Genomic DNA, 64,371 nt, shown 5'->3' with positions numbered 1-64,371 from the left:
AAGTTTTCTAGGCCTCGCGAAATCTCCTCTTTTAAAATTGCAGTACCTAATGAGTATTTCTCAGCTATGGTTGAGAATAAGCGCTCCCTCTGTTGCCTGTCCACCTTCCTAATTTATCTTCTGCTTCAAAAAACTAATAACGTCTAGTCTTTGCATCCAATATCAAAATGTAAGAAGACTTCTTACCAAGTCTCGAACCTGTTCTGTGATAGCCAAACCTTTTCGGCTGACATATTAGCTTTCTCTGAAACTTGGCTTAACTCCTCTGTTTTGGATAATGAAATTCTTTCTAATAACTTATTTTTATAGGCTTGATCGTGTTGGTCGTCGTGGCGGTGGAGTACTTATCGCTGTCAACTCGAATCTGTGTTCAAGTGTTGTGCCGATTGATCTGCCCTTAGGTGTTGAGTTTATTTGCGTCGAAATTACATGTTCCACTTTAGCTTATATATTTCTTGTTCATATATTCCTCCAGCTTCTGATATAACGACCTATATGCATCATGCTGATGCTTTGCAAACTATTTTTAATCGTCTTAAAGATCGCGATTTCCTTATAGTTTAAGGTGATTTCAACTTGCCCTATATTTCTTGGCTTGTTGATGATAATCTATCTTTCTTAATTCCTTCATCTCAACATGTTTTTCTTGATAGCCTACTTGAATGTCGCTATATCAGTTGAATTCTTTCCTTAACTCTTCTAAAAGAATCGTTGATCTTGTTTTTGTTTCTGATCCCACTGTTAGTGCTGTATCCCGAACACAGCCCTAGTAAAACCTGAAGATCCCTATCACCCTACATTGAACTTACCATTTCTTACAATTCCGTTACTAATTCATTTAATAATATCGCTAATTCTCGTCGTAGATGTTTTCGTAAAACAAATTTCAATCTTCTTAATAGCCTTATTTTCTTTTTGATTGGTCATTTCTATTTGAGTACTGCGATATAGATCGTGCAGTGAAGTTTTTCTACTCTGCTCTTAATTCTCTAATTGATAAATGCGTTCCTTATGTGAATGTCTCTACCGTCTCCAGCGCGCCAGTCTGGTTCACACGTAGGCTCTCTAATCTCCGTAACATTAAATCGAGATATTTTAAAAGATTTAAAAAAACTGGTTCGCGTCTTGACTATGCAAATTACTGTATAGCCAAATCTCAATTTTGTGTTTTAAACACTCAATGCTACAATAATTATATCGTTCGCTGTAAGGTTGAATTTTATAAGAACCCCAAAAGAATTTATAACTTTGTTAATTCCAAAAGACGCTCTAATGTACTACCCTCCACCTTCAGACTTAATGACCAGACTGCTAATAATGATTCAGATATTGCAGATCTGTTTGCTAAATTCTTTCAGTCGACTTATTCTACTACTGTTTCGGAACCCACACCCTATCCCTTTTCAATCCCACATTTAAATTGTATGTTTTTTCCTAGTATTACTGAAGACTGTATTATCTCTAGCTTGTCATCTATGACGTCTTCCTTCGTTCCCGGTCTGATAATATACCTAGTTGCATCCTTAAAATGTGTTCGAATTCCCTATCTAAGCCTTTATCTCGGTTATTTTTTATATCGAGTGAGACTTGTACCTTTCCCGATATTTGGAAAGTCTTTTATTATTCCGCTTTTTAAAAAAGGTAGCAAATCGGATGTTTCTAACTACCGTGGCATTGCCAAACTTTCGGCAATACCAAGCTGTTTGAGAAAATTATTACGTCTTCCCTTCAACACCTATCCAGATCCACTATTCTCCTTGTCAGCATGGATTCATGAAAGGTCGTTCGTCGCTTACTAACCTTTTAGAATTGACTACCCTTGTACACCATGGCTTCCGTAAAAAGTGTCAACTGATGTTATTTATACTGACTTTAGTAAGGCTTTCGATACGGTTGATCATTCTATGCTTCTCGCGAAACTTAACATTATGGGTTTTTCCACAAAACTGTTGGCTTGGTTAAAGTCATATCTTATTGGCAGAACCCAAAGGTGTCTTTTCGTTCCTCGATATCTAAAACTGTTCGAGTTACGTCAGGTGTACCCCAAGGCAGTCATCTGGGCCCCCTTGTTATTTACACTGTATATAAATGATTTGCCTTTGGCCTTGGCTCATTCACGCGTGCTCATGTTTGCGGATGACGTCAAGATTTGTTATTCCTATAATGATCCTTCTTTCCAACAGTACTTGCAATCAGATCTCGATGCGTTCTGTGATTGGTGCTACGTTAATAAATTACACCTTAATGCCTCTAAGTGTTCTTTTATGACTTTCAGTCGTTTGTCTCCGTTCCTAGCTCATTACTCTGTTAAGTCTGTTATGTTAGATTGTGTACCATCGTTCAAAGACTTAGGCGTGATGTTTGACCAAAACTTTCATTTAATGTTCATATTTCTTCTATTGTCAATAGAGCATGCAGCCTTCTAGGCTTCATTAAACGTTGGGCCAAAGAATTTGATGATCCCTATGTAACAAAGGTTTTATACACTTCGTTAGTTCGCCCTACTCTAGAATATTGCTCGCCAGTGTGGAATCCGCAATATGATGTTCACCAGCGTAGTATTGAATCGGTACAGAAGCAATTCCTTAAGTTTGCGTTACGCCGGTCTTAATTGGGACCCGAGTCTTCGCCTACCTTCTTATTCTAGCACACTTCTTATTAATCTTCCTTCACTTTACAACCGTAGGCTCGTTTTTGGCATTCTCTTTCTCCATAAACTAGTCAACGGCGAAGTCATTTCTACTAATTTACTAGATACGCTATATTTTTGTGTTCCCTCACGTCGGACCAGAAACTTTTTTCCTATTCACCTTAGTAGATGCCTGACTAACTACTCTCTTCACGAACCTTTTCGTGTTCTTTGCCAATCTGTTAACAACCTTTCTCACCTAATTTCTCCTCATCTTTCTGTCACTTCTCTTTGCGCTATACTTTTTAATTATCTACAGCGAAACCAATAATAATATTCTGGACTTGGATTGGTTGCAACTCATCCCTGACCACATTGGCTGTGAATCGTGGCATAGCTGGCACCTTATGCAAATAAAACACCTCCACCGGGTCGGGGGATGTTTAGTTGTGTATATAGCTAAGCTATCTTTTTCAATTAATTACTATCTGTCTTTAGCTAAGCTTTTTTCGTCGACTGCTGTGTTAGTTGACGTAAATAAATAAATAAATAAATAAATAAATAAATAAAACATACATACATAAAACATACATACACACTTGCATTAATTCGATTGTAAAAGACACACAAAGATAGACAAAAGGTAGAGAATCCAAAACATTATGAATAAAAAAGACACTTCTGTTTTAACATCTGAATCGAACAGACGTTTGAGTTACTCAGGGAAAAACTAAATACACACACATCTATATATATATATATATTTACCTTACAGTATTTACATATATACATATATGTACATGTTACACACATGAAGATTGGCCTACAGAATCAATTGCTGATAACTAAAGGTCAATCATAAGTGAAATTAAAATTATTTTAGTGAAAGTGTTAAAAAGTGTAGGCTGAAATCATACGTTGATAATCGCCGAAAAAAAAAAAAAAAAATCATAATTTAACTTACACTATTTCCAAAAAAAAAAAAAAAGAGGAATGTGTATATACATGGATGCATATACACATGTGTATATGTAAATCTTACAATTCAATGGAAATGTTTATATGCTGCAAAGCTACAAGATCTCTTTGTTTGTCGCTCATTCTGCTTTCAATTTCATAATTCGGCGGAATTGGCAAAACGCTACAAAACCACAATACTTAGTATTGTATTTCGGGCGAAATCGATCTGATAGCAGAACCACGCTGAACAAACGACGCGTCGTCGCGACGCTAAAAAGCAAGCAATTTTTGGCGAAACTGATCAGCTAGCTGAGCTGCGATGGGCAGACGAAGCGGCAAAGCGGCACATTCTAGTGAAATCGATCTGCTAAGCAGAGCTGCAATTGGCAAACGAAGCATTCATAAGTAGTAACGTTTTATTGTAGGCTCATTTACAAAAGTGAGCTCGAGTTGCAAAGACATTAATAAAATTAGAAGTTCAGTTTAAAGTTGTGACACCAAGTTTAAGAACAATATACTATTAATTACTATTAACAATATACTATTATTACATAATTAAAGTAATAAAGGTTTGTTACAAAATATTTTAAAAAAACATTAAGAACAATACAAACGATGCGATGTTAGTGCCATAACAGTAAAAAAAAAAAAATATACATATATATATATATATTAGACATCTGCATGAATGTCAAAAAGTGACATTCGGATATACTACTCTCAAATTGAGTTGAGTGAATATGAGTGCAAAACGGAATAAGTATGAGTGAGTGGATAGGCTTGCTTTATACTCGGCCGTACAATGTTAAAACAGAGAGTATAAGTGAGTATAAGTAAGTATGTTTCGAATGTATTCGAATGACAGGTGCCGACACAGCATTTTTGTTGTTTTTTTGTTGTGCGCACAGAATCTGTACTTCAAAACCCCTAAAAACGAAAGCAAATACATATATAGATTACATTTTAATATTCATTTCATATACTTATTTACATATATACTACATTTAATTCAAGTTTGAGTTCAAGAACATTATTTTGTTAATATTATCTGCATTTGCAGCAATTAAGCAGCGTTTTTCAGTAATTAAATTTCTTGCGTTTGAAAAGGTTCTTTCAGACGCCGCGCTGCTTGCCGGTATACAAAAAATATTGCAACTTGCTTTGTGCAATAAAGGAAAAAATTTTTGGTGCATGTCCCACCATATATATAGATATATATGTGTGCGTGTAATTTTGTTTAAAACATTGCAGAATTTTAAAACACTCAAAAAAATATATACATATAAATAAAAAAAAAAAAAAATAATAATAAGGATAATAATACAGATGTATATTAGTGTACGTGTTTTTTTTTTTTAATTCATTTATTGGTATATGGGTAAATATAAACAGGAAAAGAAAGTTATATACAAAAAGCAGAAGTATAGACAAGAGAAGTAAAGGGAAGGAAAAGAATTTTACTATAGGGATCCTGCGGGACTGCCTTGCGGTATTGCTTCGCAGGTCTATAGTGGGCTGACGATGCCCCTCAGGTATTGCGCTCTCTCTCCAGCTCTCGTAGCGTCCTTATTGTTGCTGCAGCATATGTGCATACCGCCGACCACGCCGATTGCGATGTGATCATAATGTTTACCAGGTTGAAAGGTGTGGGCTCTTCTCCAAGGACTGCCGTTAGCCTTTGCCTCTCGTTGGTAAACCTCATGCAGTAAAAGATCACATGTTCAGGGCTTTCTTGTATGCCTTGTCTACACAGGGTGCATTCCGCACTGGACTCGTGTCCAAATCGGAATAGGTATGACCTGAAACATCCATGGCCGCTAAGGAGCTGGGTCAGTTCGAAGGTGACTTCGCCATGTCGCCTGTTTACCCATGTATGTAAATCTGCCCTTCTGCGATGCTGCCCAGCGTGATTGCCATTCTGCTAGGCTTGATCGCCTGGCTTCTGCAGTTGCCTCCCTTCTGGCATTTTTGCCTGCTCCACCGTTTTCCTGCTGCTGATAAGAACTGCTTCCGTTTTTTGGTCTGCGAGTTCTAGTCCTGCGTTCGCAAGCCACTGTTTTGCTATGGCAATCGATGTGACCGTCTTTTCTTCTGCTTCTGAGAGCTGCTTTGCCACGACTACGAGAGCCACGTCATCTGCAAAACCGATTATATGGCAGTCGGTCGGGAGGCTTATTCGTAAAATGCCGTCATACATAGCATTCCACAGTATCGGGCCAAGTACCGAGCCCTGTGGAACTCCACCTCGTACTTCGTGAATTCGATCGCCACTCCTTGTGCTATATCGTAGCTTGCGATTTCGGAAGTAATCCTTTATTAAGGCAATAAGCGGGACCGGCACATGGAACATGCTTAGCGCCTCGATGATGCGGCTCCAGTTAGCTGTGTTGAACGCGTTCTTCACATCAAGTGTGGTTACTAAGCAGTATTTTTTATTACCGTTTTTCCATCGCTGTCCCTCAATTGATTTTCTCGCTATTTCAACAACTGTTGCCAATGCGTGTATTGTTGATTTAGCCTTGCGAAAACCGAATTGCATCGGCGAGAGATTACCCGCTACAGCAATCGCCCTCTCAGATTAGTTTTTCTAGCAGTTTGGCTGCAGAGTCTAGCATGCAAAGTGGTCTGTATGCAGACGGGTCATCTTGCGGCTTGTTTGGCTTTGGTATTAGCACTAAATCTTGCTCTTTCCAAATGTCTGGGAAAATGCATTCCTCAAAGCATTTGGAGTACACTTGGGTAAACTTTTCAGGCTGGAGTCGCACTGCTAGTTTGAGCGCTTTGTTGGGATCGCGTCCGGACCGGGCGCTTTTTGGTCATGCATTTGTGCAGCAGCCGCTAGCAGCTCATCTGTGCTGACACTTATGTGATCAGTGTGATCCATTTGCAGCATTTCCCTGGGAGCCATATATGAGGTATCGGGAAAGAGCGTTTGCACTATGTTCACCATGTGGCCCTCGCTTGGTGCAGCGGGTCTGACTGCTTTCAGCTTTTTAACGGTCATTTTATACGCCATGCCCCAAATGTCGCTCGACGCTTCATCGCATAGCTGTAGGAAACAACGTCGTTTGCTTTCTTTTATAGCGCGTTTTAGTTCGCGGCGTCTGCTTGCAAATTCATCCCCGAGATGTGAATAGGTGATGCTGCCACGCGCTCTTTGGTAGGCGCGCCTTGCGCGCAGGCACTTTTTCCGGGCCTCGGCGATATTGTTGGTCCACCAGTATACATGGGGATGGTGTCTGCTATGAGCCCTGCGGATGGGCATGCTGCAATCGCAAGCTGCAACTACAGATTCCATGATCATTTCTGCCTGCTTGTTGGCATCTCCAGTTAGTTCTGGGATCGCTAGTGATGATGCGAATACTTCAGAGTTTAGTGCATCAATTCTGTACATTTTGCGTTTTTCTTGTACCGCTGTTTGTTGGGCTCGACTGCCAATATTACAAATAATGGTCATGTGGTCGCTGGCAGTGTAGTGGCTGCTTAGCTCCCACTGTATGGCGCTTGCAATCTGGCTGCTGGCAAAAGTCACATCAATCACTGACCCGTAGTCCGCTCTGGTAAAAGTGTAGCTTGTACCAGTATTTAGAATCGCCAGATCTAGTATGGCAAAAGCTTCCAGCAGGCTGCGTCCTCGTGCATTTGTTGAGCTGCTTCCCCATTCGTGGGACCATGCATTAAAGTCTCCAGCAATAACGACTTTTCTTTTACCCCTTGCGTGCGCAGCGAGGTTGTCGAGTCTACTTTCAAACTCTTCCAATCGGAGGCTAGGTGGTAGGTAGCAGCTGTATAGCCAAATATCGCCTAGTTTTGCGCACACATAACCGTCAGAGGAGTATACAGCCTCTGCGGCCGGCGCTCTGTTACTGCAGCCCCATATGGCAGCCTTAGACGTTCTATCCGCAGCCCAAAAACATCCAGTTTGAGTCTTGTAAGGCTCGCTTAGTACTGCTACATCTACGTTTAGCTCGCGTATAGTTTGCGCCAGTAGATCTTGCGCCGCCCCGCAGTGATTTAGATTTAGTTGAAGGATCTTCATCATTTCTTGCTGGCGTCTTGCTCACCTGTGGTTGCCAGCGGGCAACGACGACTACCAGTGTAGTGGCTCACATCTGTGCGTTTTGCGTCTACGCAGTTAAAGCAAACTGGCTTATTGTTGCATGTGGCTGCTTTGTGCTCAGTCTGTCCGCATCTAAGGCACCAGTTTGTGCGGTCTTTGGCACTAGTGCAATTTTCTGCTTTGTGCCCGAAGCATAGACACTTGTAGCATCTTTTTTGGGCATGCCTCTCGCGAATCGGACACATGTCCCAGCCAACTTCTATAAAGCCTTCTTTTAGTAGTTTGGCTGCTATAGTACGCGGCATACTTAAAATGGCCATCTGTTTGCCTCTAAAGGACTTGCGCAAGCTCCTTATATTCACTTGCTCGACGTCTTCGCCAATTTTCAGTTTCATTGACTTTTTTATTTCCTCTTCTGTCGCTAAGTTGTCGAGGTTGCGCATTTCAAGCCACGCCTCTGCTCCAGCTGCTCGAACTGACGCTTGTTGGCCCAGGACCTGGCTCAAATCCTCGGTCAATTTTTTGCTGTTGGCCTTTCCACCACCCTTGAGTTCAAGGAGTAAATCGCCTGTAGCCGTTTTTCTAGTCCTCTTGACGCTATTTTTGACGTCGTCGAGCTTGCCGTCTGGCCTTCTGGTGACTAGGCTCAGGATTTCGGCATATGTGCAGCCCTCATTTGCTTTGATTAGGATCACCTCCGGTCTGGCTTTCCTTAGAGATGGCTTGTTCACTCTCTTTCGTGATACAGTTTGCCATTCCGCAGCTCCATGGGCTGCCTGCCGCTCTGGCGTGCTGACTTTCTGCAGAGTACCTGGCTCCGGATCGCGACGTGCGGTGTTCTGCGCCATTGCTCGCTGTCGCTTTGGTGGGGTATTTCGCTGGACAATCGCGTCCTCTCTCTGGCGTTTGGGGGTGTTTCCTGCCAAATCTATCCTTTTCGCATCATTTCTGGGCTGTCTAGCATTCAGAGGGGAAGTTTGGGTGGCGATTTCGCTTCTTGCCGCCTTTACCACCGATTTGCTGCCCATCATTATGTGGCATATCGCTTCGTGTAGCTCCTTCATTCGTACTATTGCGTTCTTGGTGCCGAGATTTATGTGGCGTACTGGTTTTTTGCCATCATCTCCTTTATTGAACATCGTGTCCATTTCCCAGATGAGCGATCCCAGCTCATCTAGCTCTGCCACATTTGATACAACTTCTGGAGAAACGGAAATCTCCGGGCTGCTGGGAGCTATTGCCGGTGTTCCAGCCGTTCCAGATCGATTAGCGTGAATCGCCAACTTCTCAGTCTCCACGTGAATGGCCTTGCCATGCGGTGACCGCATAATTTTTGGCCGCTTAGCAAATGCCGCATCCAAACTTTGCGCGTCTTGCCCCAATGCGTCATCGCAGCGGGCTTGATGGTCCATTGACAGGACATAACGCTCCATCTCTCAAACAACAATTTTGGCGTCAGCGCCTCGTTTGTGTTTGAATTTTTTGAAATTCGCGGGAAAAAAGAGTGGCGCTTTTTCCCGGTTCAAGCGAGGCTGCAGAGTGGCGCCACCTGCCAGGGCTGCTCCGACTGAGCTTTTGGCGCTGATCAACACTGCGATCACAGCTGTTGGAATTTGTTGCTGCAACGCGGTGGAAGGAAAATGGAGAAATTTAGCAATTTTTTCTCACCCACACAAGTAAAAGTTGCGAGAGGCGGGAAAAAAGGGTGACTAGCTACTTCGCTGACTTCGCAGGTCTATAGTGGGCTGACGATGCCCCTCAGGTATTGCGCTCTCTCTCCAGCTCTCGTAGCGTCCTTATTGTTGCTGCAGCATATGTGCATACCGCCGACCACGCCGATTGCGATGTGATCATAATGTTTACCAGGTTGAAAGGTGTGGGCTCTTCTCCAAGGACTGCCGTTAGCCTTTGCCTCTCGTTGGTAAACCTCATGCAGTAAAAGATCACATGTTCAGGGCTTTCTTGTATGCCTTGTCTACACAGGGTGCATTCCGCACTGGACTCGTGTCCAAATCGGAATAGGTATGACCTGAAACATCCATGGCCGCTAAGGAGCTGGGTCAGTTCGAAGGTGACTTCGCCATGTCGCCTGTTTACCCATGTATGTAAATCTGCCCTTCTGCGATGCTGCCCAGCGTGATTGCCATTCTGCTAGGCTTGATCGCCTGGCTTCTGCAGTTGCCTCCCTTCTGGCATTTTTGCCTGCTCCACCGTTTTCCTGCTGCTGATAAGAACTGCTTCCGTTTTTTGATCTGCGAGTTCTAGTCCTGCGTTCGCAAGCCACTGTTTTGCTATGGCAATCGATGTGACCGTCTTTTCTTCTGCTTCTGAGAGCTGCTTTGCCACGACTACGAGAGCCACGTCATCTGCAAAACCGATTATATGGCAGTCGGTCGGGAGGCTTATTCGTAAAATGCCGTCATACATAGCATTCCACAGTATCGGGCCAAGTACCGAGCCCTGTGGAACTCCACCTCGTACTTCGTGAATTCGATCGCCACTCCTTGTGCTATATCGTAGCTTGCGATTTCGGAAGTAATCCTTTATTAAGGCAATAAGCGGGACCGGCACATGGAACATGCTTAGCGCCTCGATGATGCGGCTCCAGTTAGCTGTGTTGAACGCGTTCTTCACATCAAGTGTGGTTACTAAGCAGTATTTTTTATTACCGTTTTTCCATCGCTGTCCCTCAATTGATTTTCTCGCTATTTCAACAACTGTTGCCAATGCGTGTATTGTTGATTTAGCCTTGCGAAAACCGAATTGCATCGGCGAGAGATTACCCGCTACAGCAATCGCCCTCTCAGATTAGTTTTTCTAGCAGTTTGGCTGCAGAGTCTAGCATGCAAAGTGGTCTGTATGCAGACGGGTCATCTTGCGGCTTGTTTGGCTTTGGTATTAGCACTAAATCTTGCTCTTTCCAAATGTCTGGGAAAATGCATTCCTCAAAGCATTTGGAGTACACTTGGGTAAACTTTTCAGGCTGGAGTCGCACTGCTAGTTTGAGCGCTTTGTTGGGAATCGCGTCCGGACCGGGCGCTTTTTGGTCATGCATTTGTGCAGCAGCCGCTAGCAGCTCATCTGTGCTGACACTTATGTGATCAGTGTGATCCATTTGCAGCATTTCCCTGGGAGCCATATATGAGGTATCGGGAAAGAGCGTTTGCACTATGTTCACCATGTGGCCCTCGCTTGGTGCAGCGGGTCTGACTGCTTTCAGCTTTTTAACGGTCATTTTATACGCCATGCCCCAAATGTCGCTCGACGCTTCATCGCATAGCTGTAGGAAACAACGTCGTTTGCTTTCTTTTATAGCGCGTTTTAGTTCGCGGCGTCTGCTTGCAAATTCATCCCCGAGATGTGAATAGGTGATGCTGCCACGCGCTCTTTGGTAGGCGCGCCTTGCGCGCAGGCACTTTTTCCGGGCCTCGGCGATATTGTTGGTCCACCAGTATACATGGGGATGGTGTCTGCTATGAGCCCTGCGGATGGGCATGCTGCAATCGCAAGCTGCAACTACAGATTCCATGATCATTTCTGCCTGCTTGTTGGCATCTCCAGTTAGTTCTGGGATCGCTAGTGATGATGCGAATACTTCAGAGTTTAGTGCATCAATTCTGTACATTTTGCGTTTTTCTTGTACCGCTGTTTGTTGGGCTCGACTGCCAATATTACAAATAATGGTCATGTGGTCGCTGGCAGTGTAGTGGCTGCTTAGCTCCCACTGTATGGCGCTTGCAATCTGGCTGCTGGCAAAAGTCACATCAATCACTGACCCGTAGTCCGCTCTGGTAAAAGTGTAGCTTGTACCAGTATTTAGAATCGCCAGATCTAGTATGGCAAAAGCTTCCAGCAGGCTGCGTCCTCGTGCATTTGTTGAGCTGCTTCCCATTCGTGGACCATGCATTAAAGTCTCCAGCAATAACGACTTTTCTTTTACCCCTTGCGTGCGCAGCGAGGTTGTCGAGTCTACTTTCAAACTCTTCCAATCGGAGGCTAGGTGGTAGGTAGCAGCTGTATAGCCAAATATCGCCTAGTTTTGCGCACACATAACCGTCAGAGGAGTATACAGCCTCTGCGGCCGGCGCTCTGTTACTGCAGCCCCATATGGCAGCCTTAGACGTTCTATCCGCAGCCCAAAAACATCCAGTTTGAGTCTTGTAAGGCTCGCTTAGTACTGCTACATCTACGTTTAGCTCGCGTATAGTTTGCGCCAGTAGATCTTGCGCCGCCCGCAGTGATTTAGATTTAGTTGAAGGATCTTCATCATTTCTTGCTGGCGTCTTGCTCACCTGTGGTTGCCAGCGGGCAACGACGACTACCAGTGTAGTGGCTCACATCTGTGCGTTTTGCGTCTACGCAGTTAAAGCAAACTGGCTTATTGTTGCATGTGGCTGCTTTGTGCTCAGTCTGTCCGCATCTAAGGCACCAGTTTGTGCGGTCTTTGGCACTAGTGCAATTTTCTGCTTTGTGCCCGAAGCATAGACACTTGTAGCATCTTTTTTGGGCATGCCTCTCGCGAATCGGACACATGTCCCAGCCAACTTCTATAAAGCCTTCTTTTAGTAGTTTGGCTGCTATAGTACGCGGCATACTTAAAATGGCCATCTGTTTGCCTCTAAAGGACTTGCGCAAGCCCCTTATATTCACTTGCTCGACGTCTTCGCCAATTTTCAGTTTCATTGACTTTTTTATTTCCTCTTCTGTCGCTAAGTTGTCGAGGTTGCGCATTTCAAGCCACGCCTCTGCTCCAGCTGCTCGAACTGACGCTTGTTGGCCCAGGACCTGGCTCAAATCCTCGGTCAATTTTTTGCTGTTGGCCTTTCCACCACCCTTGAGTTCAAGGAGTAAATCGCCTGTAGCCGTTTTTCTAGTCCTCTTGACGCTATTTTTGACGTCGTCGAGCTTGCCGTCTGGCCTTCTGGTGACTAGGCTCAGGATTTCGGCATATGTGCAGCCCTCATTTGCTTTGATTAGGATCACCTCCGGTCTGGCTTTCCTTAGAGATGGCTTGTTCACTCTCTTTCGTGATACAGTTTGCCATTCCGCAGCTCCATGGGCTGCCTGCCGCTCTGGCGTGCTGACTTTCTGCAGAGTACCTGGCTCCGGATCGCGACGTGCGGTGTTCTGCGCCATTGCTCGCTGTCGCTTTGGTGGGGTATTTCGCTGGACAATCGCGTCCTCTCTCTGGCGTTTGGGGGTGTTTCCTGCCAAATCTATCCTTTTCGCATCATTTCTGGGCTGTCTAGCATTCAGAGGGGAAGTTTGGGTGGCGATTTCGCTTCTTGCCGCCTTTACCACCGATTTGCTGCCCATCATTATGTGGCATATCGCTTCGTGTAGCTCCTTCATTCGTACTATTGCGTTCTTGGTGCCGAGATTTATGTGGCGTACTGGTTTTTTGCCATCATCTCCTTTATTGAACATCGTGTCCATTTCCCAGATGAGCGATCCCAGCTCATCTAGCTCTGCCACATTTGATACAACTTCTGGAGAAACGGAAATCTCCGGGCTGCTGGGAGCTATTGCCGGTGTTCCAGCCGTTCCAGATCGATTAGCGTGAATCGCCAACTTCTCAGTCTCCACGTGAATGGCCTTGCCATGCGGTGACCGCATAATTTTTGGCCGCTTAGCAAATGCCGCATCCAAACTTTGCGCGTCTTGCCCCAATGCGTCATCGCAGCGGGCTTGATGGTCCATTGACAGGACATAACGCTCCATCTCTCAAACAACAATTTTGGCGTCAGCGCCTCGTTTGTGTTTGAATTTTTTGAAATTCGCGGGAAAAAAGAGTGGCGCTTTTTCCCGGTTCAAGCGAGGCTGCAGAGTGGCGCCACCTGCCAGGGCTGCTCCGACTGAGCTTTTGGCGCTGATCAACACTGCGATCACAGCTGTTGGAATTTGTTGCTGCAACGCGGTGGAAGGAAAATGGAGAAATTTAGCAATTTTTTCTCACCCACACAAGTAAAAGTTGCGAGAGGCGGGAAAAAAGGGTGACTAGCTACCCCCTCGCCGCTCCCCCTTATTCCTAGGGCTGGTTCGGACCTTTGGCCCACCCAAAAGGTGGAATTGGGACTTCTAGCTGGAGCACTGGGAATCCGTGTAATGGTAAGCCTCCCCAGTCCAATTGGAACAATGTTTTTATACTTTGTTTTATTTAAGAGCCGCGGAAACAACCGAAAAGGAAAACAATTTTACGGAGGAGTCTCAATGTTCTGACGCACTCTCACTGTCCTTAGTGTACGTGTGTGCATATGTATGTGTGTGTGGGTGTTACATATATGTACATGTATATAAATAAATATAATAATGTTTAAAACATTACAGAATTTAGAAACACTCACGTCGACAAATCACGTCAACATAAATGCCAAAAAAATCTACATTCCAAGCAGCCACAAAAAGAACATCTGCCAGACGAATGGCAAGACTTATTTATGAAGATCCAGTTCATTCACCCAACGACGTAGCAATGGATTCTGGAAACGCCTCAGCGTCACTTCCCACAACTATATCGACTCCAAACGTTACGCCTACAATAAGCAGCATAGCCAACCCAACATCTTTAAATCCAACTGACATCCTTGCCTTTATCAAGGAGCTACCTACTTTTGACGGCATCCCTAATAAACTGACTGCAAGACTTCATTGTCAATGTGGAAGAAGTCATCGCTTTGATCAGAGGAACTGACCAGACACCATACAGCTCCCTTCTGTTAAGAGCCATCAGGAACAAAATCGTAGGTAGAGCTAATGACGCCTTAAAACTATCCAATACTGCACTCACCAGGGATGACATCAAGGCTAATCTCATTCGCTATGCTTATTCGCGATTTACAAACCTTTCCCGATAGCTTGTCATTAGGTCAACTATTTTATAGTATTTTAAAAATAAGATCACAATTGACAGACATTTTACAAAACACAAATCAAAACTCAACTGACAAACCAAAATTATATGACGAGATATGCTTGAATACCTTTTTAATTAATCTACAAGAACCTCTTAAAACTTTAATAAAATCAAAAAACTCACAAAATATCAAGGAAGCCTATGAACATTGCCGTGTCGAAAAGACCTTCTATTCGCAAAAACCAAATACTAGCCAGAATTTTCGAGCACACAATACAACAACGGGCAACAATAGAAGCCAATTATTTAAAATAATTCAACCAGTTCTCAGCCTAACATTAACAACCAGGCTAATAACAACTACCATAATAGAAATTCAACTGTAAATCCTTTCAATTCAACAGGCCCAACTAAGAACCAATTACACAATATCAATGAGCAACAATCATCAACTGAACTTTGTAATATTAATGACGCTGGAAATTTTTTCGAAACTGCCTCCGAGAACCAACAGGGTACTTAACAAAAAAATCACACGGATCGACACTCCCTTTTATATGGATAAATTCCGCTACAACTCAACCCATAAAATTCTTAATAGATACAGGTTCCACAAATTCATTTGTAAGCCCAACCATAGTGAGCAATGTCGATCGCAAAACTCTTGATAATCCTATAACTGTACAGTCAGTCACGTTTCACGATTCAATCACTTAAAGAGTTTAATGAACAAATGAAGGTAGACTTACTTCTTTTTGATTTTCACCCATATTTCAAAGGTTTGCTTGGGATGGATGTCCTTAGAAAGTTCAAAGCCAATATTAATCTGGACAGTTTTTGTTTAGAAACTCCAAAATCATGTTCAAAAATTTGTTTACAAGACAACCCAGTAACCGAAGTACATATTATCCCAGCTTCTTCAAAATCTTTAATAACCCTTCCGGTCCGGATGAAGGAAGGTAATTTCTACTCTCAACAGACAATGTATAATAAGCACTTAGAGATTTCAGAAGGTCTATACGATTCAGTTAACGGATATAGCAAGATGGTAATCGTAAATAATTCACTTGAAGATCAACAATTATATTTAGAACAGCTATTAGAAACCATACCCTATGTTCAAAATCACTATATTGAAATATACAATATAAATTTTGACAATCAAAGTCTCCCACATGTTCACAAATACGTTACCAAATTAAAAACCGATCACCTAAACTCCGAAGAATAAATTACAATAATACAACTCTGTAGCAAGTACACAGACCTTTTTTATGACGACAATCAAAAACTAACATTTACCAGCGATATTAAACATTATACCCCTACGCCTTAAAGAAAGAAGTAAAAGACCAAATAGACTCAATGCTAAAGCAAAACATAAACAAACCTATTTCTTATTCGCCTTGGAGCGCCCCTGTTTGGGTAGTTCCAAAAAAATCGAACTCCCCTGAAACGCAGAAATGGAGATTAGTTTTAGATTATCGAAAACTTAACGAAAAAACAATTTCAGACCGTTATCCAATTCCAAATATAAATGAGATTTTAGACCAACTTGGTAAATCTAATTACTTCTCAACTCTTGATTTAGCTAGTGGATTTCACCAGATTGAAATAAACCAAGCAGATAGGAGCAAAACAGCTTTTACAGTCGAAGGTGGCCACTTTGAATTCATCCGTATGCCGTTCGGGTTGAAGAATGCACCTGCGACGTTCCAAAGAGTAATGGACCATGTCCTTGGAGATCTAGTAGGTTCCATTTGTTTAGTATACCTAGACAACATTATAATTTTTTCACCATCTCTACAAAAACACCTGATAGATATAAGGCAAGTATTTGATAGACTCAGATCCGCTAATCTTAAGCTACAAATCGCAAAATCTGACTTCCTTCGGAGAGAAGTTAATTTTCTAGGTCATATTGTAACTCAAGATGGTGTCAAGCCTAACCCAAATAAGATAAAATCCATTCAGGAGTTCCCTATCCCAAAAACAGGAGACAAATTAAATCATTTCTAGGTCTCCTTGGCTATTATAAAAAATTTATTAAAGACTTTGCCCGCATAACAAAGCCACTAACACAACAATTAAAAGGTACAGAAGCAGTAACAATTGATGAAGAATACTGTAAAACTTTTGAATTCTGTAAGACATTACTTTGTAATAATCCAATATTGACCTACCCAAACTTTAAAGAACCCTTTATATTAACTACTGATGCAAGCAATTATGCCATCGGCGCTGTTTTATCCCAAAAATTATCTGGAAGCGACAAACCTATTTCTTACGCCAGTCGCACATTATCCGATGAAGAAACCTGTTATTCAGCTAATGAAAAAGAAATGCTTGCAGTCCATTGGGCAGTAAAACACTTCAGACCCTACTTATTCGGAAAAAAATTTATTTTAGTTTCAGACCACATACCATTAACATGGAACACAGGACCATTTTCCACCAACGACAAGGTCGCCCCTTGGAAACTACAATTACTAGAATACGAATACGAATTTCAATACAAAAAAAGCCCCCAAAACGTAGTTGCAGATGCACTGAGTCGTATCCGACCCGAAGCAAATATTATCGTTAACAATATAGATGTAGAAAATTTTTCAAATAACAAAGTAACATCATCTCTGTATAATCTTGCATCAAGCATAATAATTGTCGAAAAACCACTTAACGATTTTAATTTGTAGATTGTTTTAGCTGAAGGTTCTCCTGCTTCTTACCAGGTTTCTACTCCCTTTAAAAACAAATTAAGGAGAACCATCACAGAACCCAGACTTAACTCAGATACTGTACTAGACATTCTAAAAAAAATTTTAAAGATTAACAGGACATTAGCAATTTACACATCAGACAGTATTTTTCAAATAGTACTAGATGTATTCTCTAAACATTTTTCTCACAATAAATTATTTAAATTACTTAGGTGTACAACTCTTTTAGACGATATCACTAATACGACCGATCAAGAAAAAATAGTCAATGATTATCACAATAATAACAATCACCGGGGTATTGATGAAACATTAATGCACCTTAAAAGAAAAGTCTACTTTCCACATATGAAAAGCAAAATAGCGCAAATAATAAAGGGTTGTGAAATTTGCCTCACACTTAAATACGATAGACAGCCGCAGAAACCACCTTTTGAAGTACCAGAAACTCCTTGCAAACCAATGGACATAGTCCATATAGACATATACAAGATAAACAAAAACTATAATCTTACACTAATAGATAAGTTCTCAAAATTTGCGTGTGCCTACCCTATACCCAACAGGACCTGCATAAACGTCGGGACGTTTATCGACGCCTCGTTACCGCCATGAAACATTTTTTCAGCCTTTTTGGAATCCCTAAAAAAATAGTTTATGCCCAAGGTGCGGAATTTTCTGGCAGTATATTTAAAGATTTCTGTTATCAATACGACATCCAATGTCATATAACTTCCTTCCAGCAGTCATCTAGCAACTCTCCAGTAGAACGATTACATTCGACACTGACTGAAACCTATAGAATAATCACAGAATTAAAAAAGAAAAATAAGCAGATTAACAAACACTAGGAAACTCTTTCGGAAACACTTCTCACGTACAATAACGCTATACATTCATCTACAAAATACACACCTTTTGAACTTTTTACTGGACGCACACCTATATTTGAACAAACAATTAAATGCGACACTAATCATGAATATTTACAAAATTAAATTTTTTTCAATCAAAATTATACCAAGAGGTAAAAGAGATTTTACATAAAAATACTAAAAGCAAACTTGATAAACTTAACGAAACTCGGAATCCGCAGCCCCCTTATCAACTAATGAAAGCATATTTCGAAAAGAAAACCGTAGAAATAAGTTAACGCCAAGATTTTCTAAACATAAAGTCTTACAAGATAATGGTAACACACTTATCACCACACGCTTGCAAAAATCCATAAATCTAAAATAAGGCGAACAATAAAATAATAATTAGTATAGTCTTTGCTTTTTGCATATGTCATTCATTGTACCCAAACGCATTGTAAAAAATATACAGCATTTGTTTTAACATTTGAAAAAAAATTTTTGTAACATAAAATGCTACAAAAACAACTAGAAAATTAAGCTTTCAGCATACCATTAGATCCTTTTGTGTTGCGTTGGAATCACAAGTGGACAACGACATTCCGATGAACAAGCCAAGTCACAAGGAAAATCAGCGGCATCCACCCCGACAGCCCCATTCTAAACGCATTTGCTTCATTTTGGGGAGGGAAGAGTTACCAACCCACCCTGGTCACTAAATTGGGGAACGAGACCCAGGAAAGAAGACGTGGCATCGACTCTTTTCTGTTCCAGAACGATTGATAATTCATATATGATGATCATACATTCACAAAACATACATACACAAAACAAACATACATAAAACATACATACATAAAACATACATACATAAAACATACATACATAAAACATACATACATATGATACATAAAACATACATACATATGATACATAAAACATACATACATAAAACATACATACACACATGCATTAATTCGATTGTAACAGACACACAAAGATAGACAAAAGGTAGAAAAACTTTTGGCACACCGGTGAGTGCGGTTTGTTTTTCAAGTATCCTCCGCGTTACCCTCGAATCGGGCGTTCTTCAGGCCTATAAATCGAAATAAACAAGTCAGAAGGGGTCTTTGGGACACTGCCTACATACCACATCCGCGGAACAGCTGTGGTGCCATCGTCGCTGGACCGGCCTTAATTTTTTGGCCAAGGCCGGCTGGTCTACTGGTGAAGGCTGCGGCGAGGGAGGGGAGTTGCCTCTCTCCTTATTTTTTTTCCCGCCTCTCTTCTTCGGCTCCTGCGTTGGTGTGGGTGAGAAATTTTATCCACTTTCCCTCAAAATTTTTCACTTTCTGCTACCAGCAAGTCTAACGGGATCGAAATTTAAATTCAAATTGGCACCAATTAAATTCTCAATTAAAATCTAAATTTTGCCCCGTCCCTGACCCCTAAATGGTCAGTCCTACTGCATCGATGGACCAGCATTATCGACAAGGAAGATTTCCCCTTAACGACTGCGCGAGCGAAGATTTAATTTTTGCAAGGCGTCCGTCAATCGGAAATTCCCCCCTGCAGCAGTTGGATCAAACCCAGTGTCAGTTGCAACGCGGGCTATTCTAAACAGCCCAGATGTGTCGGCAACAGCGTCAAGCCCTCCAGTGAAGTCGCACATCGCTGAACTAGATGAACTAGGCTATCTAGTATGGCAGTTAGACCACACGTTTAACAACAGAGATGATAATAAAAAGCCAGTGAGGCATATAAATCTGAGCACGAAACAGTCTATAGTGAAATGAAGGAACTGTACGAGTTTCTCTGCCACAGAGTTCTAGCTGGAGAATTCCAAAAAGTCCCGCAAAGGCAAGACGGTGCCACACAGATGACTCCAAAGGCAAATGGCCGCAACATAGTCCTCGCAGCGACAAACGCTAGTGACTATCCCAAACGTCCTAGAGAGCATTCGACGGCCCAGCGCAAAACACCGCCTAAAAAAAAGAAAAATAATGCGCCAATCATAAAGCCCACTGCGCACTGATCGTATAGACAGGCATCACAACCAAGATGAGTGAGAAAATCACAAATAAAAGGAGCAACAGTGCGGCGGCTCAAAAGCAAAGGCTGCCAAAACAGAGGCCAGACGCTATTTTTGATAGCAAACAAAGGCAACCTATCATACAGCGAGATGCTCAAATTAGTCACATGCAGTGAAAACGAAGCCCTAAAATCGCTTGGGAAAAGGTCAAGAAAGCAAGAAGGATAGCCAAGGGAGACCGTTTGCTTGAAATGGGAAAACCAATGCCGGAAAGTCTAAACCAAATAAGCGATGATATTGGTGCTGCATTGGGCAGCCAGTTTGCAGCCTCTGCTTTGATAAGCGAAACCAGCCTGGATATCGGAGAGCTTGATGGTGAAACCACCAAAGAAGAGATAGTAGCAGCGTTCGGGAACAGGCTCAAGGTGAAGATTGACGTGACCGCCATTAAGAGTCTGCGCAAATCTTATTCAGGTTGCCAGAGAGCTACAGTAAGCGTCCCAAATACGGCAGCTAACGACATCCTTCAAGCTGGAACACAAAGGTTCACGGAAGGTAGCCAGAGGTGCCCTCACGGGCCGAAAGGGATGTCTACAACAAAACAATAATGAGATTTATTCAAATAACAGCAGATAACGAGACCCCAAATATTCAATTCGAAAATGTTAGATGTCCAAGTCTTCACTAGAACTCTTGAGCAGCACAATATCGAGGCATATACAGCAGACTATCTTAACGCCTGGCTAACGACGCGTGCAACGCCTGCATGCCCCGGAAAAATGCCTGTCCCAAGAACTACAGACCAGCATATTGGTGGAATGAAGAGATTGCCAAACTCCGTAAGCTGTGTCATCGATCCAGAAGGAGATCCCAGCGCACTCGGGGTAGTGAAGACTCTGAGTCTTACCGTCTAGAATTTGAGGCAAAGCGCAGAGAGCTCAAGATGGCTATTCGCCGTAGCAAAAAGGCTTGTTTCGACGCACTACTCACAGAAGCAGCAAATTATGTATGGAGCAGGCTATATAAAATTGTTATGAAGAGGCTTAAATCTTTCCAGCGCATAGAACCACCTTCTAGCATCGAAATGGATGCAATAGTAAGGGAAGTGTTCCCCACCCAGGCACCAAGCATTTTGTCACAGTTAACTATGATGTAGCAGGCATACCGCCGGTCACATCACAAGAAATACTAACAGCTGTAGGACGCATTAAAATCAATTCCTCCCCTGGCCCCGACTGTACCCGAACGAGGCATTAAAGATTGCTGCCCTCCAGCACCCTGAAAGTTTGCATTCGCCTTCACCAAATGTCTCAACGATGGCATATTCCCCGACCTATATAAACAGCAAACCTAGTGCTCTTACCTAAACCAGGAAAACAAATGGGAGAGCCCTCTGCCTACAGACCCATCTGCCTACTAGACTCGACGGGAAAACTCCTAGAAAGAATAGTAGTGGACAGGCTAGACCAAGCCTTGCAGGCCAACCAAGCAATTTCCGAAAACCAGTTTGGTTTTCGCAAGGGAAGATCTACACTAGATGCCATTCGGAAAGTGGTTAAAATAGCTCGAAACACACCGCCGGCGATAGATGGAAAGGCGGATCAAAAAATACTGCCTACTAGCCACGCTAGACGTAAAAATGCCTTCAACTCGGCAAGATGCTCCTGCATATTGAGCTCTGCATAATATAGAGTTCGGAGGGCTCTGTCATGGGGCCGCTAACTCTGGAATGCAATGTACAACGGAGTGCTAAACCTGAATATGCCTAAAGGAGTTGAGACCATTGGCTTTGCCGACGACATCGCCTTAGTTTGTGTGGCGAAACATCTAAATGAAGTGGAAGCCGTTTGCTCGAACGCGATACTCCGAGTTCAGCAGTGGTTGGCCTCAATGGGCCTTCACTTGGCCGAACATAAAACTGAGGCAGTGCTCGTAAGCAGTCGGAAGAAAGTCAGAAAGTCGGAGTCACAAAGTAATGCTTTACGGCGCTCCGGTCTGGGCCGAGGCCATGGCCACAAAATTCTATGCACGGGACATGGAATCCGTCTATAGACTCAGCGCGCTCAGAGTCTGCTCCGGTTTCCGCACGATCTCTGGAATTGCTGCTATGGTGCTAGCAGGCACAATTCCTATCCGACTCCTAGCAGACGAGACCAAACAACTTTTCAGCAAACTAAAAGACCCGAGAATTACCCAAATCGAAAGGGCTACAATCCGCACAGGGAGCGGAGCATAAGATTTCTAGATGGCAGGCGCTGTGGGACGAGTCTGAAAAATGGACTCACCGACTTATCCCAAATCTCGAAATATGGCTTAATAGGGACACGGCGAAGTCAACTTCAACCTGACACAGCTACTGAGCGGACACGGTTGCTTTCGGAGCTACCTTTACAGATTTCGGCATGCTGTAAGCCCAGCGTGCCCATGGTGCAACAACGGCGAGGAAGAGACTGCTGAACACATTCTGTTCAGTTGTGGCCGCTTCGACACTCACAGAGAAATCTGCAAGTGGTACTCGTGCAGGCGTCAGCAACAAATCTGGTACCGCTAATCATACTGCGGAAGCCAATTGGGATGCCTTCAACAAATTCGCAGCGGTCACCATGGCCGAACTGCGCAGCGAAGAACAACTGGCAAACAGAACCTGATAAGAGGATGTGCGGTGGAGGCAAGATCGTGTGAAGCAATACCCCGCTGGCAGTCCCAGACGCTTTTCCCTCTCCGCAACTTCAAATATTCCTAAATCTTTTGTAAATTCTTCTTTTATCCTTTCTTAAATAAATGAATTAAAAAAAAAAAAAAAAAAAAAAAATGAACAGCATCGATTGCATTGCACCATGCCGGTCATTGTCTTCCTGCATGCATTTCTTGCAAAGATATATTCCACTTGATAATTCTTTTGTTGCCATGGTCTACCAATGTGTTTATACTTTTAAGCGATGTTGATTAGTTACGTGACCTACATACATATGTAGGTCGTAAACGGTTGACCGTTGAGGTTATGTATCACAATTTAGTGATTGGTTATACAATCATCGAGGGTAACCGTCGAGTTGAGTTAATTAATTAACTTTTTCGGTTCCTTTAGTGGTTTACCACTGTTAGATTAATGTAGAATTAATCTGTAGAATTAATTTATAGAATTAATTCATGGCCTTTATGGCGTAATTTATAGAATTAATTTATAGAATTAATTCCTGGCATAATTCATAGAATTGTTGAGTTTGGCGCTAAGGTTCGATGTTTTAGCGGGCCCACAAGAAAACACTTCACTTCTCACGTGATACTTCATTTATTTCTTCCACCTGTATTTCTTATGCTAATGGTAAGCTAACTGGGTGTGTGTATGGTGTGTGTGCCGTATGCGAGTCGTTATTATGCGAGCCGGTAGTTGAGCCGCTATAAACTTTGGTTGTAACCAAACTGTTCTGTCCGCCGCTTAGTAACAAGTATAGAAGCTAACATGTAAGCTTAAAACGCAAGATGCAAAGATTAATTTCCCAGCACGTAGGCTGGCGCTTAAGTATAAGTATTAAAGAGGATGAGTGATATGGTGGCTGCGTCGGGTCTGCTGGGCAGTTATCGGATTTCGGCGGCAACAACAAGTCTGCATTTATATTTATGTCAACGTAAACTATGTAAATTTTTAAAATCGAAGCAGCCGGGTTTTAGTCACCTGTCATTCGAAAAGTTGATATACCTAAAACGAAGCCAGAAAAAGTCAGTTAAGTTTGAGTTCTCACTAGAGCACACAGCTCGAAAATCGAAATTCAACACAGTTTCTTTTTCGGCAAATAAACACTTATTTATCTTATATTTAAGCGTAAAGATATATATTTTTTTTTTTTTTTACTTTTATAAAAAATGAAAAAAAAGACTCAAAAGGTGAATAAATTTCCTAAAAATCAATATTTGCTAATAAACTGACGAAAGTATTCAGGTATTTAATTTAATCTGCTTTGGCGTGCATATTTTGGAAAACCATAGAGCCGAATTGTAGGAGCCGTTATTAAACACTAATACTGACCAATGTACCAGGTACGCCTGTAGTGATCTGTCTGTCTCTTGTTTTACCTACACACGTGAACACTTACCCAGTGTAAGTCAAGATTTTTGTATTTTAACTAAACATATTTGAATATAATTACCAACTTGCAGCTTGCAGGACGAATAATAATGGACGTTGATTATAATATTTCTAAATACTGAACCATCGACGATCATCACATCCTGAACACGAATCTACACAGGGTAAACTACGAAGATTAGAATTTTTATAAATGAATTTTATAATTTTTTTTCTCACCTAATAGACTCATCCACAAACACGTTAAAGATACACAGAAAGCGAGTAGTAGGTTCGATACACAAATATATACGATACTTTGATGTATTCATCATGCTGATACAAGTTGGTGCATAACACTTATACACGTTGGAAATACACAGAAGGCGAGTGTGAAGTATTCATCATGCTGATACAAATTGATGCATAGCACTTATACACGTTGGAAATACACAGAAGGCCAGTGTGAAGTTCTATACCGAAACTGATGAAATATACTGATGCAAGGTGGTGCAAAACACATCGGAAACCGAAATACATAAGAAAAAATTTGATGTATTTATCATACTGATACAAATTGGTGCATAACACTTGCAAAGTTCTACACCGAAATACATAAGAAACTTTTAATATATTCATCATGGTGATGCAAATTGGTGCAAAACACTTATGATCATTGGAAATACACAGAAGGCGAGTGTGATGTATTCATCATGCTGATACAAGTTGGTGCATAACACTTATACACGTTGGAAATACAGAGAAGGCGAGTGTGATGTATTCATCATGCTGATACAAATTGGTGCATAACACTTATACACGTTGAAAATACACAGGCCAAGTGTGTAATGCTATACCGAAACTGATGAAATATACTGATGCAAAGTGGTGCAAAACAAATCGGAAACCGAAATACATGAGACATTTGATGTATTCATCATGCTGATACAAATCGGTGTATAACACGTATTATACGTTGGAAATACACAGAAGGCGAGTAACACTTATGTAACACGTGTAACACATAAACACGTTGGAAGTACACAGAAGGCGGTTTCAAAGTTCTACACCGATATACATAAGAAACTTTTAATATATTCATCATGGTGATGCAAATTGGTGCATAACACTTATGATCATTGGAAATACACAGAAGGCGAGTGTGATGTATTCATCATGCTGATACAAATTGGTGCGTAACACTTAAATACTTCACATTTGAAGTATACATCATTCTGATTCGAATTGGCGCATTTGTTACGAAACTATAATAAATATATTTTGATACTAACTTTATAAATTGTGCATTTTCTTTTGATACAGATCTGATGACTTCAGATCAGTTCACCGAGCAAGTATTATCCGTTTGCTAATGATTAGCAAGAGCCTTTGACAGATTTCTTGGGCATCGCAATCAATAAAATATTTCCCAATGCACACATTTTCGAATGTATAGACTCTTGCATCGGACTGAATGGAGTAACTACCACAGAAAATTAATCATTGATTCTCTTGGTCAGCTGTTGTTGTGGCTACAATTTGCTCTGTCCAAATTTATGCAATGCAGCAAGTTTGCCCATAATTGAGACCAAGGGAAACTGCAGGATATTAATTTAGAGTTTGCACTAACATTTTGATTACTTCACATGTCTGGAGGATGCACTTCAACGATAAGTGGAAGGAAGCAGTGTGTTATTAACACATACGCACATACGCATAGCCATAGAAATATTGTATATATTGACACATACACAAATGTAGGTATATATTTTGAGATGGCTTAAAAAGCCAAAATCTTAATACTAATTAAAATTATACAAAGGCAAATTACTTGGGGCCAATTAGGATGAACAGGACATGGACATGTGTCACATTTTAAGCGATATTTTATAGCCAAAAAGAAGAGGGGGAAGTTGAAAGTCTGAAAATTTAATTCGTAACATAACCCAACAACTCATATGTATGTATGTATATACATACACATGTTTGTATATCTGTCATAAGCTGCTACTTAAGTGCTTGGCTTAATCCTTTTTACTGGTTCTGAGACCTGCATAGAAAACGTCTCTGGCCTGTAATTACAAAGTAATTGCAACTGCATCTAAGAAAATTTAATGCTTAGTACATTCGAGAATGAAAAGATCATTATCCAAGTAAAGGATAAAGAAACAAAAGATGCCCTACTTGGCTTATGATTTGATACAACTAAACACAACATTTGACGCTTTCTTTAGAAAATTTAATCATTTTAGATAATTGGATGTATTAGTCACATATTCTCTGAAGAAATAATGAAGGATGTACAAAGGAACTAACCATAATTTTACAATTTTTTCAACTTACATGAGTTTACTTATATTTATTTGAACTAAATATCTAAGAACTATATTTTAGATGGCATTTCCCAACTTATTCTAATTAAGTAAATCAAGCGCCGACTTTTATAACTTTGTTTTAACTAGGTGTAAAACAATATTAAATGCGCTTGAGATGTGGATTGAATCGCCTTAAACATATTGAATACCTCTGAACAATTGACTTTGTAGGGATTATAAAGTAAGCTAATCTATTAAAATTAATTTATTCATTAATTGTTTAATTAGTTGTACTTTTTCCAAATATTTCTAACCCTACTAAAGATAATGAAAATAACATAACCAGAAACAGAATATTTACCAATGTAATGGTTATTTTATAGCAGTTCTTTATACAAAATAAACAAAATAATATAAACTCTAGTTCCAGTAACTTTATTTAAATAAAAATGTTGTGTTTAAGGATCAATCCAAACATAATTCAAGTGTTATTACCTTACATCATATGTTTTTTTGGTATTTAAGATTTTATAATGAAATTTAGGAAACATTTAAATAAAATTTTTTGAAAATTATCATTTAATTTAAGCAATTTATATAAAATATTAAAATATTTATATATACACACGACCAACAACCAAAAATTAGACACACATTTAACTTATTCGAGCAAATAATACTTCATTTTTTGACATTCATAAAATCTGAACTTTTAAATTAGGTATGCAAAATATAAATATTTCAGAATTGAGTTTTTTGAATTATCCTAAGACGGGAAAATCAGTTCACTCTATGGAGTGAACATAGATACATAAAATAAAGTTACCAAAGAGCATTTGATTTGGCACTTTAAGAATTTCACAACTCGATCTCTTCATTCCCTTTTAACCATTCATATATAACTGTCTTTATTAGTCGGCGGACGGCAATTGCATTGGGGATTTGGCTTATTACAATGCCTAAGGATATTTAGTCCTTTAGACTAGTTAAGTATTTTTACCCAACGGGCTAAAAGCATAAATTTAAATTGCAATTTACTTGAGGCTTTTCAGCAATGAACAATTTGAAATTTCCCAGATTATTTTGCTTGTGTGGCTTTTGTTTTTATGGAATTGTGTGTTTTGTCTGATTGTGAGTTAAATATGTGAAAATTGTGTGATTATTTGTGGATAATTGAATGCATAAATTTCAATAGAAAATATTTTTGAAATTGCTTGAGTATAATATGAATTTAATTGGCTAAAGAAATTGACAATATTTGAACCAAAAAATATGGTTTAGTATGGTTTGTTCATGTGAATTGTTCAACAGTTTTCTACCCACCCATTTTAGATTAAAATTCTCTAAACCATTTTTCAGTTTTTCGCAAAGCAACAAATTAAAAAATTGTGCAACAATTGTAGAAAAAGACGATAAGGGAGAGGCGGAGAATGAGAAAAAAGAGGGAATTGGAAATTGTCAAAAACACGCAACGATGTTCATGCCACTTAAAAAAATTCGCTACACAAGTGAGCGATAAAAATTGGACAATGTGATATCCTGTAAAAATTATATTTCTTATGCGGGAATGTGTATTCGTGTAAGCACACTTAAACATGTTTTAAGATTTAAAGTAACAATTTTTTAATAGGTTCTTATATAGAGATATTGGTGTTTGAACTTCCTTTTGTAAGCCACATTCACATTGTTCTTAAATTCAACTTGAATATTTCCATATTCAATTGAGATTTATTGCGGCAACACCGCAAGAAAATTTAATACGACATATGCTTCGTATAACAACAACAACACATTCTTATCCCCACCTCTTGCATTCTCGAAATGAAGTTGTAAATGGGATTTTACCTTGAAGATGGAAAGGAAGGAGTTTGTTTGGCTTGAAAGTGAGGAAAAGGAGAAGATGTAGTAAAAGTTTTCCCTGATGCTGAGATAGAGAAACCACATATAATGAAAACTTTGCAAGGGTCGTTTGAAAGGTTAGCTTGTTGAAAAGTTGTAGAAATTTGTCTCAAAATTGCCCAAATTAATGTCAGTGTATGCGAATATACATATACAACTATTATATTTCTTACTTAACTTTTTCACTATCTCCCTGTAGGTGAGTATGTGTGTCATCTGATTCGTTTTGCAAACCCATGCAATAAATGTCCAATAAATGTCAAAAAGTTTCAGTTTGAAGTTGTTTCCGAATTTGCCGAAATGTCAAATTACATTACGTTAATTTAGATTCTGTTTTTTTCTTGTACTTTTTTTTCTGCGAGTATTTTCTGCTTAACTGTCAACACTTTCTACTGAAATGGTAAAACGATTCAAATGCTTCAGAAATGCATGACATTTAAAAGGAGAAGAAAGAAAAGATATTATAATATTCTGCGTGTGTGTTTGTGTGATGGAAAAAGGATGAATTTCTTGTACATTTGAAAGGCCATGGCAAATTTTAAATGTAGTATACCTTATCTATGATACTCCTTTGGGAAACATCGCTGGTTTAATATATTTTAAATGTTTTAAGTGAGTTTTTCTTTTAACCACTTTTAAATTATCAAAATAAGTGAACCAGTTAAGGGTATAGATTAGCCCATACTTTGTAGATGATTTCATTTATATTTACAAAGATTTCATTAAAATGTTTTTTAATAAATTTTACTTTTTGCATTCGATATAAACATATATTTACAAACCTAAAAAAATTTCTTTGGAAAACCTATACAAAAATGGAACAGCGGATGTTATATTAAAGAAATGTGTAACTCATATATTGTGGGCCGCAGTTTTTATACCATACACCCATAGGGTGAAATGCTATATTAAAGTCGCCAAAATGTATGTAACAGGCAGAAGGAAGCATCTCCGACCTCACAAGATATATATATTCTTGATCAGGATCAACAACCGAGTCGATCTAGCCATGTCCGTCTGTCCGTCCGTCTGTCCGTCCGTCTGTCCGTATGAACACCTAGATCTCGGAGACTGTAAGAGCTAGAGCCACCAAATTTGGTATGTAGACTCGTGTAGTATGTAGAGTGATCAAGTTTATTTCAAATTTATGACACGCCCCTTTCCGCCCCCGCAATTTAAAAAAAAGCGTTAATCTCAAAAACTATTCCAGCTAGAGACACCATATTTGGTATGTATATTCGCTTAGTAAATGCACACATTTTTCATGTATAAAAATTTTGCCACGCCCTTTTCCGCCTCCGTAATTTGAAAAACTTGATTATCTCCCGTATTTTTTTACCTTATGTTTTACTTATAAGTCACCAAAGCTATAACTTTAAAGTCGATTTATTATTAAAATATAGAATAGTGCGCTGAAATATTTCACACAGCTTCAAATGACGGGGTATTCTACAACATATCCAAAATTCATCCAAATCGGTGATTCGCATACCTGAAGTTCCCCTTGTTAGCTTAAAAGCTTTCGACGCACTCCGCGGAGTTGGCAGGTGCCAAAATCGGGGCTTTTAGGCCCGGGTTTGCCTGACCAGTGCACAGCTGATGTCCGCACCACGAGTCAGATTATCCAGCTGTATACAAAGTGGGAGACAAAAAAGCAGCAAAAACGCAAAATACAAAAATGCGAGATGACTCAAGCCAGTATAATAATTTTCCTTCAGTTATCTAAGCTGCTTCAGTTATCGATGTTGATGTTGGTGGGTGTGCGACCACCCCACTACCACACAGGAATGCGCGAGAGAGGCGGGAGGAGCAACTGGCGCCCCTCACCCCCCTGATCGGACGACCGCAACCGGCCCTATCAAACCTTAAGCGGAATCACGACCGTGTGGCAGGCGATTCGAGAAAACAGTGAGTTGGCCTGCTTAGCCAACACCGTCTCACCCCGTCCGTTTTACTTTGCAGACGATGAAAAAAACCGGATTTTTGATGGAGCGACGTACCAGCGTCGTTCCTCTGTAAGTTGCCTTTATGTTGATATGTGTGTGTCGGTAGAAAACTGTTGAACAATTCACATGAAGAAAACATACTAAATCATATTTTTTAGTTCACCTATTGTCAATTTCTTTGGCCAATTAAATTCATATTATACTCAAGCAATTTCCAAAATATTTTCTATTGAAATTTAGGCATTCAATTATTCACAAATAAGCACACAATTTTCACATATTTAACTCACAATCAAACAAAACACACAATTACATTAAAACAAAAGCCACACAAGCAAAATAATCTGGGAAATTTCAAATTGTTCATTGCTGAAAAGCCTCAAGTAAATTGCAATTTAAATTTATGCCCGTTGGGTAAAAATACTTAAATAGTCTAAAGGACTAAATATCCTTAGGCATTGTAATAAGCCTAGTCCCCAATGTAATTGTCGTCCGACGACTAATAAAGACTGTTATATATAAATGGTTAAAAGGGAATGAAGAGATAGAGTTGTGAAATTCTTAAAGTGCCAATTCAAATGCTCTTTAGTAACTTTATTTTATGTATATATGTTATTTAGTGAACTGATTTTTCCGTTTAGGATAATTGTATCAAAAAAACTCAAATCTAAAATATTTATATTTTGTATACCTAAAGCAAAAGTTCAGATGTTATGCCTGACATAAAATAAAGTATTATTTGCTATAATAAGTTAAATGTGTCTTAAATTTTGGTTGTTGGTTGTGTGTATATATAAATATTTATAATGTTTTATATAAATTGCTTTAATTAAATGATAAGATACAAGAGATTTTATTTAAATGTTTCTTAACTTTCATTATAAAATCTTAAATACCAAAAGAACCTATGATGCAAGGTAATAACACTTAAATTATGTTTGGATTGATCTTTAAACATAACATTTTTATTTAAATAAAGATACTGGAACTAGAGTTTATATTTGAAAGTATTCTGTTCCTGTTTTTCTTATTTATCTGTTGAAAATACCATATGTTTCTGTTTGCAGCCCTGTATTTATCCCTGGTTATATCGATTGTAATAAGCTTGTAGGTTATCGATATAAGATGCTTTGTAACTCTGTATATTTTGTTTCTTCCTTTTCCGCCCTTGAAGGTGTATGGACACTTAATAAAGATAAACTTATAATTTAACGCAATCCACTCGATCCTCAACAGGTTATGGGCCCAGATACACGCGAGTGTGGGCAGGAGGATTTGTGTTAAAAGTTTAAGTAGATATTTCGCGGCTGGCGAAAGGTAATTGTTCGGAAAGACACACGGCATAGGGCGCGTGGTAAAATATGAGTTCTTTTTACCAAATAGAAAAGTTGGAGGAGGGCAATTATGATTCCTGGTCCGTTCAAATGCGCAGCGTGTTGATCCATGCGGAATTATGGAACTCCATAGGCAGGACGAGGCCTACGGAAGCGAATGCGGTTGCTGTGTGGGATGCACAGAATCAGAAAGCGTTGGCGACGATAATGCTGAGTGTAAGACCGTCTCAGTTGGTTTACCTCAAGAATTGTGCTACAGCAAAGGAAGCATGGGATAAACTCAAGGAAACGTACGAACCAAGCGGACCAGTCCGGAGGGTGTCGCTATATAAAAAGTTGCTTGGGTTGCAGCTGAAAGAGGACAAGATGAGCGACTATCTCAATATGTTCTTCTCTACTAAGGACAAACTTGCTGAAGTGAATATTAAGCTAGAAGACGAACTAGCGGTAATCATATTACTTTCAAGTTTGCCAAAGGAATACGAAAACTTTGTTATTGCGATGGAGACTCGTGATAGTCTTCCTTCTTGGGACAGTCTAAGGATTAAGTTGCTGGAAGAAGGAGACCGCAGGAATAACGAGAGAATGTCAACCCCAGAAGAGCAACGGGCATACCAGGCAAATGTGCGAAAAAATCCAACTCGTAAGAAGAGGTCTCTGGTGGATAAAGAGTGCTACAGTTGTGGGCAACGAGGTCACTATAAGAGGGACTGCGCAAAGTTTCAAGAAAAGCCAAAGGAAAATTGGCAATCACAATATCGATCGTACACTGTTCTAGCTGCGGCACAGGCAGGAAATCTAGATGCTTCGAGCTGGTGTGTGGATTCGGGAGCAACGGCTCATTTATGTGGCAGGCGCAGTATGTTTGCGAATTATGTTGCACATGAGGAAGATGTTGTATTGGCCAACAACCACGTCATAAAAGGGAGGTGACGTGCTTGTACAAACAGGATTTTGTGAGCTGAAATTGGAGTATGTTTTGCACTTACCAGGTTTGGAGACGAATTTTATGTCGGTTGATCGAGCAGTCGATAGGCGATGCACTGTGACTTTCGACAAAAATTCAGCGACGGTTGATGGTGCTAATAGTAGAGAGACAAGGAAAGCTCTTTGTGTTTAAGGAGACAGGCAATCGATGCTTTGGAGCGAAACAAATAAGTGCAGAAGATTGGCACTACAGGTATAGTCATTTGAATTATGTAAGTCTGATGAATAGTGTTAAACGCAGGATGGTGACTGGCATGGAAAATGTGGATTTTTCCGAGAAGATGCCATGTGTGACTTGTATGAGAAGCAAGATTGATACTCAACCTTTCCCGTCAGCGTCTGAACATAGAGCTCAGCATCTTTTGGAATTGGTACATACCGATGTATGTGGACCTTTTAAGCAACGTTCCCTAGGCGGTTCTTCATATTTTTTGTACATTCATAGACGACATGTCGAGACGAAAATTTGCTTATTGTCTAAAATCGAAGGATGAAGTATTCGAGAAATTCGTGGAATTTAAAGAGATGGCATAAAGACAGACTGGCCAAAAATTGAAGGCAATAAGAAGTGACAACGGCCGAAAATTCATCAACAGGCGTTTTGATGGGTACTTAAAGGATCATGGAATTGTGCGTCAGTTGACGGTTCCATATAGCCCTCAACAGAATGGAGTGGCTGAACGAGCAAACCGGACGCTAGTCGAGATGGCTAGATGTTTGCTTGTACACGCGGATATGCAGGAGTTTCTCTGGGCAGAGGCAATAATGACAGCGTGTTACATTCGAAACAGATCACCAACAGCAGCTTTAGTTGGTATGACACCTTATGAGGCATGGACTGGAACGAAACCCAATGTGCAGGGTATGCGCATTTTTGGATCGATAGCAGTTGCATTAAATAAGACACGACGAAGCAAGTTTCAGGCAGAGAATATCGAATCGTAGGATATTCACTGGTATCAAAAGCGAATCAAGTAAAATTGATCTGGAAAATGAGGAATTTGTTAGCGCTGAAGATTTCGATGATGAGAGTTCAGATGATGTAAACAAGTTACATGTAAAGGAACTGGATTTGCCACACACGTTTGATGATGCGATGCAAGGTAAGCAATCTTTATTCTGGAAGACTGCTATGGATAAGGAATATGAAGCTCTGTTGGCAAATAAGACATGGACACTGGCAGATTTACCCAAGAGACAAAAAGCGATTGATTCAAAGTGGGTATATACTATCAAACGGAGTGGCGATGGAAGCGTGGAGCGGTATAAGTCTCGGTTGGTGGCTAAAGGGTGCTCACAGATATACGGCGTCGATTATACCGAAACCTTCTCACCAGTGTGTCGTTACGAAACGATACGACTAGTTTTGGCTATAGCAGCGGATCTGAAGCTATATCTGCACCAAATGGATGTGTGCACAGCCTATCTTAACAGTGACCTAAACGAAGTCGTCTATATGAGGCAGCCTCAGGGATATGTGGATAAGGCAAATTCAGAACAGGTGTTGAGGCTGAATAAAGCTATATATGGATTGAAACAAGCAGTAAGGGAGTGGAATGCCAAGTTGAATACAGCACTATGTGATCTTGGATTCACTTCTTCCAAGAACGAGCCGTGCCTTTATCAACAGGATATAAAAGGTAGACTTTGTTTGGTACTAATATATGTAGATGATTTACTTATAGCTTGCCAAAAGATGGATGACATGATCGCAATCAAGGCAACAATTGCGATGAAATTCGAATGCGTCGATAAGGGTCCGTTACGAGAGTTTTTGGGCATGCAAGTAGACCGAAATGATGATACAGGCAGTGTGTCGAGAAGTTGCTACTCCATTGGATGCTGGTTTCCGGGTGGCGTGCTGTGACGAGAAATGTGTCATACAGGATGTGACAATGTATCAGTCAGCAATCGGAGAGTTGATGTGGCTTGCATTAACATCAAGACCTGATATCTACCGTTCAGTTATCAAATTAGCGCAAAGGAATAAGGAACCTCACAGTGAACATGTTGCAGCAGTTAAGCATGTTATGAGGTATTTGGCGGCAACGAAGGATCTTAAGTTGCACTACCGATCGTGTGGAGATGCTCTTACGGGATACGCTGACGCAGATTGGGGTGGTGATGTGAGCAACCGCAAATCGTACACAGGGTACGTGTTTTTCTTGGCAGGTGGCCCTATTTCCTGGAAGTCAGAAAAACAATGCAGTGTGGCGTTGAGCAGCACAGAGGCCGAATACATGGCTAGGTCTTCAGCGGCGAAAGAGGCTTTGCATTTGAGGCGATTGTTGATCGAGATTGGATGTGGAGACGCTGGGACATCTACGAAATTGTTTGGAGACAATTTGAGTGCTCATTCTCTGGCCAAGAATCCTGTGTTTCATGCTCGATCGAAACACATTAACATCAGACATCATTTCGTTCGAGAAGTTGTTACAAGAGGCGATATTGATCTGGACTGTATATCAACTAAGGACATGGTAGCTGATATATTAACGAAAAATTTGACTAAGCAAAAGCATAATCATTGTGTCAAGTTATTGAATTTAAACTAAGAAAGTAATGGCACACAGAATCATATTGAGGAAGGGTGTTGAAAAAATCATATGTTTCTGTTTGCAGCCCTGTATTTATCCCTGGTTATATCGATTGTACTAAGCTTGTAGGTTATCGATATAAGATGCTTTGTAACTCTGTATATTTTGTTTCTTCCTTTTCCGCCCTTGAAAGTGTATGGACACTTAATAAAGATAAACTTATAATTTACAGTTAACAAAACTTTTTTCCATTATCTTTAGTAGGGTTAGAAATATTTGAAAAAGTACAACTAATTAAACAATTATATATTACAATATTACAACAAAAATAAAACTTATTAGATAAGCTTACTTTATAATCCCTATAAAGTCAAATGTTCAGAGGTATTCAATATGTTTAAGGCGATTCAACCTTCACCTCAAGCGGATTTAATATTATTTCACACCTGCTTAAAACAAAGATATAAAAGTCGGCGCTTAATTTACTTAATTAGAATAAGTTGGGAAATGCCATCTAAAATATAGTTCTTAGATATTTGGTTCAAATAAATATAAGTAAACTCATGTAAGTTGAAAAAATGTAAAATAATGGTTAGTTCCTTTATACATCCTTCATTATTTCCTTAAAGAATATGTGAATAATACATACAATCATCTAAAATATTTAAATTTTCTAATGAAAGCGTCAAATGTTGTGTTTAGTTGTATCAAATCATAAGCCAAGTTAGGGCATCTTTTGTTTCTTTATCCTTTACTTGGATAATGATCTTTTCATTTCACATATTAAATTCTCGAATGTAATAATCATTAAATTTTCTTAGATGCAGTTGCAATTACATTGTAATTACAGGACCAGACACGTTTTCTATGCAGGTCTCAGAACCAGTAAAAAGGATTAATCCAAGCACTTAAGTAGCAGCTTATGACAGATATACAAACATATGTATGTATATACATACATATGAGTCGTTGGGTTATGTTACGAATTAAATTTTCAGAATTTCAACTTCCCCCTCTTCTTTTTGGCTATAAAATATCGCTTAAAATGTGACACATGTCCATGTCCTGTTCATCCTAATTGGCCCCAAGTAATTTGCCTTTGTATAATTTTAATTAGTATTAAGATTTTGGCTTTTTAAGCCATCTCAAAATATATACCTACATTTGTGTATGTGTCAATATATACAATATTTCTATGGCTATGCGTATGTGCGTATGTGTTAATAACACACTGCTTTCTTCCACTTATCGTTGAAGTGCATCCTCCAGACATGTGAAGTAATCAAAATGTTAGTGCAAACTCTAAATTAATATCCTGCAGTTTCCCTTGGTCTCAATTATGGGCAAACTTGCTGCATTGCATAAATTTGGCCAGAGCAAATTGTAGCCACAACAACAGCTGACCAAGAGAATCAATGATTAATTTTCTGTGGTAGTTACTTCATTCAGTTCGATGCAAGAGTCTACACATTCGAAATACTAATACTTGCTCTGTGAACTGATCTGTATCAAAAGAAAATGCACAATTTATAATGTAAGTATCAAAATATATTTATTTGTTATATAGTTCAGTTACAAATGCACCAATCCGAATCAGAATGATGTATACTTCAAATGTCTCCGCGTCTCACTTCAATGAATCGTCAATCTTCGTGTGTATTTCGGCATAGAACAACTTAACACTCGACCAGTGTATCTCAAAAGTCTTTATAGATTCATCGATTTAAGTGTTACACACCAATCAGCATGATGAATAGATCACACTCGCCTTCTGTGTATTTCCAACGTGTATAAGTGTTATGAACCAACTTGTATCAGCATGATGAATACATCAAATGTATCGTATATATTTGTGTATCGAACCTACTACTCGCTTTCTGTGTATCTTTAACGTGTTTGTGGATGAGTCTATTAGGTGAGAAAAAAAATTATAAAATTCATTTATAAAAATTCTAATCTTCGTAGCTTACCCTGTGTAGATTCGTGTTCAGGATGTGATGATCGTCGATGGTTCAGTATTTAGAAATATTATAATCAACGTCCATTATTATTCGTCCTGCAAGCTGCAAGTTGGTAATTATATTCAAATATGTTTAGTTAAAATACAAAAACCTTGACTTACACTGGGTGAGTGTTCACGTGTGTAGGTAAAACAAGAGACAGACAGATCAGTACAGGCGTACCTGGTACATTGTTCTGTATTAATGTATATTTAATGTAATGTTTTAATAACGGCTCCTACAATTCGGCTCTATGGTTTTCCAAAATATGCACGCCAAAGCAGATTAAATTAAATACCTGAATACTTTCGTCAGTTTATTAGCAAATATTGATTTTTAGGAAATTTATTCACCTTTTTTCCGATTTTTTTGAGTCTTTTTTTTCATTTTTTATAAAAGTAAAAAAAAAAAATATATATATCTTTACGCTTATATCTAAGATAAATAAAGTGTTTATTTGCCGAAAAAAAAACTGTGTTGAATTTTGATTTTCGAGCTGTGTGCTCTAGTGAGAACTCAAACTTAACTGACTTTCTCTGGCTTCGTCTCAGGTATATCAACTTTTCGAATGACAGGTGACTAAAACCCGGCTGCTTCGATTTTAAAAATTTACATAGTTTACGTTGACATAAATATAAATGCAGACTTGTTGTTGCCGCCGAAATCCGATAACTGCCCAGCAGACCCGACGCAGCCACCATATCACTCTTCCTCTTTCATACTTATACTTAAGCGCCAGCCTACGTGCTGGGAAATTAACCGTTGCATCTTGCGCTTTAAGCTTACATGTTAGCTTCTATACTTGTTACTAAGCGGCGGACAGAACAGTTTGGTTACAACCGCGAGTAACGGCGATTAATTTATAGCGGCTCAACTACCGGCTCGCATAATAACGACTCGCATACGGCACACACACCATACACACACCCAGTTAGCTTACCATTAGCATAAGAAATACAAGTGGACGAAATAAATGAAGTATCACGTGAGAAGTAAAGTGTTTTCTTGTGGGCCCGCTAAAACATCGAACCTTAGCGCCAAACTCAACAATTCTATGAATTATGCCAGGAATTAATTCTATAAATTAATTCTATAAATTACGCCATAAAGGCCATGAATTAATTCTATAAATTAATTCTACAGATTAATTCTACATTAATCTAACAGTGGTAAACCACTAAAGGAACCGAAAAAGTTAATTAATTAACTCAACTCGACGGTTACCCTCGATGATTGCATAACCAATCACTAAATTGTGATATAAGATGCTTTGTAACTCTGTATATTTTGTTTCTTCCTTTTTCGCCCTTGAAAGTGTATGGACACTTAATAAAGATAAACTTATAATTTAACGCAATCCACTCGATCCTCAACATTATCCGATATTGTAGTTAACAAAACTTTTTTCCATTATCTTTAGTAGGGTTAGAAATATTTGAAAAAGTACAACTAATTAAACAATTATATATTACAATATTACAACAAAAATAAAACTTATTAGATAAGCTTACTTTATAATCCCTATAAAGTCAAATGTTCAGAGGTATTCAATATGTTTAAGGCGATTCAACCTTCACCTCAAGCGGATTTAATATTATTTCACACCTGCTTAAAACAAAGATATAAAAGTCGGCGCTTAATTTACTTAATTAGAATAAGTTGGGAAATGCCATCTAAAATATAGTTCTTAGATATTTGGTTCAAATAAATATAAGTAAACTCATGTAAGTTGAAAAAATGTAAAATAATGGTTAGTTCCTTTATACATCCTTCATTATTTCCTTAAAGAATATGTGAATAATACATACAATCATCTAAAATATTTAAATTTTCTAATGAAAGCGTCAAATGTTGTGTTTAGTTGTATCAAATCATAAGCCAAGTTAGGGCATCTTTTGTTTCTTTATCCTTTACTTGGATAATGATCTTTTCATTTCACATATTAAATTCTCGAATGTAATAATCATTAAATTTTCTTAGATGCAGTTGCAATTACATTGTAATTACAGGACCAGACACGTTTTCTATGCAGGTCTCAGAACCAGTAAAAAGGATTAATCCAAGCACTTAAGTAGCAGCTTATGACAGATATACAAACATATGTATGTATATACATACATATGAGTCGTTGGGTTATGTTACGAATTAAATTTTCAGACTTTCAACTTCCCCCTCTTCTTTTTGGCTATAAAATACCGCTTAAAATGTGACACATGTCCATGTCCTGTTCATCCTAATTGGCCCCAAGTAATTTGCCTTTGTATAATTTTAATTAGTATTAAGATTTTGGCTTTTTAAGCCATCTCAAAATATATACCTACATTTGTGTATGTGTCAATATATACAATATTTCTATGGCTATGCGTATGTGCGTATGTGTTAATAACACACTGCTTTCTTCCACTTATCGTTGAAGTGCATCCTCCAGACATGTGAAGTAATCAAAATGTTAGTGCAAACTCTAAATTAATATCCTGCAGTTTCCCTTGGTCTCAATTATGGGCAAACTTGCTGCATTGCATAAATTTGGCCAGAGCAAATTGTAGCCACAACAACAGCTGACCAAGAGAATCAATGATTAATTTTCTGTGGTAGTTACTTCATTCAGTTCGATGCAAGAGTCTACACATTCGAAATACTAATACTTGCTCTGTGAACTGATCTGTATCAAAAGAAAATGCACAATTTATAATGTAAGTATCAAAATATATTTATTTGTTATATAGTTCAGTTACAAATGCACCAATCCGAATCAGAATGATGTATACTTCAAATGTCTCCGCGTCTCACTTCAATGAATCGTCAATCTTCGTGTGTATTTCGGCATAGAACAACTTAACACTCGACCAGTGTATCTCAAAAGTCTTTATAGATTCATCGATTTAAGTGTTACACACCAATCAGCATGATGAATAGATCACACTCGCCTTCTGTGTATTTCCAACGTGTATAAGTGTATTGAACCAACTTGTATCAGTATGATGAATACATCAAATGTATCGTATATATTTGTGTATCGAACCTACTACTCGCTTTCTGTGTATCTTTAACGTGTTTGTGGATGAGTCTATTAGGTGAGAAAAAAAATTATAAAATTCATTTATAAAAATTCTAATCTTCGTAGCTTACCCTGTGTAGATTCGTGTTCAGGATGTGATGATCGTCGATGGTTCAGTATTTAGAAATATTATAATCAACGTCCATTATTATTCGTCCTGCAAGCTGCAAGTTGGTAATTATATTCAAATATGTTTAGTTAAAATACAAAAACCTTGACTTACACTGGGTGAGTGTTCACGTGTGTAGGTAAAACAAGAGACAGACAGATCAGTACAGGCGTACCTGGTACATTGTTCTGTATTAATGTATATTTAATGTAATGTTTTAATAACGGCTCCTACAATTCGGCTCTATGGTTTTCCAAAATATGCACGCCAAAGCAGATTAAATTAAATACCTGAATACTTTCGTCAGTTTATTAGCAAATATTGATTTTTAGGAAATTTATTCACCTTTTTTCCGATTTTTTTTGAGTCTTTTTTTTCATTTTTTATAAAAGTAAAAAAAAAAAAAATATATATCTTTACGCTTATATCTAAGATAAATAAAGTGTTTATTTGCCGAAAAAAAAACTGTGTTGAATTTTGATTTTCGAGCTGTGTGCTCTAGTGAGAACTCAAACTTAACTGACTTTCTCTGGCTTCGTCTCAGGTATATCAACTTTTCGAATGACAGGTGACTAAAACCCGGCTGCTTCGATTTTAAAAATTTACATAGTTTACGTTGACATAAATATAAATGCAGACTTGTTGTTGCCGCCGAAATCCGATAACTGCCCAGCAGACCCGACGCAGCCACCATATCACTCTTCCTCTTTCATACTTATACTTAAGCGCCAGCCTACGTGCTGGGAAATTAACCGTTGCATCTTGCGCTTTAAGCTTACATGTTAGCTTCTATACTTGTTACTAAGCGGCGGACAGAACAGTTTGGTTACAACCGCGAGTAAGGGCGATTAATTTATAGCGGCTCAACTACCGGCTCGCATAATAACGACTCGCATACGGCACACACACCATACACACACCCAGTTAGCTTACCATTAGCATAAGAAATACAAGTGGACGAAATAAATGAAGTATCACGTGAGAAGTAAAGTGTTTTCTTGTGGGCCCGCTAAAACATCGAACCTTAGCGCCAAACTCAACAATTCTATGAATTATGCCAGGAATTAATTCTATAAATTAATTCTATAAATTACGCCATAAAGGCCATGAATTAATTCTATAAATTAATTCTACAGATTAATTCTACATTAATCTAACAGTGGTAAACCACTAAAGGAACCGAAAAAGTTAATTAATTAACTCAACTCGACGGTTACCCTCGATGATTGCATAACCAATCACTAAATTGTGATACATAACCTCAACGGTCAACCGTTTACGACCTACATATGTAGGTCACGTAACTAATCAACATCGCTTAAAAGTATAACACATTGGTAGACCATGGCAACAAAAGAATTATCAAGTGGAATATATCTTTGCAAGAAATGCATGCAGAAAGACAATGACCGCATGGTGCAATGCAATCGATGCTGTTCCTGGTATCATTTCGACTGCGTTGGAGTAATAGACGAGAAATCTGAGAACAGCTGGAACTGCGACTGCGTTAACGTGTCAACGGAAGTCATCACAACCATATTGAGCAACGCTCGGAAATACCACACGAGCAGGCGAACCTCAGGCTACTTCGTCACCAGCAAAACCAACGGGGCCGCTACCAGAACCGGATCAAAAACAAAAAGCGATGGTCACACACTCAGCTGTACGTGACACGTGTCATTACGATCACGAGGCACCGCAGCTGCCGTTCCTAACCTCAAAGAACACGCGTGCTACGACACGCGAACAACCGCACCTAAGTGCTACGCCGAGGGCGCCCTGGAATTTTACGGATAATCCAAATAGGGCATCGTACTATCTAGAAAATCTCTATTATACAGTAGTTTCCAGACAAGTTCGGAAATCGCCGGGTATACGAATGCAGAAAATCTTATGCGGCTGCAAGCTAGCCTAAAGGGAAAAGCACGTGAGTTAGTTCAATCCAAACTCTTTTTACCAGCAATGGTCCCTGAAATCATACAAACATTACGTATGTGTTTCGGTCGGCCAGAGCATATTTTGCACAACTTACTGGAAAAAACGCGGCAACTACCCGCAATAAAAGATAAGCTTGAACCACTTACGAAACATCTACTCAACGATGGAAGCATGTGGGCTCACAGGTTACATGCAGAACCCAATGCTCGTACAAGAGCAACTAAAGAAAATCCCCACACAACTGAAGCTCCAGTGGGCAATGTTTCCCAAAGACACTAAGATACCATCAATGGAATCTTTTAGCAAATGGATCTACGACATAGCTGATGCAGCAAGCCAGGTAACATCGCCGCTTTACCATAAGAAGAGCGGAAGCCTAAATCATCACACAGAGGCACCTAAAGAGCAGGTCAAGGAAATTACGTACGTAACGAGCCTGGGCACAAAATACACAGCTGCCCATAGTTCAAAGCCACGCCACATCAACGAAAGATGTCTTTTCTGAAAAATCACTAGCTCTGCCAACAATGCCTAAACCGTCATCACCAAAAGTGCCAACGTGAAAAGGTTTGCGGCATACGAGGCTGCCGAAGCAAACATCACCCATTGATCCACGAGATGCAGCCAATACCAGAGGCTGCGAAATCCAGCAGCCCAAACAGGCCAGCTATGGTCACCAACGTGCATACGCCGGAGGCAAGCACACCCAGCGATCCAGAGAGTCTGGCTCAACATATTTCCGTGTCATTCCAATACAAATCATCAATAAAACGAAAGTCACTAAAACTTTTGCATTTCTAGATGAGGGATCGGCACTAACGCTCATCGACAACAAGGTCTTTAAGCAGCTCGGCTTAAAAGGCGTTCCAGATCCACTGTGCCTAAAATGGACCAACGATACAACACGCGAAGAAAATGCATCGGAACTTGTCACGCTTACGATTGCTAATCCACATAATGGCAATCAATTCTACTTGGAAGAGGTTCACAGTATAGATACCCTGGATGTACCTGTACAGTCTATCGACATAAGGGCTCTCGCCAAAGAATTCCCCCACCTAGCGGGATTATAGCATCATACACCAACGCACGAGTTAACATCTTGGCCAAGTCGTGTTCGAGGAAAGAGTAACTTTTCCCTGTGTTTATTTACTTTTTAGTATTTTTATTACAAAATTAAAACCTCCGTCTTGTTTGACGTTCAACACACAATTATCATTTTTAATCGGCGACAATGCCGTTTTTTCCTTCAGTTAATTATGTGTATATGTATGTATGTATATATGTATGTATGTATATATATATGTATGTGTATATGTATGTATGTATATACGTAAGTGTCTATATATGTATGTATGGATATATGTATGTGTGTAAATATGTATGTACGTATATATGTACATATGTGTTATTTGTTGCCCTTTTTGATGTGTTGTCCATGGTTTGTGTAGTTGAAGGTGAATTCGTTGGTGTGGTGACCGGGTAGGTAACTCCTAACACTGGATTGAAGTGAGGGCCATAGCGGTGGTCTGAACGAAATTAGTAGCGACTGGTGGTGGTTTGAGAACAATTGATCCTCTTCAAAGGATGAAAATATAGTTGCGCTTTGATTGCTTCCAGGTTAGGTTGTCTATGCTAGGTTTTAAGTCTATTTAACACCAACAAAACGAACTCCCTTTCTGGTTCCAGAATTTCCGGTTGTTCTGTCCATTGATGATTCCTTGTAGATAATTTGTATCCCACGTTGGGGCAAAAAAATAATTTTATCTTTAAGAGGCTTAATACTATATCTTTTATAAATAACAAGTTTAGGTATTTTCAGATATTTAGTCTTGTCATTGGCAATGGTATAATGAATGAATTTATAGTCTTTAATTCTGAACATTGGAATTTTTATGTAAAATATTACATTAGTTTTGTTTACAAATGTATCTATTTCAAGTAATCTATATAAATGTTCTTGCGATGAAATTGTGACATTTCGTTTTGCTAAAATTTCTGTGATCTTGTCTTCTTTAGTTGAAAAAAAAATAAATTTTGGGATAATTATAAAAAAAAAAAAAAAAATGATGTATTATTTAAATGGTTATACAAATTAAACACTTCCTTCACTCACGGGTTAAAAAAATGAATTTTTATTTATAAAGTCACTTTTATTACAATACAATATGTTAATATTATAACTGAAAGATGCTGACTTTGGTGAGCGAATTCGGCGGAGTTTAAGCGAAGTTACCGGTTGGTTTGTACTTAGGCTCAAGACTGATTTGCTATGGTTCCTATATGTTGGATGAAGGCTTGGGTAATCGACGTCGTCGCAGGCGGCGGCGTTGGCTGAGTCCAATAGTCCACTTTAAGTGCGTGGGACCATTCTTTGTTTACACAAGTGTTCAGGACCATTCTTTGTTTATTGCCGAAATTTGTGGCGTGATTCTGCGTATGCACCGAACCCGACACCATTCTTCTAAGGCCTGGGAAAATGGGGTGCAGGCTTATTGTTTATCCTAGCGATCGGACTGTTACTTGAGATTGGCGATCATGCGACAAATGGGCATGTGACGATTGAGTGGGGTTGACCAATGGGTATTGCATGTGATGATGAAATAGGGTTGGCCAATGGGCATGCGGTTAATGGGCATGTGTTGACGGACTTGGGTCTATGGCTTCTATGTTATGGTATGAGTTGTGATAGAAGTGCTTAACTCCTCCCCCTTTAAGTGCGGACGTCCTCGGTCGCAACAACATATTGGACAGGCCCGATTGAGACTTCCATTGGTGGACCATGGTTGCCTGTTCCGTGGCTGCAGTACTTTTTAATGATGCAATATGTTATCATCGCAGCTGCTAGAAGAGTTAGAATAATCCAGTTTGACGAAGACATAATCAAGTTGTTGCTTTGGATACGCTCCAGATTATTAGTATTATTGATGTGTAACTCCTTGATCATTTCCAGCGATAGCTTTTCACCTCTCTGCTGCTTATTTGATAGTAACTGTAACAGCGGTGGTTGAACCTCGGCTTCAAAGCGTGTCTTCACAATATACCAGGAGTCTTCTATTATGACTGTCGCGTTTTCCGCTTGGATTATGAAGGTGCCTTCTAGGGTGATGTTTTCTCCATTGATGCTGATGTCCCCTTGGAATTGGTTCAGCAGCAAGGTACCGGGCATTATTTCCGAATGAGATTTTACGTGCTGATTGTTGATGACCTTACATTGGGGATTCCTTCTTTGCAAGTAGGCTCCTATACATTTACTGTTTTCTAAATTAGTCAGATCTTCCAGTTTACAAATTGTCTTACCATTATGAATTTTACAATTACTCTTATTGGTTAACCCGAAATATTTCTTGTTACATTCCATGATGTTTTCATAATCTATTTCTTCTATAAATTTTTGATATTTAATTGGTATTGCTAGGATTTGTTTACAAATTTCATTAATTACTCTGGGAAGGCTAACAATATAAAGGAGTGATTTACCATCTGAGGCTACACTGACCTCAGCAAACTCTATTAATTCTTCAATGTTTATAAATGTTAAACTTTCTTCTTTAATTGTTTCGATGAAATCTATTTCGGTAGAGGATAATATTAGTGAATTTACTGTATTGGCCTTGGCCCAATCGATTGCATAGATAATATTTGTTATTTCTTCTCTTAGGAGACTCAATTTAAATTTGGTTATTTCAATTTCTTTTGACTTATTGTTAGATTCGGGTTTACCTCTAATTAATATGGTATTAGTTATTTTAATTAAATCATTTATCTTATTTTCTATTAGATTATTAATTACGACCTGCCGATTATTGTTTACCAATTGTTCATTGATCTTATTTACCACAATCATATGATCTTCGTGATCAGGTGTGCCCGCTAACCATTTCCACGCCGTGCCAAGTATATCAAGCGATCTTTTGTTTCTAAACTGCATCGGCTGAAGCCTCCTCAGTTCATTCTGTATCCGCGTTATCTCATAGGCCAAAAAGGCTGATACGGACTTAGGTTTGTCGAATTTTTGACGACTTCTTTTAAAACGGATATGGACATTTGATATTTTTCTAGTTCGATGACATGGACGATTTTAAAGGTTCCATTCTGGCGCGCGGCTAACCCGGTTTCCAACATGACCACTCTTGACTTGGTGTAGCCTAATATGGTTGTGTGACCCCAGCAAAGTGGTAACATAAGCAATCTGTCGGAAGAGGATGTTTATCAATATTTCAAGTGGTTTTTATAAACTATCCTGCCTGACCTGGTTTTAATTTTGGTATTAAGATCTTCGGCTACTATTTCTTTTTTGTATCTAGACGTTAGTTTCGAACCTAATCGTTTATTAATCCTAACGTAGATGGTTTCACCTGGATCGTAAATTTTTATGGGTTTTTTTGTTTTGTTATGGTTTCCTAGGTCTTTGTTTTGTTTCTTTAAGATGTTTTCCGAAATCTTTTCCCTTTCGAGTGCTAATTTTTCTGGTGTATGGATTAAATTTGTTGCGAAAAATGCTTCTATTGGCTTTTTATTGGTTGTACTGTGGATTGTTTTATTGTATTCATCTACAGCCTTGAATATCAAATCCTCAAATTCCATTTCGGGGTGCTCTAACTTCAAGCATCTCATTATTTCCGTATATGTGGAATGAAATCTTTCTATTTGGCCGTTGCTGGATGAAGTATAAGGTGGGGTAGTGTGGACTTGTATCCCTAACTGATTATTTAAAAGAAATTTTATTGATGCAGAATTTAAAGCTTTTTCGTTATCCATTACCACGGTTTTCGTCATACCGAAGGCTATCAATAACTCACGTAAGGGCACTTTAAGATGTTCTGCTGCTTTTGAGTTTACGAGTTTAACTTGCGCATACTTAGAAAATTTGTCTATGGCTGTTAGAATGATCTTATTTTGGGTGGAATATAAATCTATATGAATTATTTCGCCTGGATATGTCGGAATAGGGGTTGGTTGTATTTCTTGATTCGGAGGGTGTCGTTGATACTTTGAGAGTTTACATGTTTGGCAAGAGTTTACTATTGCTTCTACTTTTTTCTTCATACCTGGGAAAAAATACTCAGATAAAATTTGCTTTTTATTTTCGACGGAATTTCTATGTGCTCTAAGGTGTTCTTTAATTATGATTTCTTGTTCTTGGGTCTGATCATGGACATCTACAGTTTGAATTTGGGTGAATCTTGCTTTGTAATTCCTAAAATGCTCCGGAAAAATTTGTTGAATTTTACCCATGATACTTTCAGAAGTGAAAATACCATTTACTATTCTCGGATCCATCTTTTCTTTTAGAATAGTTACAAGATCGTTTTCAGAATAATTACTTCTCACTATTGTATGTCTGTGGTATGTGGGGAATGGTATTTCGAAAGTGGTGGATTCGTTATCACCAGTGAGGATAAACAATTGGTTTTTAAAGACATTGATGGGTACTTCCATTGCTGGAATGAGTTCATGCCCTGAGCTTTCATCACTGTGGACTGTAGCTGACGTACTACTAGCATTTATGTTAGTAGGGTTCCTAGAGAGTGCGTCTGCTACGACATTTGAGCTACCCGGTTTATATTTCAACTCGTAGTTGTATTCCTCCAGGTAACTTTTCCATTTCTTCAGCTTTATGTTGTTATTTTTTGGGCTGAGAGCATAAGTGAGAGTCTGGTGGTCGGTGTAAATGATCACCTTGGACTTGCCGTATACATACATTCTTAGCTTATCCAATGCCCATACTATTGCTAGCATTTCTCTTTCATTTGTGGCATAGTTTTCTTCAGCTTTGGATAACGCACGGGAAAGAAATGTAATGGGTCTCCCATTCTGTTCTAGAGAAGCTCCTAGTGCGATGTTTGAGGCATCGGTGGTTAGATGGAACTCTTGTCTAAAGTCAGGGTATGCTAGCATAACGTCTTGTGACACTAATGCATTTTTCACTTTCTCAAAGGCATCGGTTTCGGCTTCACCGAATCGGATTTCGATCTTACTTGAGACATTTTTCTTGGCTCTGCCATGTTCTCCTCTCAGTAACGCAGTCAAGGGTCTAGCTAATTTAGCAAAATCTTTGATAAATCTTCTGTAATAACTAGCTAATCCCAGGAAGGACCTTAGTTGTTTTAGGTTCTTTGGTATAGGGAACTTTTTAATGGCTTGGATTTTCTCTGGATTGGTTTTAACTCCTTCCCTAGAAATTACTACGCCTAGGAAGTCAACGCTATGTCTTAGGAATTTGCATTTATCAACTTGGACTTTCATATTTGCCTTGGACAAGGTAGAAAATACCAAAGCTAGATGTCGGAAATGCTCTTCCTCTGATTTACTGAATATTATTATGTCGTCGATGTAGACGTAACAGATCTTTCCAATGAGATCTCTCAAAATATCATCGAGAGCTCTTTGGAATATTGATGGGGAATTCTTTAGGCCGAAGGGGAGTCTCGTGAACTCGTATTTCCCTCCATTCGCGGCGAATGCCGTTTTTTCAATATCAGATTCCTTAAGGGAAATCTGATGAAATCCGCTCTTTAGATCAAGAACAGAGAAATACTTATTGTTGCCCAACTGCGCAACCATTTCTCCGATTTCGGGGATAGGATACCTATCCGAAACTGTAACTGCATTGAGCTTTCTATAATCTATGACCATCCTATATTGCTTATTCCCGAGGCAGTCACTCTTTTTAGGGACTATCCACACAGGGGAATTATAGGGCGACCGTGAGGGTCGTATTATACCATCTCGTAATAATTCTTGTAGCTGGTCTTCTACTACTTCTCTTAGAGAGGCTGGATATGGGTAATGCTTGGTGTAGACTGGAGTGTCTGTTGTCGTTCGGATTTCTCCTTGGACATTAGTAGCATAAGTCAATTTTTTATTTGGGTCCGCGAATAGCGATTTGTACTCCTCTTGGAGCGCCTTTAATCCTAATTTCTGCTGATTAGTGAGCTCATCTGATTTGAGGGTATGGACCTGATGGGCTCGCATCTGCTTCACTTTAACAACATGAGAGTTGTTGACGTATAGTAGATCTTTCCCTACATCAATGATAGCGTTTAACTCTCTTAGTGAGTCATTACCTAGAATTCCATGGAACGGATTCAGATTAGGTAATAGGAAGAATGTTATTGGTTTATTGGGTTCGTTAAATAAACCCAAATGGATATGGCTGGTTATTAAAATGCGACCGCTTACGGTGTTCGCGTAAAACTTGTGTTCATTCGTTTTTATATTTTTTGCTATTTCTGGTTGGACATAGTTCTTGTTCGAGCCGGTATCTATCAAGAAGTTGTATGAGGTTCCGTCTTTGTCCCGGACAACAAAGTACGGCAAAGAGGAACACTTTAACCTAAAAAATTAACGGTGTCCTCGATTTGTGGTTGTTGAGGCTCCTGCGATTGTGGTCTGGTTTCCTCTTTGTTCTGTGGGACTAACTCTGAGTTGTCTCCTTGTGAGGTAAAATATTGCTCCTGCTGTTGATATTGTTGAACCTCAGAATATGGGACTGATTCAAAAGGGTCTTCTTGGCCCTGATAAGCAGCCTGATAATCGGACATATCGGAGTAATGCTCTTCTTGAGGCGGTATGGTGATATATTGTTCACCTGACTCACTTTATTGGGAAAATTTGCGGTGGACTGGTTGACTCTCTTGAGAGCAAATTGTTGTGGTAAATTAACATTCGGTTTATTCATGTAGTTAACTTTTTTGGTTAAAATAGAGCCGTCGACATCCATTGGAGTTGGTGCCGGCTGAGGTTTCGGGGCAAATGGCCTCGGTGGTGCGTTGAAAAATACGGGGTTATTAGATTGAGGGAATCTATTTTGTGGAATGAACACGTTTTGCATGGGTTTCTGATTATAAAAGTTGTTGTTGTTGTAAGGTTTGGGTGGAATTGCTGGTATGAACGATCGTTGAGGTTGCACGTTAATTTTAGCATACTGTTGGGGTTTTGGTCCTACAGGTGGACGAATGTCACGATGGCCGATAATGTTTCTAGCCCTCTTATTATCCAACATATTGCACAATTGCAATGCATGCCTCAGATCGTTGGGTTCAGCTAAGCTCATTCTGTCTGAGAGATCTCCGTTCAGACCTCTGATGAAGGTATCTAGAGCCCTATCTCTGACCTGTTTAGCCATGGCTTCCATAGTCTCGGGAGAATAACCCATCGTTTCGATTTGGTCTAGTATTAGCGACATCTGTTGGTGAACTGCGAAGTAGAAGTCATGAATGGAGGTGCCCTTCTGGGTCATGGTAAACAGCTGATATTCTAAAGTGCTTAAATCTCGTCTGTCCGTGTACTCAGTTAACAAACACTGCGAGATTGCGCCCCAATGTAATGCGGTGCGATAGACTTTCAACAATGTATTGGCATGGCCTGTAATTTTTCCTCGAATGGTCATAAGAATTGCATAGTATTTGGGTGTTCCCTGAATGGGGGCATACAATTCCATCAATTTTGTGGCGGTAGTAAACCATGTTGAGAAATCCTCACGGCTACCTGAGAATTTGTCAAGATTCTTTACGATGTCTGGCACTTTATCTAGTTCATGCCAATCATCCTGAACGCCAGCTGTCTGGTCCCTAAAGGGTATATGTCCTGACTGAGAATGATTTAATTGTTTCACTATTTCCTGTAACTGAGACGACAAAATTGTCTGGATAGCTACATCTAGTCCCTGAATTGACAGTGCTTCGATTCTATTTGCGGTTGATGCACTTGAGGTGGATGCTGTCTGGGAATCAGAACCTGCTGCATGAATACCACCCTGCTGAAGGACTGCGGCTTTAACCCAGTTGTCTTTAGTCATTTTGGAAATGGATTGTTTTTTTAATTAGGGTTAATTCAAGGTGTTACGGTGTCGCGAATACGAAAAATATAATCCGCGAAAATTAAATTTTTTGTTTATATTGATAAAAATTAATTCAAGGTGTTACGGTATCGCGAATACGAAAAATATAATCCGCGAAAATTAAATTTTTTGCTTATATTGATAAAAATATAGCGGTATGTCCGCTAATCTTGGATGGAAATGGCTTGTGGTATTATACAAAATTTTCAATATTATGTGGTTATCTTTTATAAAAATATTTTTTTCAAAATTTCAAAATTATTTTCTCTACCTTTTTTTTTTAATATTACTTATTAATTTTTTCTTAACTTTTCATTATTTTCTTTTTCTTTTTTGAATATTACTTATTATTATTTTCTTTCTTTATTTTTCATTATTTTCTTTTTCTTTTTCGAGTGGGGAAAAAATTTAATTAAGGATTTTATATAAAAAAAATTTTTTAGCTTCTTGATATTGATTCACAAAATTTTTTTCACCCACTGTGTTTTCACAATAAAAATTTTATTTCGGTTTTCTTTTACTTAAGTTTATTTTACTTAACTTACGTTAATGCTATCATCCTCGGTGCTTTTACTGATCGGTTTGTAGGAGGTTTCGCTTTTCCAACGTCGAAGGTACTAACGCTCCTGGGCAAACACTTTTGGGTTTTCAGTTTTCCTCCGAACTAGTCTTAGAGGAATTTGCAGCGATTAAAATGACCCTGTCTGATTCGTGGTATAGTTCGATATAGTGTTTTTGTTTCACTGACTCTAAAGGCCTTTAACGCGTTTTTTGGTCACGAATCACTGGTATCTTTCACTAACTCACGATCACGTTGTATTTAGCAGGGTCCCTGCTCGTGCGCCAATTAAACACTTCCTTCACTCACGGGTTAAAAAAATGAATTTTTATTTATAAAGTCACTTTTATTACAATACAATATGTTAATATTATAACTGAAAGATGCTGACTTTGGTGAGCGAATTCGGCGGAGTTTAAGCGAAGTTACCGGTTGGTTTGTACTTAGGCTCAAGACTGATTTGCTATGGTTCAATTATGTTGGATGAAGGCTTGGGTAATCGACGTCGTCGCAGGCGGCGGCGTTGGCTGAGTCCAATAGTCCACTTTAAGTGCGTGGGACCATTCTTTGTTTACACAAGTGTTCAGGACCATTCTTTGTTTATTGCCGAAATTTGTGGCGTGATTCTGCGTATGCACCGAACCCGACACCATTCTTCTAAGGCCTGGGAAAATGGGGTGCAGGCTTATTGTTTATCCTAGCGATCGGACTGTTACTTGAGATTGGCGATCATGCGACAAATGGGCATGTGACGATTGAGTGGGGTTGACCAATGGGTATTGCATGTGATGATGAAATAGGGTTGGCCAATGGGCATGCGGTTAATGGGCATGTGTTGACGGACTTGGGTCTATGGCTTCTATGTTATGGTATGAGTTGTGATAGAAGTGCTTAACTTACATAACATCAATGCTAAGACCAATTCTATTTAAATATTGACGAACACGGATTTCGTTGTGTTCAGTGCTTAATTCCTTATAGATCTTATTTTTGGAGTTTTTTTTTTTATTTTTTTTTTTTTTTTTTTTTTTTAATTATTTATAATATTCTGTTTGTTATTATCGGTTGATCGGTAATGTTTGAAAATCTTATAATTATTTTATTATTAACGTTTCATTGATGATTGACATTGTTTATTCGTTTGTTCATGCTCCCTTTAATTTCCCTAAATTCCTTTCTTTTTTTTATTCTTTTTGTGTAATAAGTATGTTGTTGTTTACAATAATTAGGTATGTATGTATGAAAAATCGTATTTAATAATTTTTTGTTTGCTTGTGTTTTTGTATTTTATATTATATATATGTATACCTGGTTTTTTGCTAAGGCTTTCTTGTCAATCGTTTTATTTTTGACTTGTGAATTTTTTGCTTTTTCTTTGTAATAAATGTGACCCCCTTATCTTTAGTGACAATATGTTTTGAAAAGCGAGGAGTCCATTTATTTCTTCTATTTTCTTTTCTGAATACTGTCTCGTCAGTTTCCACTTCTGGTGGATCCTTCCTTTCTTCGTTTAGTTTTAAAGTTCGTTTTTTATTTTGATGAGATATGACTGACTGATATGATTGAAGACTGTGACATGCCTGGTGATATTGTATTGAGTGCAAAAATCAATGAAAAGATTTCCTGCGAACTCTGCACCCTGGTCACAAACAATCTTTTTAGGTATGCCATGAGTGCACATAAAATGTCTGATTGATTTTACTATATTTAGGCTATCTCTTGTTGGTATAGTGTACCCAGCAGCAAATTTTGAAAACTTGTCTATTATTGTTAACACATTTTGATGGTTAATGGTGTACAAATCGATAGTAATTTCTTGCTTCATATGTGGAAAATATATTGTTCTTTTTAAATGGGCTAGAGTTTCATCAATTCCCCTGTGATTATTATAATAGTGATAGTCTCTAATTTCTTTTTCTTGTTCATCCTGTGTGGTACGTTCTTCCAAAAACTCTGTGCATCTAAGAAGTTTATAGAGTGTACTGTTTGAAAAAAACTGTGAAAAAACTTCTTGTACTATTTTGAATATTGTGTCAGTGGTAAAAATTGCACAAGTTTTATTTGGTTTTAAAATAGTTTTCAAAATTCTAATCACGACTTTTTTATTAAAAATGGGTTCTGATATAATGCGGCGAAGTTTGTTTTTAAACGGGCTTTCGATTTTGATGTTAGAAACTGGATCTTTGTTAAGGATAATTTGGATATTAAAATCGTTTAAACATTTGTCCGAAATTGCTATAAGTTGGGAAATGTTCTCTAGGCCTGAATGTACGGTTTCCTCACATGTCGCCTCGACTGATTCTTGGTCATTTAAGTTGATATCAAGTGTTGTTCTGCTCAAGGCGTCAGCAATCACGTTTTGAGACACCTTTTTATACCATACACCCATAGGGTGAAATGGTATATTAAAGTCGCCAAAATGTATGTAACGGGCAGAAGGAAGCATCTCCAACCCCACAAAGTATATATATTCTTGATCAGGATCAAAAACCGAGTCGATCTAGCCATGTCCGTCTGTCCGTCCGTCCGTCCGTCCGTCCGTCCGTCCGTAAGAACACCTAGATCTCGGAGACTATAAGAGCTAGAGCCACCAAATTTTTTATGCAGTCTCGTGTAGTATGTACGCTTATCGAGTTGGTTTCAAATTTTTGCCACGCCCCCTTCCGCCCACGGAATTTACATAAAACTGTTTTTCTTAAAAAGTATGGCAGATAGAGACATCAAATTTGGTATGTAAGCTAGCTTAATAGACACGCAGATATTAACTATTTAAAAATTTTGCCACGCCCATTTCCGCCCCCGAAAATTAAAGAAAACAGATTTTCTCGAAAACTAACAAAGCTAAAATCACCAAATTTGGTATGTATATTGGCTTAGTATGCGCGCAGAATACATATATTTTAATATGTTGCCACGCCCACTTCCGCCTCCATAATTTAGAAAAAACCGATTGGCTCTTGCAATTTTTTAACCATCGCGATCAAATTTGGCAGACTAATAAATCTTATCTATTTCTATCATACTACCAAATTTGATTGAAATCGGACTAGAAACATGCAAAATTTACGTATGAATTTTGCTACGCGATTCATAAGGGCAGAATTGGCCGTTGGCTAGTGGCGGCTCTAGAGTGCTCGTGTGTTTGTAGAGTGAGCGATATAGCATATGGTATGAGGCATGTTAAAACATTTGGTTTTCGAAATTTTAAATATTTGTTTCACCTGGTGTATGGTATACCCAAGTCGGCGAGACGACTTACTTACTTCATTGTATATAACTTCGTAATCGTACTCTAACAGTCTAAGCTTCCATCTCACCAATTTGGAATTTGGTTCCTTGAAACTCATAAGCCATGTCAGGGGCTTATGGTCAGTGACAATTTTAAATTTTTGACCAAAAAGATACGGTCTAAAATACTTAATTGCCCAAATTATGCCAAGAATCTCTTTTTCGACGGTAGAGTAGTTCGCCTCGGTGTCCGTTAGTGTTCTGCTAGCGAATGAAACTGGCTTGTCCGATCCCAAGTTTCCTTGAGATAAAACAGCCCCTAAAGCGACATTACTTGCATCTGTAGTAAGTATAAACGGTTTATCGAAATCAGGGTATATTAGGATCGGGTCATTACATAACAAGGTTTTACAATATTCGAAAGTTTTTATAAAGTCCTCGTCAACAGTAACCTTTGATTTTCCCTTCAGTTGTTTAGTTAGTGGTTTTGTTATTTTAGCAAAATCTTTAATAAACTTTCTATAATAACCCATGACACCTAAGAATGATTTAATTTGTTTCTGTGTAGTAGGCAAAGGGAATTTCTTTATTGTCTCAATCTTTGTCGGGTTTGGCTTTACCCCTTCGGGGGTAACAATGTGACCCAGATATTCGATTTCCTTTTTCAGGAATTCAGACTTATCCGGTTGTAATTTTAAATTTGCATTTCTAATTTTCTTGAAGACTTTTTTTAAATGTTGGATATGTTCCTGTAAGGATGGCGAGAAAACAATGATGTCATCCATATATGCAAGGCAACAGGGTCCAAATAAGTCACCAAATAAGGAATCTATTACCCTTTGAAATGTTGCAGGTGCATTAGTCAGGCCAAAGGGCATTCTGATAAACTCGAAATGTCCTCACTCCGCCGAAAATGCTGTTTTCTGGATGTCGTCCTTGTGCATCTCTATCTGGTGGTAACCACTGGCTTAATCCAGTATTAAAAAATATTTCGATTTCCCAATTCTATCCAAGACATCGTTTATTATTGGCATAGGTTACTTGTCTTTTATCTAAAATCTACAACTAGACGCCACTTTCTTTTTCCTGAGGCATCGGCTTTTTTGGCACAAGCCAAACTGGTGCACTCCAAGGAGAGTGACTATGTCTTATTATTTTATTATCGAGTAATTTTTTTAATTGTTCCTTTACCTCAATTCTTTCATAGAACCCATTCCTATGGGGTCTTGTATAAATAGGGATATCATCTTTAGTCAAAATCTTATGTTTGACTTCGTTTGTAAATGATAGTTGCTTACTGTCATCATAAAAGATGTCAGAAAATTCAACACAAATGTCTTTTAATAATTGGATTTCTTCTGAGTTGATATGTGCAGTTCTAATTATTTTGTTAAAATCAAATGAGCTTAAATCTGTTTTATTATCATTTTGGAAAGCGATGTTTACTTCTATACGCTGACCTTTGGAATATGAATTTACTTGAAGTGGTTGGTCAAAACATATACTTTTATGTGAGTCGAAGTAATTTGTTATTTCGACCCAACTGAAGTTTTTTTCTGCTGAATATAATCCGTTTGAAATAAAAAGGTCATTATCTAGTTGTATTTCCTGACAAAGAAAAGTGCCTTCTTTAAGGTTAACAGGGATCTTGATTAGTTTTCTGGTTGAATGCTCAACCTCTAGCTTTTCTCCTGCTAAATTTTTTTTTGTGAGTATTGGGAGTTTAGCATTTTGTGTGATCAACACGAAATTTTCTAAGTCTACTTTTGATTTCAATGTTTTTAGTAAATCGACTCCTATAAGGCCATCGAAAAATGAATGGAATTTAAATAATAAAAATTTTAGTGTACCATTTTGATTGTTGATTTTTTGCGACCTTTTATTGTTAAATGTATGTTTTGCCGGCTCGAGGTCAAATTTTCTTTTGTGAATAAAACAAAATAATAATATTTTGTGTTGTTCTTTTCCGATATATTTCGACCACTCATCGGTGGTCGTCTTCAGGGCAACTATAAAAACATTTAATTGTGATTAACTTTAACATAACATAATATAACAACAAGAAACACCTACTTATTTTTACACGTCCGCACACTGTGACGTGGAGCTACACACTGACTTGTCCCTAATAAATGCCTGTATAAATGCGCGCAGTTGTCTGTATCTACCTTATAATTAAGTCTTATATTTGTCGGTGTATTTATTATGTGCAGCATCTCCAAAGTATAACGTTTGTTGTAATGTTGTTCTTGGTCTATTATGTTTACTTCGTCAAAATTTGGGGAATGTCCACTGGCAGCACAGTGGGCCATAAGTGCTGTTTTTTGTATATTGGAGTGTTGCCGAAGTTTATAGTCAGATCTATGTTGTGATAGTCTAGTTTTTAGCCTCGATTTGGTTGTCCCTATATACATTTTATCACAGCTTTCTTCGTTTGTCCCGTTGCACGGTATTTTATATACTACGTTACTCTTGTCCATTGTATCAATCTTGCTTTTTGTCCTGTTGAAAATACTCCGTAGCGTGTTGTTGGGTTTATGTGCTATCTGTATTTGCTCTTTGTCATAGCAATCCGAGTTTGCCAATCTTTCCGACAGTTGTGGAACATATGTGACAGACATAAAGCGTTTTGTCGAAACCTCTTTATTGGTTTTCTTATTGTTGGATTTTAGTAAAGTCCTTATGGTGTAGTTTGGAAAGTCATTAGCCTTTAAAATTCGTCGTATTTCTTTCTTCGTTTCTTCGTGAAAAATTGGGTCCGATATGTTGAGCATCCGTTGTATACAACCTCTTGCTGTATTCATTATCATCGACTTCGGATGTTTGGAGTTGAAGTTGATGATTCGTCCTGATGATGTTGGCTTTTTGTACCATTTTAATTTTAGCTCGTTTCCTCGTCTGTGTATTGATGCGTCTAGATATGTCAATTTGTTGTCATTTTCTAACTCTATTGTAAACTTTATGTTTCTGTCAAATGAATTTAGGTTGTCAAGTGTGTTTTGGATCTCGTCTTCTTTAATTATTGCAAAAAGGTCATCTACATATTTCGTCATAACTCTAGGTGGTCGTTGTAGTGTTCTCATCATTTTGTCCAAGAGTTCTTCCATAATTATATCGGCTATTATTCGTGATGCTGGTGAGCCCATAGGCATTCCTTTTAGTTGTGTGTATATCTTGTCCTTGTATTTAAAATATCTGTTCTCTTGTATACAAAAACGTACTATTTCCATGAATGTTGATTTTGGAATGTTAGTGTGCGCTTTTATTTTTATCCACTTTTCCCTAATATTGTCAAGTGCCAATTCTATCGGAATACTTGGAAAAAGGGAGACTACGTCAAATGATATCAATCGTTCATCATCGCAAATATATGTGTCATTGATCCTTGTCTTAAATTCTGAGGCGTTCTTTACGTTGTATGTTGAGTCTGCTGTTATATTTTTTAATATGTTGACTATGTATTTACATAGTCCGTATGATGGAGAACCAATTGATGAGCAGATTGGTCTCAATGGCGTACCTTCTTTATGAATTTTAGGTAATCCATATATTCTTGGTGGAATTGATGTGTTTGTTATAAGCTTATTTCGTTCGGTCCGTGAAATAAGTTCTTGTTTGTATAATTTTTCCACCAATTCGTTGTTTCTGGTCTGTAGTCTTGTGGTCGGGTCCTTCCTTAAAGTTCTATATGTATTTAAATCGTTAAGTATATTATCCATTTTATTGTCATACTCAGTCTTATCCATTGCAACTGTCTTATTCCCTTTATCAGAAGTTAAAATTAATATGTCGTCATTCTGTCTAAGAAATTTCCTTGTTTGCTCCACTGTGTCAAGTATTGCACGATCAGCTGCGTCTTCTTTGTTAGATGTTTTGTGGTCTTTTATTAATAAAGAGAATTTTGTGCGTGCTTCCTCTTGTTTCTCTTTGTCTTTTAGAGTCTGTACTAGCTCCTCTCCGTCTGCTATATATTTAAAGAGAGGGAAGAAGAGAACTCTTCTCCACTGGGATTGCGAACTTAGGGCCTTTCGCCAGTAACGCTTTTACGTCGGTGGGAAATTCTATATTCGTCTTATTTACAAACCAATCGTCTGTGTTGTTGTTGTTCTTGTTCAAGAGAACGCTGTTCCGTTGTTTTCGTAGTCTCTCATATTTAGATTCGTGATGTCTCTTCAAAGTTGTTGATAATTTTTCGGCTATCGTGCTCTCACTCTTCATGAATGTTTTAAAATCATTTCCGTCCAGCTGTTCTTGTAACTTTTTTGTTGCTTTTTCCTTCTCTTTGTTTTGTCTGGCTAGTATGTTATGTTTATGTTTTATTAATAAGCTTAATATCTTCGTGTTAAAATTATGAGTATGTCTTTCTAATATTTTGTTAATGTCCGAATATGTGTCAGTATCTTTTGTGAAAATCCTATCGTATTTTGAGTTATTGCTAATAAATTTTGGGACTAATTTTGATTTCCTACATTTTAAGAGAAATTTTATGCTAGACTTAAGTTTTACTGATTTTTTTGTTGTTGATTGGTACTTGTTAATCTCCGTCTTATATTTGTTATAGTTGGACTTAATTTCTGCATAAGCCATGGTGTTGGAATATGCTTTCGGCGTGCCTTCCGTTCAAGTTAATTGTTGATTTTTTGTTAAATGTATGTTTTGCCGGCTCGAGGTCAAATTTTCTTTTGTGAATAAAACAAAATAATAATATTTTGTGTTGTTCTTTTCCGATATATTTCGAACACTCATCGGTGGTCGTCTTCAGGGCAACTATAAAAACATTTAATTGTGATTAACTTTAACATAACATAATATAACAACAAGAAACACCTACTTATTTTTACACGTCCGCACACTGTGACGTGGAGCTACACACTGACTTGTCCCTAATAAATGCCTGTATAAATGCGCGCAGTTGTCTGTATCTACCTTATAATTAAGTCTTATATTTGTCGGTGTATTTATTATGTGCAGCATCTCCAAAGTATAACGTTTGTTGTAATGTTGTTCTTGGTCTATTATGTTTACTTCGTCAAAATTTGGGGAATGTCCACTGGCAGCACAGTGGGCCATAAGTGCTGTTTTTTGTATATTGGAGTGTTGCCGAAGTTTATAGTCAGATCTATGTTGTGATAGTCTAGTTTTTAGCCTCGATTTGGTTGTCCCTATATACATTTTATCACAGCTTTCTTCGTTTGTCCCGTTGCACGGTATTTTATATACTACGTTACTCTTGTCCATTGTATCAATCTTGCTTTTTGTCCTGTTGAAAATACTCCGTAGCGTGTTGTTGGGTTTATGTGCTATCTGTATTTGTTCTTTGTCATAGCAATCCGAGTTTGCCAATCTTTCCGACAGTTGTGGAACATATGTGACAGACATAAAGCGTTTTGTCGAAACCTCTTTATTGGTTTTCTTATTGTTGGATTTTAGTAAAGTCCTTATGGTGTAGTTTGGAAAGTCATTAGCCTTTAAAATTCGTCGTATTTCTTTCTTCGTTTCTTCGTGAAAAATTGGGTCCGATATGTTGAGCATCCGTTGTATACAACCTCTTGCTGTATTCATTATCATCGACTTCGGATGTTTGGAGTTGAAGTTGATGATTCGTCCTGATGATGTTGGCTTTTTGTACCATTTTAGCTCGTTTCCTCGTCTGTGTATTGATGCGTCTAGATATGTCAATTTGTTGTCATTTTCTAACTCTATTGTAAACTTTATGTTTCTGTCAAATGAATTTAGGTTGTCAAGTGTGTTTTGGATCTCGTCTTCTTTAATTATTGCAAAAAGGTCATCTACATATTTCGTCATAACTCTAGGTGGTCGTTGTAGTGTTCTCATCATTTTGTCCAAGAGTTCTTCCATAATTATATCGGCTATTATTGGTGATGCTGGTGAGCCCATAGGCATTCCTTTTAGTTGTGTGTATATCTTGTCCTTGTATTTAAAATATCTGTTCTCTTGTATACAAAAACGTACTATTTCCATGAATGTTGATTTTGGAATGTTAGTGTGCGCTTTTATTTTTATCCACTTTTCCCTAATATTGTCAAGTGCCAATTCTATCGGAATACTTGGAAAAAGGGAGACTACGTCAAATGATATCAAACGTTCATCATCGCAAATATATGTGTCATTGATCCTTGTCTTAAATTCTGAGGCGTTCTTTACGTTGTATGTTGAGTCTGCTGTTATATTTTTTAATATGTTGACTATGTATTTACATAGTCCGTATGATGGAGAACCAATTGATGAGCAGATTGGTCTCAATGGCGTACCTTCTTTATGAATTTTAGGTAATCCATATATTCTTGGTGGAATTGATGTGTTTGTTATAAGCTTATTTCGTTCGGTCCGTGAAATAAGTTCTTGTTTGTATAATTTTTCCACCAATTCGTTGTTTCTGGTCTGTAGTCTTGTGGTCGGGTCCTTCCTTAAAGTTCTATATGTATTTAAATCGTTAAGTATATTATCCATTTTATTGTCATACTCAGTCTTATCCATTGCAACTGTCTTATTCCCTTTATCAGAAGTTAAAATTAATATGTCGTCATTCTGTCTAAGAAATTTCCTTGTTTGCTCCACTGTGTCAAGTATTGCACGATCAGCTGCGTCTTCTTTATTAGATGTTTTGTGGTCTTTTATTAATAAAGAGAATTTTGTGCGTGCTTCCTCTTGTTTCTCTTTGTCTTTTAGAGCAGAGCCCGGCACTCATATCCCCCGGGGACGAACACGTTCGGCACCTCGTATGCGTGTAACCGAACGGCTGCCGAAGTCCTCACACAGAGGATGAGGGTTGATTTAGTTCAGAGGTAGGCGCCCATAGCCCGTGCGGGCACTTTTGCTCGGCAATTGCTCGTGTGGCCGTCTGTGTGCATGCCGATGTGAGCACGAAGTACAAGTTGAGAGCGTAAAAATTTGACGAAAGCAGTACTATGTCGCTTTGTTACGCAGCTACACGCAGAAAAATTAATGATTCACATCTTTTACATGGCAACTTTAAAAATATTTTGCCATTATTTATATTTTGTCCCTATAGGGTAAAAAGTATATTATAATATAAGCGAACATGCATAATGTAATATAAATGTAAGATATACATGTATGCACATATATGTATAGTATGCAAAATATATATAATAGTCAATACAAAATATGCATTCATTTTTATGACATTTAGGTAAAAGGAACCCAAGACTTATGACTGTACTTTGTTTTTTAAGGCGATTCGGTAAAAAAGGGTTGTGGGAAAATTCCGCTTGGCATACTCATACGATTCGCGCAGTGTAAAGCAGCTTACGCACACAAGCAAGCGCACGCATACATTGACAGTTTAAGCTGGCTCTCTTTGTGCCTACCCCTGATTTAGTTTCCCTCAGCATTTCGACACAAGCAGATCTATGTCGCTTTGTTGAGAAAACACACATGAAAAAATTGATCGCTGCTTTGTTTTCTCTATCTTTTTCTTGCATAAGATTATTTGCTGCACTCGTTTTCTTGATTCGAGGCAGAATTTGATGAAGTTTAATTTTGCGCAGTGTAAAGCAACATACGCATACAAGCAAGTGCACACATACAACTAAACTTTTTTAGCGCTCTCTTTGTGCCGGGCCCTGTTTTAGAGTCTGTACTAGCTCCTCTCCGTCTGCTATATATTTAAAGAGAGGGAATTTTCTCTTCTCCACTGGGATTGCGAACTTAGGGCCTTTCGCCAGTAACGCTTTTACGTCGGTCGGAAATTCTATATTCGTCTTATTTACAAACCAATCGTCTGTGTTGTTGTTGTTCTTGTTCAAGAGAACGCTGTTCCGTTGTTTTCGTAGTAGTTATTATTATTATTATTAAAGTATAGGATATAGTTATAAACTATCAACCTAACTATATTTTACATATTATATTTTATGCCTTCGGCTTAGTCGAAAACTACATTCATACACTAGCCTGGGGTTCGAACCCGGATCCTCCGGATCCACTTAGACAACTCATCTACCGAGGACTGCAAAAAATTAGATGTTATTATATATGATTATAAATATTTCGATTCCTCTTGTTGAATTTTCTTTCTTACTTATTTTCCAAAAACCTTAGTTCGTCTTTCCTTATATCAAAATTTGTAATACGTCTTTTCTCTTATTTCGAAACTTTTGAATCTTCTTATTTTTCAAAAATTGTAGTTCGTCTTTTTAAAAATTATAATTCATCTTTTCTCTTATTTCAAAACTTTTAAATCATCTTTGTTATTTATCTAAAAAAAAATTTAATTCTCTGTTATTTTATCTTTACCCAACTTAACTTAAAAATCTTTTTTTGGAATCACTATTCATTTTTATATTCTTTAAATATTGTTAGGACTAAAAAAAATTGTACTTGCGATGCAGTCCTGGTTATTTTACGTCTTTGTTTTCCGTTTCTCGTGATCCTCTTCACGTAGTTGTCTTCTTACGAGGGGGTCTTCTTTACATATTCACTTCTTGTGTCTGTGCATTGAGTCGTCTCGTCTCGATCTGGTACTCCTCGTATTAGTAGCCACTATCTGTGTGACTCCTAGTCCTATCTCTGCTCCAGGTTACTTCTTGACTTGCATGGATGATTGGATGGCGCCATATCCAAGCAAGTTTAATGTTTCTCCTGTTTTCTTATGTGGTCGTCGTTTTGTCTCTTTCTGAACAAATTTTTTTTCATCTCTTCGTCTTTTTTCGTCTTTTTTTTTGCGTTCGTCTCTTCTCGGCAACTTCGGTGGTGAAATCAAGCACGCACTTTCTTTTGTCTCGCTTGCTCTTATGCTTCGTAATGTTGGTCACTTTTGCAATTAAGCGCAATTTCTCCGTAAAGTTTTCTCTCTCACTCGCTCTTTATTAATTTATGTCCGCATCCCGGCCGAGCCCCCAAAATGTAAGGCCTAAGTCCACTAGACCAAAATAAACAAAACTTGACACCAATTTACTTTAATGTATCTACGCTTATCATATTTATTTATTGTAACTACGCTTATCATATTTATTTATTTAAACAAAAGAATCGACTTATTGAACACTTTTTAATTTCACGAGACCAACGCAACCTCCTCGTCCAGTAACTCAAAAACCTCTCTCCTCGATTGTCAACTATCAAGATCTGTTGGAGGAGAACTCCTAAATTTAAACTCATTAATTGAATTATTCTGAAATATTAACCATTGGATTAAATTGCTAAACTATCGACTATGTTGGCTCTCTTCTTGCGTTTCCCTTCACATTTTACTTTGTATTACCCTCTCTCGTAGCATATAAGAATTTACTGTACCAAGAGAACACGAAAGCGACGGACGCATAAATAAATGGAAAACTACTAACGTCGTGTAATTTGATTATGGCAAGGGAAGTTTTGATTTGATCCAACGAGTAGCAGATTATAATTATAGAAAATGGCCAACATTTTGGCGACCGTGACAGGACCATAAACTTGC

General features: G+C 38.5%; 1 protein-coding gene and 3 long non-coding RNA genes across 11 annotated transcripts; 1 reads left to right on the top strand and 3 right to left on the bottom strand.

Moving 5' to 3' along the window:
* Nucleotides 1-6,356: 6,356 nt before the first annotated feature.
* LOC124461983 lies at nucleotides 6,357-7,631 on the bottom strand. The gene has a single exon (XM_047013383.1). It carries the CDS (start codon nucleotides 7,629-7,631, stop codon nucleotides 6,357-6,359), a length of 1,275 nt encoding a protein of 424 aa, XP_046869339.1.
* Nucleotides 7,632-23,981: 16,350 nt separating this feature from the next.
* LOC26530155 lies at nucleotides 23,982-25,473 on the top strand. 4 transcript variants are annotated; one of them, XR_006955341.1, is made up of 4 exons: nucleotides 23,982-23,996; nucleotides 24,052-24,210; nucleotides 24,270-24,362; nucleotides 24,425-25,473. It is a non-coding gene; the product is annotated as an uncharacterized LOC26530155 (long non-coding RNA). The 4 variants fall into 4 exon arrangements; XR_006955343.1 differs by lacking the exon at nucleotides 23,982-23,996 and having other exon boundaries at nucleotides 24,026-24,149; XR_006955342.1 differs by lacking the exon at nucleotides 23,982-23,996 and having other exon boundaries at nucleotides 24,026-24,210; nucleotides 24,277-24,362.
* An 11,248-nt stretch (nucleotides 25,474-36,721) lies between these two features.
* LOC111518496 lies at nucleotides 36,722-37,577 on the bottom strand. 3 transcript variants are annotated; one of them, XR_002723979.2, is made up of 4 exons: nucleotides 37,549-37,577; nucleotides 37,318-37,493; nucleotides 37,166-37,258; nucleotides 36,722-37,103 (listed from the first exon to the last, which is right to left on the bottom strand). It is a non-coding gene; the product is annotated as an uncharacterized LOC111518496 (long non-coding RNA). The 3 variants fall into 3 exon arrangements; XR_002723980.2 differs by lacking the exon at nucleotides 37,549-37,577 and having other exon boundaries at nucleotides 37,166-37,251; nucleotides 37,318-37,515; XR_006955344.1 differs by lacking the exon at nucleotides 37,549-37,577 and having other exon boundaries at nucleotides 37,318-37,513.
* Nucleotides 37,578-39,880: 2,303 nt separating this feature from the next.
* LOC111519678 lies at nucleotides 39,881-40,736 on the bottom strand. Of its 3 annotated transcripts, XR_006955346.1 has the most exons (4): nucleotides 40,708-40,736; nucleotides 40,477-40,652; nucleotides 40,325-40,417; nucleotides 39,881-40,262 (listed from the first exon to the last, which is right to left on the bottom strand). It is a non-coding gene; the product is annotated as an uncharacterized LOC111519678 (long non-coding RNA). The 3 variants fall into 3 exon arrangements; XR_006955345.1 differs by lacking the exon at nucleotides 40,708-40,736 and having other exon boundaries at nucleotides 40,477-40,660; XR_006955347.1 differs by lacking the exon at nucleotides 40,708-40,736 and having other exon boundaries at nucleotides 40,325-40,410; nucleotides 40,477-40,660.
* Nucleotides 40,737-64,371: the final 23,635 nt, after the last annotated feature.

This window comes from Drosophila willistoni, unplaced genomic scaffold (genome assembly GCF_018902025.1).
Source record: "Drosophila willistoni isolate 14030-0811.24 unplaced genomic scaffold, UCI_dwil_1.1 Seg79.1, whole genome shotgun sequence".
In the NCBI taxonomy this organism is placed as follows: domain Eukaryota; kingdom Metazoa; phylum Arthropoda; class Insecta; order Diptera; family Drosophilidae; genus Drosophila; species Drosophila willistoni.
The sequence above is the reverse complement of the archived record's forward strand: the minus strand, read 5'-3'. Positions and strand labels throughout refer to the sequence as shown.

Bases quoted from the DNA above. Each gene is read 5' to 3' on its own strand.
- LOC124461983 (XM_047013383.1), bottom strand. From the start codon at position 7,631: ATGATGAAGATCCTTCAACTAAATCTAAATCACTGCGGGGCGGCGCAA.